General features: G+C 40.8%; 1 protein-coding gene across 2 annotated transcripts; it reads right to left on the bottom strand.

The window, feature by feature from the left end:
- Nucleotides 1-4,046: 4,046 nt before the first annotated feature.
- Nucleotides 4,047-13,624, bottom strand: pitx2 (paired-like homeodomain 2). Of its 2 annotated transcripts, XM_070836674.1 has the most exons (4): nucleotides 13,560-13,624; nucleotides 10,944-11,013; nucleotides 6,114-6,313; nucleotides 4,047-5,197 (listed from the first exon to the last, which is right to left on the bottom strand). In XM_070836674.1, exons 2-4 carry the CDS (start codon nucleotides 10,987-10,989, stop codon nucleotides 4,640-4,642), a joined length of 804 nt encoding a protein of 267 aa, XP_070692775.1. In that variant the 5' UTR covers nucleotides 10,990-11,013; nucleotides 13,560-13,624; the 3' UTR covers nucleotides 4,047-4,639. The 2 variants fall into 2 exon arrangements, with proteins under 2 accessions (XP_070692775.1, XP_070692772.1); XM_070836671.1 differs by lacking the exons at nucleotides 10,944-11,013; nucleotides 13,560-13,624 and adding an exon at nucleotides 6,818-7,102.
- Nucleotides 13,625-72,089: the final 58,465 nt, after the last annotated feature.

Consider the following 72,089-nt stretch of genomic DNA (forward strand, 5'->3'; position numbering starts at 1 on the left):
GACTTGACAGTGTGCACACAAATGTGACTGTTTTTTTTTTTTGTTTTTTTTTAAAGCCAATTCCACAATTTATCTTGCTCATAATACGTTTTAAAGTTACTTTGAAGATTTCAGAGTTCAGCTAAAATGGACGGTCTTGCATCTCATCATGGAGAACTTCTCCTCGGGCCTTAGGTGAGGGTGAGAATGTGCGAGGTCACACCATGTGACCTTTAGCTGAAGCCGCTGGGCAGCCATTGGTCCAGAGCCAAACCCCCCAAACCTCAACCACCCACCTCCCCCAGACACACAGCAGCCCTCTCTGCTGCCTGACCACTGCACTTATGGGGCAAAGTGCTGAGGCCAGTTGTGTGTTTGTAGGTAGACTGTCCATCTCCTCTGTATCTATTATCCTACATTGACTCTGAAGGAGCTTAGTCTCTTTTGTTATGGCAGCCCTGAATAAAACCTGACTGAACACTAACATATATATATATAATCTGTTGTATGTGGAGAAGCAACAACTGTCTGTACATATATATATATTGATATATATGTTACATTTATGTCCACTTTGTCCTGTGTTTTTCTCGACACATGAACAAGTGCGGATTGTGAAAAACAAATTTCCCCGCTGGTGCACTGAAGACAAATTTGGCTTTAACAACAGACAATTGCCTGAATTTCCTGTTTCAAGTAAAAGTCGTGATCTTTGAAAGCTGTTTGGTTTCGGCACCACGAGTTCCTGCTGTGATTTTAATTTGAGCCTGTTGCATCACTGCCTGCTTCAAAAATAAACGTATCGATCAGAGCCACCCTGCATGCTCTGAGACATCTGAAATCTGTGTTCACTCCCTCAACCCATAACCCACGAGCCCCCACACTTCACAACCCGAAACTCCATGAAATGCTCGTTTGAAATCTGCTTTCTTTGGAATAGAGGAGTAAAAGCTTGATCAGCACAGTTTTTCAGACAAAGCACACATGCAAAAAAACAACAAAGTTTTAATATAGCTGATATCAGAATTAAATATCCACTCCTAAATTAGATATTTGTAGTAGCAGTTGCCACGTGTATTAATTACATACAATAGATTTAAAATAAATAAAATATCGACCTGCTGAATGTTGGGAAAATGTCCTTTCCTAGTATTTTTTTTTTTTAAATTAAAATTCACTCAGAAATCTTTCAGGTTTTGTTTATGTTACGTTTTCTGTGAGAAGCTGCAGACAACTTGTGCAATTGTAAAATTGCAACAGCAGAATTTCAGGCTTCATGAGCGTGTAATTAGACAACATGCGCCCTGATCTGTTCTCTGCAGCGTTATTACCCATCTGAAGCCTCCAAACCGGCGCTGCAGGACCACTGAGGGATTGTTAATTATTTAGATTGGAGGTGTAACGATACATGTTTGGATATTTGCACTTCCTCGCTTTTTATTTGATTTCCCAGTGGAGTGGAGGTGAGAGCTGTGTCGGCTCGGCGTCTTACTTCACATTGGATATTTTTAATCAGCTGGCGGAACAAATCTCACATTAAGATGTACAAGTGTGCTTTAAGGTGTCCGAAAACTGAGGCAGGGCAAATAAGAATTTGGTTTAAACGGAGATTGGTCGTTGTGTCTTTGTCTGCACATGAACTACATGTTGATAAAAGTTTATTGTGAATATTTCTCAGGTGTTATTATGCTTGATTATGCCTGGGAAGCATCTTTGTTTTGCTCTAAAATGAGTTTGGTGTTGACGCAGAAATGACTGCGGTGTCTGAATTTACAATATAAATTCCAGCCAAAAAAAGAAAAAGCAGAATCTAAGTAGCCATGGTGCAAAAATCAGCTTGTTTTGTGAAATGTCTCTGCGAACATCTGTAATTAAACACGAAGGGAGCATGCAGCCACAGCAGTTAAAAGACACGTGCTGATTTTTCTTTCTTTCTTTCATTTAAACTTTAATAAGTTCTTACCTTGTGCAGGCTGGAGAGGAGAGGAGAGGAGAGGCTAAAGGTCTGCGGTCCTGAGCGCCGTTTCAGCCAAAATGAACATTTCCCAGTGAAGCCTGCTCTCCTCAGGTCATCCTCTGTTCACATGTTGATTGTGTGGATGTGTATTGAAGCTGCAGACTTGCGTATTCGCCTCTACAGCAGCCGAGGCTTATCCCCTGTCAGCTGATTATTGCTCCGCGTTACCGACTCCATCAAAAGGTGACACTTGTGCAACAGAAGCGCCTGCATTTTTTTTTTTTTTTTTTAAGGAGGGAAATCTAATTTGGGAGAAAGAGACCTTCAGGCCGCAGGGTGCGCGCTGCAGCTTAGACCATCAGTTGTATTTGTGGGTGCAAAAAGAGAAGAATGCTTCTCTTGAGTTTTGTTATTTAGCAGTTTTGTGAAAACATTTGGACGACCTGTGATTTATTTCTCCTTATAATAATCCCCCCCCCCCTTGAGAGGTGACCTGTGGCCTCCTGCAGCATGACATCAGATCCTAAATCAGCTCTTTCACCAAGCGGCCACATTTGCTTTGTTCTTGGTGTTTTTTTTGTTTTTTGTTATAGTGATATGTGATTTAATAGAATTCAAACACAAACATCTCACGTGATCAACATTTTGAGTCTGAACAGATCTCGCAGCTCAGCCTGGAAAACCCCAAACTCCCACTATTTAATGTCTGTGTCTTTTCTGCGGGGACTGTTGCAGGTTTTCCTCCCCGGTGTCTCCGCTCTGCCTGCAGGCATCAAGCCGCACTCGTCCCCCTCCTCCTCCAGCCAGCCAGCCAGCCAGCCAGCCAGCCTCGGCCCACATACCTCTGTATCTCTGTTTGCTCAAGGTTGTGAATCATAGTTTCCCCAGACCGTGGCTTTGTTTTGCTTTCGCGCGTTTGCGCACTATAAAGCATGACTTTAAAAAAAAAAAAAAAAGTGCCAAGTTGCAAAAAGAAAACAGCAATGCAAAGGCAAACAGATGCGCGTGCAGGTCAGGTAGGCTGCAGGGAGACCATCCAGGTTCTTTTAAGAATATGAACAGAAACTCTCAACTTAGCACCCTTTTTGTGGTTAATTTAGATCCCAGTCACATTTCACAGCTCATCTTGATAAACTCACCAGTCAAATATTAATTCTGACTGTTGTCACTTTTGAATCCAAATGCTAATTAAAGCATGAATGCGTTTAGAAATGAGGATTTTTTTTTTAAAGGTATTTTCCAATAATCCCCTTCTGAGTTCAAACACAGAGGAAAAACAAACCCTAATGGACTGTTTGTCACTGATGTGTGGTCCAACTCCTGTTTGTTGATTCCCGTGTTATTTCAAGCACCAGTGACCAGCCGAGGCCCTCGGCTGAGCAGGCAGACATGTATTCAGCAGTTAATCTGACCGAGCATCTCGCTGCTATGTGTATTGGAGCGGCCCATTGTTTTCCTCTATAGATTAGCCGCACAAGTACCTCACATAATCGAAAGGCTATAGACAGACTGTCATTGCTCTACACTCCTAACAGACTACTAACACAAAGATTCAATAAAAGTCCCCCATCAGAATGTTTTTGAACAATATATTTACTTCCATTAAATAAAACACAATAGTTTTTTTGGATGTTGGAAAAAAAAAAAACATAATTCCGTACCAAATAGTATACACAGAGCAAAAACCAAATAATTTGTCGCAGGAACATTTTTGATGCTTCTTTTTTTTTTTTTTTAAATCCAGAATTGCTATTCTAAATCGATATTCACACAGACATTAATAATAAATTTATAATATGTTAGAAACACACAACTGGTGCGTTTTAGTATGTACATTCCCTTTTGTTTGCAAGCAAAACATGATTCCTTTTTAGGGTTTTTTTTTTTTTTTTGTTTTTTTTTCCACATGCGTTGATAAATTGAACCCGGAGAGGACTGGAGGGTTATAGCGCATTCGCCTCGACAAACAGGAGATGATAATTCAAATATATACAACCTTTTTCAGTCAACAATTAACGTCCAAAATCCACCAGAAAGAAAAAAAAAAAAAAAAAAAAAAAAAAAAACCCTCATGATGAGCTATGAAAAAAAAGGCCTTTTTTAATTTTTTTTACTGTGGCGCAGTGAGAAGCAGGCCTGGACTCATCAAAGGGGAATAAACCTAAAATCTCCCGTTTCAGTTTGACTCCGACCTGGAGTCGAGCTTGCTTCAGTGGTTCAGTCTTCGAGTGCCCTTTTTGAAAAATGAAAAAAAGTAGTTGTAGTAGTCTCTTGTTCCTGTGGCCGGCTGCTTGTGATTACCCACACACTGCAAAAAATGACCACCATAACAAGACATTCGGCCTCGTAATCACCCTAAAACTGACATCCTCCTATCCCCCCCCCATCCCAGAAAATAAATGTTGACTATCAACAAGATGCGATGGAATAATTTCAACTATTTCTTCACATGCTTGGAAGTTTTCAAGGAACAAGTGGCAGATATCTTGAGGAAAAAAGTCTGAATGATGCAAATCTCACTCCGACTGGTGTCAAGAAAAATGCCACATGATCAAAAAAAAATCTCCTGAAACACGCGAGAAAGTACAATTATCTCACCGTGAGAAGTCCTAGCTCCCCTCAGAGAACAATAACACTTGAAGCGCCACCACTAGCCTCTAAATGACTTGCTAAGGTGGTTATTTTTTGCAGTGCAGGTAGGTATTAGACTGGTCTGTCCACGGCGTATTGGCAAGCGCTCAGATTAGTGGCTGGATTCTGCACAGTGGCGTATCCAAAACTCGAATGCTGCTTGGCTTTCAGTCTCAGGCTGGCCAGGCTGGAGTTACAAGTGTCCCTGTACACGTAAGGTGGGGTCGGAGGCGCGTAGGGGCACGTCGGCGTGGGCACCCCTGAGTTGAGAGACGGGTTACTGAGGTTGTTCAAGTTATTGAGGCTGTTGAGGCTGGAGCCCGGCACGCCGGTGACCGCCGATGGCACCATGCTGGAAGTCATGGAGGATATGGAGTTGGGCGGCGAGAACATGGTCTGCGAGGATAAGGGGTTGACATTCATGGAGTTGAAGAAGGGGAAGCTTTTGGTGGATAAGGAGGCTGACGTGAGGCCCTTGGCGGCCCAGTTGTTGTACGTGTAGCTGGGGTACATGTCCTCGTAGGGCTGCATGAGTCCATTGAACTGCGGGCCGAAGCCGTTTTTGCAAAGCTCGGCTTGTTGGTTTCTTTCCCGTTTCCTCCACTTTGCTCGCCGGTTCTTGAACCAAACCTGGAGCAAAAGAAAGTAGATCAGGTTAGAAATTATTTATTGAAATTATGTTTGAGTCTTACTTAAATCAAGAGCCTCTTATTGCAGTGGATAGTCTATGTAGAGTTTTTTTTTTAATAACAGATTATTCATGTTTAATTTTGTACTTTTGGAGCCGAATTAAAATCAAATGCATGATTTCAATATTTCCCCTCTAAATCTAAACTCTCTTCATTAATCTCTGCCTTCCCGTGCAGACAACTCCGCCGTGACTCCGTCTTTATCAGAGCAGAATACACTCCGGGCTGTCACTGCACCTTCCTAACGTGGAGAGGATGTGTATTCCTCTGCAGGCTTCCACAAACACGCTGACCTCAATCGCGCAACGCCAGGGCGACAGACGCAAAATACAAGCTTTGCACCTCTTTCACACGAGCAGGAGAACACGACTGGTATCTGCCACCGACACATGTCAGAAGCCTGGACTGTTAACGACTTAATAATGAGTAATTACGCTTAATGGGCAAATAACAAATAGTAACTTTGTGTCCAATTTTATTACGAAATTACTGGAAAAGATTCAAATGTGCCGTGAACCTCAAATCAACTTGTGCTAAAATAGTTTATTCAGCATTGTGTACAGAGGACTGGAATTATATTTAGTGCAACAGATAAATATTTACAATCTCATTAAATTGAGCTTGAATCAGCCGTTTATTTAAACAAGACTCTGATTATTTGTTTTCCAGCTAAAAAAATAAAAAAACAATGTCCTACATCATTTTCAAGGACATTTCAGCCATGCGTAAAGTTTGGTGCCCGTGCGTAATACTATTCAAGTATATGTAAGTATTTGTACGTTGAGCGGACAATTGGCACAAATTGCCCCAAAATTCTACGCAGGAATTGTTTTGTTTGCACCCAAGGGAGTACTCACCCTGACCCGGGCCTCTGTGAGGTTGGTCCACACGGCTATCTCCTCCCTTGTGCTCATGTCCGGGTAGCGATTCCTCTGGAAAGTGGCCTCCAGTTCCTGCAGCTGCTGACTGGTGAAGTGAGTCCTCTGCCGCCGCTGCCGCTTCTTTTTAGAGGGGTCATCTGAAGAGTCGTCGTTTTTGTTTTGGTTCTTTTCTTTTTCTGTCAGGAGGAAAGAAGTTGATTCAGTCAGGGTCAGGCGGATTAAGGCCTGCATGCTATAAGAGCGAGGGGGGGAAGAAAAATTAAAAAAAAAAAATCTCCTGAAACCGTGACACTGTTGGGAAACGGATGAGCTGTTAACTGAGGAAGAAATTAAAAATCAACCTCTTTTCATGATTTTCATTCAGCATTTTTCTTCATTCTGAGATTTTACTCGACCTCTTGGTGTCATCTTAACACGCAGTGTGTGAGTAAATGCCTGACAAATAGTGTTTGACACATGACATGCTCTCTTTCTTTTACACAACACGCAAACTTTTCTCTCCACCACACACGAGCCACCGTCAACACGAGCGCTCTCTGAGTAAATTGAAAACTGTAATCTCCTGCTATCATTAATTTATTGTAGCCATCTTTTGTTTGATGTCAAGACGACATCTGCGGCGCCTCGCAGAGCATCTGCACACACACACACCCCCCCTCTCTCTCCCCGCCGGTTCTTACCGACAGACTCCGGACTGGACGTGTCCGACACCGTGTGCACCTCTAACCGGTGTTTAGAGTCCACAGCCCGCTGCAGCGGCTGTAAACTAGAGGCCATCGCCAGAGCCGTGTGGTGCGCGGAGGCAAGTTTATTCCCTGTTAGATGGTGATGGTCTGTGTTTAATGGATCCCTCATAGAGTTCATCGGCAAAAGATCGCAAAGCGGGCTGTCAAAAGCAGATCAAGTCCCCTTTAGTTAAACAGGGATGAGCGGAAAGTCCGTGTGCGGAATGTGTTCAGTTCTCCAAAAAAAAAAAAAAAAAAAAAAAAAACGCACAGCAGAGCGGTTCCTCCTGCGGGTGAGATGTCGCCTCCTGTGTTTAAGGTGGAAAACGCTTTAAAATAGACCACAGAGTGCTGCCATACTAGTACCGGTGGTGAACAGCGGCTACCTCGGCTGACTATCAGAGTGACAAGGACAGGTAGGTGATATTAGATCCAGAGGCATACACACACTACACCGCTCTCTGTTCATTTCAGCTGTTGCCTGCGCACTGCCTATCCAACTGCGCCTCTCTCTAGATCTCCACGTCACCGTGAATGGCCCGCCCATGTTCTCTCTGACAGGCACATCCATGTGGATATGACGGTGGGTCTAACCAACCGGAGCTTGCAGAAATGAGATATGTGTGCCAATGTGTTTATGCCGGGGCTGGCGCTTATTTTTCTTTTCCAAATAAAAGCATGTAAAGAGAGATGGGACGCACGGTGCACCCGCGGCACTCCGAGGTGCCGTTGCGCAGCAGCCCAAGACCAAATAAAAATGAAAATAACACAGTTTGGCCTCATTTTATGAGATGGGTCCAGTGGCCCAGTAAAACGATGCCGTTCTATTGATACCCAAGCTGAGCCGCATGCTCTGTCACCGCAGTTTACTCAGGGACTCAGTGTGGATAAAGTGAGCCACCGAGCGGATTGTACTGAAAGCCGTAGAAAACATATGCACACTGCAAACACAATAACACAGCACAGCACAGTGATCCTGCGAAAGGACACGCAATTAAAGAAAGAAAGAAAGAAAAAAAAGGATGTAACTTGAAAAGTAGAGATGTGCCAGCCTGCTCCAAAACTGTCTGTGCGCACTTGTCAACTGACGCTAACTGCCAGACATGTCCACTATGTTAAAAGGAGCACATGTGCAGCTGGTGCAGCTCATGCAAGCGTGCTGCATGATGGGGGGGGGGGACGCAGAATTTAAGAGTCATGTATTCATTCAAAAGCAGTGAAGTAAAAAAAGTGGAACATTTACAGTCTGGCAAAACAATCACCTACAAATTTCTCCCCTCTCAGGAAGTCTGATCCTCACTTCTAGCGTCTATGGTGCATTTCTATGATACGGTCCAACAACACGAGCAAACTGCCCTTTATTCCCCCCCCCCACCTCCTCCACTACACCACTATGTGCAGCCTAAATGCTCGGGAAAGGCATCGTCTGTCATACTAGTTGTCAAATGAGGCGATCCTCCTGATCTCCACTGAGTTGAGGTTCAAATATCCATTAAATCAAGCCCACCGGAGCCACAGCTAACCACGCAGACTCAGTTTGTTGACGACAGATTACTTTATCTGGGTGCTTAGCTTGGATATCTGTCCTCACTTTGCGTTTGGACCCCTCAGCCGTTCCCAACCAGCGCTCCTGTAGTGTTTTTTTTTTTTTTTTAATCTGATAAGACTCTCATTTGCCTAAGAATTTCTGATGGAGGACTTTTAATGAGTTTGACTCGATATGCCAGCATCTTTATGCCTATAATTCCCCAAAGATTGTAAAGGCAAAGTAAACACGTCTAATCAAGGAAATGAGACTTTAATTTCCACGGTGCGTGACTGAGGCTGGAGAAATGTCAGCTGGGTTAACAGGTGATTTGAAGTGATGGACTGAAGCCTGGAGAGGAGGACGCGTTCACACCAGCTGTAGTGTGCGTGAATTGGAGACTCTAAATGTTGATCATCTTTGTCCCTTTTTCTTAGTCCACAACACGATTGGCTCATCATCATCATCACCATCATCATCATCATCATCATCAAATAACACAACTCCCCTGTCCACGTGGCCAGGCGGACGCCCCCATTCAGCCAGCACATTTGGACTTGGCGATGTTAAGAAGTTACTGGGCTAATCCCGTGAAAGCCCTTGATATATAAATACCAGCAGACCATAGACTGTATGCGACACACACACACACACACACACACAATCAAATCTAAGGAGGCTCTCGTGCAGAGCAATAAAACTTGTTTGGCCGGTCTCTTAGTCATTCAATTAAAATGATGCATAATTTAAGGTACAATCATTTGTGTATAATCTAACAGTAAAGGCTTTGGTTCTGTTAAGACATTATGTGTCACATACAATCACACCTTCACATTTCTAAATATCCACTAAAGGGCAGCTTGAAATAGGGGGGGGGGGGGGGGGATAATAATGTGCACTGGATAAACTTGATTCTAAAAATGTTTTATATCCCGGAATTATTTCAAGAAATATAACACTTCTGGAATAAAGAAACAACCTTTTCTGTCTGTTTATGCCAAGCAGGAACAGTCTGTTGCTCCTTTTTCTTCCAGCCGTGTTGTAATACTAAACTTGAAGTGGATTATCGGTTTCCTCTTCATTTCTACCTTCTGAATGCTTTATCTCTCTTCTGCGGATTACTGCGCGCAATAGGCCTCCGCCATAGAGGGCCATTAATTAGCAATTCAGTCAATATACGGGGAGACGACAAGGCTTTTTACATAGGATTAAGGAGACATCAGATTCCTCCATTAGTATATTCCTCCTCACGGATGGGCTTTCATTATATATTTAGTTTTCCCCGGAGTCAATCCAACAAGCGCTGCATATATTACAGCAAAACAGTTGACGCTGGTGTGTCTATATCTCATTATCTTATTATTTTTAATCAATGGTCGTTCACACTGTGCAGCTATGAAGGCGTGAACAGCCTGCCCTCCGTCCCACAGTCCCATCAACGTCGGCTAAACGAAACAGAATGGCACTTATTGGTTATTCGTTTAAGATCCTAACAAGACTTGATGTCATTTCCCCACCACACTGGAGAATAATTAATAAATCCCAGACTTTGTCGGCCAAGAGATTTCTTGTTTTGTTGCCACTGATGCCCGTAGAATCGTAAATTGGTCGTAGATAAGAAAACCACGTTAAAAAAACTATGTGCTGTCAGTGGAAACGCCGCCCCCCCCCCCCTGTGCCAGAGGGCAGAGCATTTAAAATAAAATGAAAGGCTGCTATGATGCGTGTCAGTGGTCATGTTTTGTCCATCGTTTGATTTAGAACAAGCAGCATGCAGAGCTGTCGTCCTGTATGAACCCTCGGGTGACGCTCTGCACCGCAGCTGCAGAGCCACATCCGGCCGGCAGGTGTCGCTCCAAGGCAGCAAACAACCCGCAATCACCAACAAGTCCACCACAGTGACGAGCCAACAGGCCAAAGTCCCCGCGACTACTGAACCTCTCTGAACAAACCTGTGACTCCTCCGTGAAAATAATAATAATGAAAAATAAAAAATAGAACTGAAGCACTTGTTTTTTTACAATCACATTTTTTTTTTTTTTATCTCAGAGCCGTAAATTACTGGTTGATATTGCGAAGAGAACGATGGGATCAATTCATGAAAAGTGAACAGAGAATCCACATTATTTTGCCCCTTTCATTAACAATGCCAGGCTTTTTTGGTCGAAGAAGTTGGAAACAATTAAGTTCACTAAGCAGTGCCGGATATCTTCACTTACTTTAAACCAAATCAGGTTTTAAGATCTGCGGTTTGGGCCACTTTTTATTAATTCACCTTCTTTAAAAGCCAATAAAAATTATTAGCTGTAATTGATAGGTGTCCTGTTTGGAAAGACACACACACACACACACACACACAGTAAAACCCTGGGCCTGCCTAGTTGTCAAGATTGTGGTTTTCATGTAAATAAGATAAAATGAAAAAATAATATTTCATATGCACAGTTGATGTGGAAACCAATTGATCATATTAAATCTCCAAAAAGCTCATGTTTTGTTGGAAGTGTGATCTCTGGGAATTGCACATTTACTGGATGATGTGGATTAAGTACTCACCTATTTGCGCGCAGGTGGTGGCCAGTTTGCGGCAGTGGGAGTCCATTATGGCAATCTAAGGAAACCGCTTCTGCATTAAAAAAAAAAAACAGACAAAAGAGCCACAATTAGTCTCCAAGACTCGTAAACAAGTTCAGACACAATCCTGCTCCTGCAGCCAATATTCTTTTTTTAGTCAACATGAGACTAAAATGCATTATCATTTGTTTGTGTGCTCAAATGTTCAGTAGGTTGCAAGAAAAGGAAAAAAAAAAGCTATTGGCCTTGAAGAAAATATCTCAAATTGAAGGAAAAAAAGAAGAGGAAGAGCAGGCAGTGCTGCACTCAGACCTAAAACAGCGGCTCACTGTAATTACACTAAAAACGTGCATGTCAATGAGTCTAATTCTGGTCTGACAGCCTCTTTTTTTTTTTTTTTTGTTAATAAACTCGTCAGAGATGGACTCATTTCCAATTTAATTTTACCTGTCAGGAAACAACTGTCCACACACCGAGCCAGAGCAGAAAATTACATCTGTGTTGGCTTGAAATGAATAAAAAATATATAGTATATAATAATAATAATAATATATAGAATCAAGATGAATTGCGTTGCATGAAAAAAAACAAAACCAAATGATCATCCTGAAGCTCCTTTTCACTTTAAGACAACACTGGAGTTTAAAACGCCTTTTTTTTTTTTTTTTACCAGACGTCATGTATTATTCTATTTTTTTTTTTTTTTCCCCACTGTGAGGTGAGTTTGTGTACAGTCTGAATATATAAAACCCGCCGTGTTTTGCATGAGCTGGATCTTGTGTTGTGCTGCAGCCTGCAGCAGTTGGAAGTGGAGTGATTTCGTAGTAAAATCACGGGATTAGAGTCTGATTGAGATGTCTGTCGGTGGGATATTACAAAATTCATTATCGCAGCCCTCATACTACCTCGATATGAAGTTACACAGATGGGGTTTTATTAGTCCAGGCTCACACTGTTTGCTTATGATAATTCAAGTCGGGGGGAATTTGCATGCAGTCATGCTGTTAACCATTTTCCTCAGTCCTTCCCTTCACCTGCTCTACATCATCTGTGAGGGTTTTTTCCCCTTTAATTCAAAAGATGAAGATATTGGAGGTTAAGTTTTACGGTGTGTACCTGCACAACCTTTCTTCCCTGCCCTCCCCTGTATCCCCACAGCAAAATGAAATAGTGGGGGGTCAGGCTGTAAGGTGGAAGGTTATTGCACGCGGCTCCGTGTTATCTAATCAGTGAGATTTAATGAGGCTCCCTCCAATATTTCAGCCTGTCTGTCCGCTCCTCGGCCTGTGGAATCCCACCAGCTGGTATTTAGGAGTTTTTACTGCTTTTTATTTTGTGTCCACGTTTACTGTAAATATGGGCACAATTTCATTATCGAAGGATTTGTTTTTTAAAGTAATTTTTCCCCAAAAATCTCTGTCAGACACTTTACATTCAAGGCAAGCACCCCCTTTGAAAGTCAAAGGAAAAACGGATGATAATTATATTAAATATAAACAAAAAAAAATTAAATTACGTGATAAATTCACATTTTAGGGAAAAAAATCGTATTTGAAAACAGATGGTTCAACAAGTTCTATGTGTCTTTAAATACATTGAACACGTACATTAAGAATGACAATAATATTTTCTGATCATGTTGGTGGTGCTTCAATATATAACCTATAATACATAATATACAATAACGTCTAACGCCGTGGATCCAATATAGGAGCGGTTTTAAAAAAAAAAATCCAGCTGCATTAATATTATGATTCCTTCTATTAATCCCGTTCATCCATTCACTCTCACTTCACGGACCGCTCTGTGCTCTCACCACCAACACTTGATATGAATCAGTGACTCACATGGCACCGGGCCCAGTGCAGACAGAAAGCTGGCATTGCCTCACACTGGCTTTACTTCTGAAATTAACACAGTAGAGCATGAGACTGCAGCCTTTACCGGGAGATAAATCGACTAACCTCCACCATATGGTCCTGTATTAATTAAAGGCGTGAGACCGTGAACGTCGCCTCTTTTTTTCTTCCCCCTCCATTTTTTTTCTCTCCCCGTGTTGCAAAATGATGCAGAGGAGGATGAAACACATGAACTCGCCTTCCTCCCCCGTTTTGAAATTAATAATGCTATTTGTAATTATCACAGAAAACTTAACTCGCTGTGTAATTTAGGCTCCTTTTCAACTTTTACGCACGCGTTTATGACGAACCATCAGCTTAGAGCAACAAACTGCCGACCTGCAGGACAAACGCCTCATCGTTCACATACTTTAATCGACATTTAACAGTTTTCTGACAATTAACACCAAGTGTGGGACAATACTGTCCGGTTTACCCCCCTTCTTTATGTCCCCCCACCCGCCCCCCCTGCACTCCATCACCGCTAATGATGCATCATTATCATCCGCCGACCTGTAAGGCGATCCCTGCCCTCGCATCACTTCACGCTCCTTTATGTTTCAGCCACGGCTTTGAAATCCACATCAGAAACGCGCCGAACGGGCAAAAACACGAGCTGGAACAAATTCTCTGACTTGCATTAACTCACATCTCAGTTTTATTTTTACCCCCAGCGCCTCTGCTCCTCTCCTGCACTTACCAGTTGTTGACACCGGTGGGGTTTGACTTTTTTTTTTTTCTCCCCCCCAAAGTCGTTGGCGTTGGTTGTTTTCTGCCGTGAACAGATAAAATTCCACCGTCCAAAACGCACTCAGACACCAGTTGTTGTGATCGTGGCGAAAATCGAGGCAACTTCAAGGTCCAGTCACTCTGAAGTTCTGTCCGGATCTGTGCGCGCCGCGTGGCTGTGGCTCCCCCGCTATGTTATCCAAAAAGAGACGCAGCGCTACCTTTTAGGATTGTTTCATTTATGCGCATAAATAACCATCTATTTGCAGCGTGAGGAGAAGTAGCGTGAGGAGGCGCTTTCATCCGAGTCTCCCCTTGGTTCGTCCTCTTCTGTCTTCTTCAACTTTTTCCCCCTTGAAAGACGCTCCGAGAGTGGCGCATTTTTTCCTCCTTCTTTTGAGCTCAGAGAGGGACCCCGTGTCTGTGTGTGTGTGTGTGTGTGTGTGTGTGTGTGTGTGTGTGTTCGTGTGTGTGCGCTTTTAAAGGGGTGTGTTTGTGTATGTACGCTCCTGTGCCTGTGTAGTCTAGCAGAGGGCAAACTTGGAGCCTCTCAACTTTCAACAACAATCAAACAAAACAAAAAAAAATCCAGGATGGCATCTTTAAAAGGCGCACGCATGTTTTAAAATAATAATAATAATAATAATAATAATAATAATAAAACCCTGATGTTCCTGTCAGCCCGCCCCGGTGTCTTTACTGTAACGTTGCACCATTTGAGGGGCAGGCAAAACATATATAATTGTTCAATTCGCCTAAACCCAACCTGCAATTTCCAACAAGCAACTCAACTAGTTATTATCTGAAGTCTGTGCGCGCAAAATAAACCGGAGTCATAACCACGGATTCATGACTCAATCCACTCCCTGGCAGGTAATTTACAGAAATACTGTATTTGAAGTCACACATACTGATTCCTATGCCCAGCCTATTATGTCATCAGTAAATTGGAGCCTGATTAAGGCCCAATCGAGCTCATTGTTTGACCAATGTGCGCACTGATTATGAAATAATTCAGCACATTTAAAAAAAAAAAAAAACGAATATCTGGAATATTCAGAGGTGGATGGGAAGCACACAAGTATTTAAAATGGATGCATTAGGCTGCTTCAGGGCCAGACAGAGCCCTATCGTGTTGCGGATTTATGTGCAGATGAAGTGAACAGCTGGCTCGGATGCAAATGTTCTTTATAGATCCGTTTCGTTAGATACAGACTGATTTTTTTTTTTCCATTCGCATCTTAAGTGAGGCGAGCAGACCGGACGCAGGCCCGCGCTCCCCGCGCCTAATCCTTCTTTTACATTTTTAGTCATACTCCCATTAAACCACTAATTAATGCGCACATCCACACGGGAATTTCCTGGCAAAAGGGGACACTGAAGCAAAACGTGCGCACCCCCACCCCCTCCTCTCCCCCCCCTTTTTTTCTTCTTCATCCCCCCCTAACAAAATTTGATGATACAAGATTGGTTTGAATCCTGGTCTCCCAAACACACATGTAATACAATAAATGCAGCCTTACGTAGACTTACACAAGAGTAATTATAGGAGTTTGTATAATTCTTAATTGCTGCTTAGATCAGGTTTATTTAGTCAGGACTTAAGACATTAAATTAAGCTATAACACAGACAAATTCCTCCTAGTCTCCTGCAAAGGCCCAAGAAGGCCATATTTTATCAATTTTCCACTCGCGTAAACACACGTGCAGGCGGAGAGCTTTGGGTCAAATGCAAACCAATATAGGAAAAACAAATACAATTTGCATATTTGTCATCACAGCTCGCCTGGGTTCTCCACATCTGACCCGTGCGCTGTAATATTAGGTGATGTGATAAAGGCACCCCGCACATTTAAAAGCACAAAACGTGTGCACACACTCACAAAAAAAAAAAATAAAAAATGCAAGTAAACGACCCCACAGCCCGAGCAGAACACAGCAACCATCTTCAAATCACGCCCCCGCCTGCACGGGGAGAAAAAGAGGGTGAGCAGCGTCTGGAGAGGCATGATGCTTCGGCTAGATTCTCCTCTTACCTTGTTATACAGAGAGAGGGGAGAGGGGGGGTGGAAATCAGTCAAGAGCCTCCTCTTTCTCACGCAGAAAGGTGCAGAGGAATGCCTGAAGTTCAGAGAAGACTGGCGGGTATGAAATCTTTCGCCTCGGGGGCAAACCAGCGGCTTCTTTTCATTTCAAGCGCTTATCGATTCGCCGTTGTCATCTTTGGCGACGCAGAAGGACACTTGAAAGAATTTCTGATGGGGCTGTGATGTGAGAAGCGGGGTGACCTGCTCTGCTGATGCTCTCTCCTGATTCTTAACGAGCACATCAGCTCCCCGCCGGCGTCAGTACAGTTGGACATTTCAACTTTTCCTCCTCCTGCATACTGGAGAGGACTTTAAAACACTCTTTCCGGCTTTCCATGTGTAACAGCGGTGCATCCAAGCCTCCGCTTTAAAGAGGGGAGATGATAGACTTGCCCAGCAAGGCAGCCACAACACACACACACACACACACACACACACACACACACACACACACACACACATCTACAAGTAGTACATTGTAGTTCGGCTCCTTTTTTAAACAGATGTGTGAACTTTTTTTGTTTGAAAGTCTTAATTTTGAATCAAATCATCTGCTTTTTGCTCACAGATTGATATCAGCTCTTAAGCTTCACCCCAGTGCAGACTCCAGATCATCTAAGAACAGGTTGTACACATAACATGAAGCACAGAACACTGAATATTTCCCCGTGGAATCAGTATTTAGGTCTGTAAGGCCTTGTGTGATTATTTAAAGTGACTAAAAATGTAGGTTCATAAAGCAAGAAGACTATTCTGAACATTTGCACAAGCATGTTAACCTGATAAGCACACTGAATATAGGAATATAGCCCAATATCTCCATGAATAAAGACTGTGTTGAAACACTGTAATGCTTGTTTTATGGGCTCGATCCAGTGCCAGAATGCACTTCGACACAAATGTATTAGTCTTATTGTGAAATTAAGGCCTGATTTATTTCTAAAGACATATTGAATAAATGCTTTATTATGAAAAATGTCTTTTTTCTTCCTGTCTCTGCAGCCTTTGCATCTCGCTCACGCCATGAGGAATCAATTAAATTACAGTTGAATCACACACAAGCAGTTGGATCTGATTTCTCCCTTCACCTTACGCCATGACTTTTGCATTAATTCCTATAGGACGTCATTAAAAGTGAGTCTAAACCTTTTTCCCACAGCGTTCAGTGAAATATACAAGTCCTTACGTTATACACTGTCATCATAATGCCGCACAGGGAAGCCTGAGTAATGCGGATGTGAAGCGGTGCCATTATTCAGGGGAGATGTTAGCCTGAGGAACCAGTCTGATTCTCTTCGTTTTTTTTTAGTTTCAGCCTCAAACCACACGTGCTTGTCGCCTAGTGTTCTGTCTGGCCAACACTCTGTGGCCATGTAATAAAATTTGGAGTCAAATTGGTCTTTCCAAAGCCACAAAGCTTTAAACAAATCAGTTTATGTACTGCTAATATGTTAGAAATAAAGTAATGGCTGGGAATTTAGTTTTATTGTCGGGTGTGACTTCTCTACGATTTGAAAGGAGGATGAACACACAGAGAGAGAGAGAGAGAGAGAGGAGGAGGAGGGGGGGAGAGAAGAAAGAGGAGAGGAAGGTAGAGTTGGGAGGAGAAGGAGAGGAAGAGTAGCAAATACAAAACATTAGATGAGCCTTTATCCTGCGAGACAGAAATATCCTGTGTGTATTTCCATTTGTCAAGTATCACTCCAAGAACGTTATTAGTGAAAAAGCTGCCTGTAAATTAACCAAATTAAAAGGGTGGCTCTTTGATAGCTCTTGAGCTTGTTGAGCGGCTTTGTGCCTGATCCTTACTATTCCAGCTCTGTCACAGTACCAAAGGGAGACGAGCTACACCAACGCTAAGCACTCCAACTCAGCAACATGGCTTGTGGTTTAGAACGTTCTACGTAAGGCCAGTAAATGACTTACATGATGGGCTACCCTCACTTCTCCCGACATGCCCGGCTAACATGGTGTATATTTAAAAAGTACTCAGCTCTTCGTCTTTGTCTTCTTCTGTAATTATCCTATCCTCGGCTTCCAAAGAAAATGCTTAGCTGATGTCATTGTGGTTTTGGCCCCCCGACTGCTCTAATATTAATCCCATGCATGAAGCGGCTTCAAATGAATAAGGATTACTTTGAATTAAACTCTGGTCCATGTTTTTATGTGAACACATTAACTCCTGTCATTGCCGGTCAGTCAGACGAGCCTGTCTCCACGCCTCTTGACTTTGGACATGACATGGCTTTGGTCAAGCATGATTAAAAATGTCCCTGAGACTTGGACGGCATTCATTACACTGACAGCCACAGACAGACAACACAGCAGCGCTTTTATGGCACGCGGTTGATCTTGGGGAAAGTAATAGTCGGTGCATGCATAAACACATGCGGCCTCAGCCTTAATCACAGGTGCGAGCGGGCCAATAAATTGCTCAAGCAGGTCTCTGATCAATTACATGAAAAATCAATGGAAAGCTGCCACTAACCCGCCTAAGGGGAAATCGGCCAAGAATGAAATTGGTGTGATAAAATGACTATGATGCCTCCCACCCCGTCGATAACATGTAAAACAGTTCGGCTACATGCTAACTCTCCTGTCAGCAGACCCGAGGTGGACCCAAAGGTCACAACTGGAATCAGCTTAGTCCTAATTGGTCTACTGTGGCAGAGAGACAGAGAGAGAGAGAGAGAGAGAGAGAGAGAGAGGGCATGAGGAGAAGGAAGGGAAGGAGCAGGAGAGACATTGAGGCTGATTCAGACGGCAGAGTGAAGGATGGGTGATAAATAAAGCTTCAAAATGTATGAAGAGCGGTTTGATTTTGTATAACTGACAAGTTTTGACACCATCCACAGGAAGCCGGCGTTTTTCAACCAGCAGCAACCTCAGATCCACTCATTAGCTTCTTCTGGAGCTTTCACCCACATCCCATGGTCGTCGTCAGTGCATGGAGCTCGGTTCTGGCTCAGTTGACCCCCCTGCGAAATACCCCTCCACCCTCCATTCATCATGACATCTTAATGATGCAGGATGTTAATTGTTTGTCAAGTCAGCTATATTGAAACTTTCAGAAAAATCTTGCTCAGTTTCCTAGTTGTAATTAGGATTTGGATGTTGAACCTGCTATTTACAAGTCAGAAAATAGTAATTAAGGTTGCTCCCACATGGCGGCGAAGGCCTCCCTGACAGCTGTTTCCCTTGTTGGGGGACATAACTGAGCCAATCAGAGTTATGCAGGTGGAACTAAAAATCACAACAAGCACAGATGATATTGATTTGCAGCTGTTCGAAGTCGATTTGTTAAACATGACAAATGTTACGTCAACTGCTCCTATCAGCTGCATCATCTAACTGGCAGTTTGACTATCAGTAAAAAGACTAGAAACGCCTTTGGCTTTATTCGGTGTCGGTGTGGATTGCAAAAAAAAGATGAAAATATTGGCATTGACAGAGGAGTATTGATAAATGAGCAGAATTTCAGAAATATGAGGCTGAAAAAGGACAGACATACAAGGCAACGATGAGAGAAAATGGAAGGGGAGATCATAAGATGTGTTTTTAAAAAAAAAAAAAGAAAAAGAAACGAAAAAAAGATGCAGATAAAAAAAAAAAAAAAATCATCTCCAAGAGGTAGGTAGAGGGTGACGTCGATAAAAGAGAGCAAGGGAGAGAAATGGAGGGAGGGTGGCTAATCTTAAATTAGGATGCTAGCCCCATGTCCTGTGTTCTGATTAGTTCCAGTGTTTCATGCGTGTGCCTGCTTTTCATGGAGCCACATTGCATGGCTGAACTGTACATGAGCACAACAGTGTTTCACCACAACACAACGACCAACCCCGTGCAATCGGCAGACTACAAGTGACACATGAGAAGCTCGGAGATGACGCGGGGTCAACATCCTCTCATACTGTAAGCATGTGTCTTACATCTCTGTGTCACATCCCCTTTTATATGTGGCTGATTTTTAAGAAACGGCGTTACAGCATGTCTCTGGAAGACTGTGCTGAACGATTTCACATATAGACCCCGACAGCTCTTTGGCCTTTTCCTTTCGAGCCAGTGCTTCAGATTCACTAATCCGTTAGTGGGGAAACATCACAGGAAAGGTGATGGAGGGAGGTGGATGTTTGTATACTCGTACAGTAACTCTTCACGCTGGATGCAAGGATTGCTGTGACTCAGTCTCTGTGTGTGTGTGTGTGTGGCGTGGAAGACAGACAGACAGACAGACAGAAAGAAAGAAAGAAAGAACGAGGCCGTGTGTGAATGAGGAGGGTGAGGTGGGGGTGTCTAATCCAGTCCCAGTGTGAAACTGTTGACATTTGTGCTTTTTTTCCCTTCATTATGTGACTGGGGCTGTTTTGCGCTGGATTAGCTACAAATCTCCCATGCAGCACATTCAGCATGCCACTAGTAGTTTAACTTCATTAATAATGGATGAAGAGATTGTAATCCAGGAGTAAGAGAGCATGGAAGAGCACCATACACGGAGAGAGAGAGAGAGAGATGGAGAGGGAGGGCACCCCTCTGGCAGAAATAGTTTTTTTTTTTTTTTTTTTCCCAATACAATCGTGTGATGGAGATAACAAAACATTACACCTATTATTGCTTCTCACATTTAATATTGCATCAGTACCTTTTGTCTCAGGTTGTAATTTGCCTGGAAACCACAAAGGTAGGGATGTGTAATCGAATACGTGGAGGGGTCTATAAAAGGGGGACGGGGTGGGGGTGGGGGGGGGGTGGACTTCGGAAGTCTCCGCGGTGCATATGCTAGTATCTTCCATTGATTGTGTTTACTCAAGCTTCTCATTGCAGACTATTATAGAAGACCGGGGGACACACCCTGGCCTAACAGCAGGATAAGGGGGATTAAAGGTATACCTATTCACTATTTCTCTCTCCACTGCCAGCTTTGATTGCTGTCAACACAATGGGGATACAGCCCGAGCAAAATAAGGGCCGGTGGCACGAGGGGTGATTGAGATTTAGGTCTGAATCCAGTTTTTACACTGACTGAGAAGAAATACCTGTGTCATAAATTTGATGGGCAATAGAAGCTTGGTGATGAGACGCATAATGTAGGTAAGAATAATCCCACATGAGAGAATATGTTTTGGGTACTGAGTGAAATAATTGTATTGCGTGGACTCGGATATAAGGATAGTTAGCATGGATGAGGTACAAGTTAAAGACTGGCTGCACTTTTATTTGAATACAAAGCAGAGAGCTGCTCATTATCATAAACTGTCATTTAATTTATGTGCTTTTACATAAGTCTTGTCAACTGTCAGTGTCTGGTAGGCACTTCTAGGAAGAAATCCCTCCCACTAATCCTTCAATAAATGAATATATTTTATGATATATGGAAGAAGAAGAACTAAATATGTATCATGAGTTGTTATAACCTCCACAAAAACAGTGTGGCACCCACCAAAAGTCAGATTCCACCAAGCTGCAAGTTAACACACTCAACAGTGTTCGATTAGCAAGTGATTTCTGGGATTACTGTGAAAATAAATACTAAAAAGAGGAAGGAAAAGAGAATTAAAATCAAAATGGATCCAGGAGGCCACAGTTAAAGATCACCACCTTTTTAAAGAATAACTGTTTACCATTTGATTGGTTATTAAGAAAGGACTGTAATCCTTCAGAGTCCATCACTGCCAGTTTGGTAATGATGTGACACTATGCTAAAGTGGAATTATTCCAGTCAGGGAAAGATAAAAGGAAGGAAGAATAATGGAGAGAAGATTGAGGCTTTGATCTTTGCGGTTGCTGTTTCCCAGGCGGATGGCCACTGACAGCCCCAAAGATCGTCTGGTTAGGATGTTGGTTGCTCCTTGCTCTGTACCTATTCCTATTCCTCGTTCATTCTGATAACGTTCCTGTTGTTAAAGGCATGAGTAGGATTCGATGGTTGCTGTTTGTGAACACAACATTTAAAGTCCGTCCATCCTCCCTGATTCGATGACACCAGAAGCACATCCTCCTTCTCTTCTTCCCAACCCCACACTCTCCTTTAGGACTGAGCTTTGTCTGCTTTTTTTTTTTTTGGCACCATGTCTACCAATTTCATAGCTTCCTCTTGGATGCATGAGTGCTATCTGGCATCTGGTGGCTACATTTTTATTGAGTCCCATCTTGACATCCTGAGCGCTGTCATTGGCTGAGGACTACACACCCACTGCCCAAAGATTGGAGCCCCAAAACGTCCCAAACACGGCAATGTAAGAAAATACAGGCAGAGGACAGCAGAGTCTCTGCAGATACAGACGATACATTTTCTGCACAAGCTTTTTATAAAGCTATATATTACGTTAGCATTTGATGGATCGATAGTGCAGCAGTATGGCAAGAAAAAAAAAAAGTAACAAGAGTCTCAGTGAAGTACTTTAAATTCTGTCTAAAACGATTTTGGACTAAAAAATTCTCAATGTTTAAAATCTCCTCAGAAATGTTCTTACAATTTTGAAAAGTCATCGTCTTTAGGCAAAGTGGGAAAGTTGAAGACTTCCAGTTTGAATGCACTCAAATTATACAATTTCATAAGGCAGCTATGCTCTTTTAAAGTGGCCTTTGTAACTGATGTGAGATATTTCACTGGAAAGGAAAATGTGGAGCTGAGGACACCCAATCATTAAAGATTCAATTCAATTCAATTCAATTTATTTTGTATAGCCCAATATCACAACAGAGTGTCTCACAGTGCTTTACAAAGATGCAAACTTACTGCCGCTCAACAAAACCCAGTAGCTTCAGGGCTGTGCCCATCAACATTTTCCTTTTTCTTCTCATGAAACAATAACAAGGACTGGTCTTTCGTTTAATTTGTATAATTCGTCACACCCACAATACAAAACCGGAGCTATCTAATGTGGCAAGAAAGAAAGTTTGACAACTTCCTGTTTTACTTGATCAGAAATCTTGTTTGTTCTTGTCAGTCTGAAAAGAGCCGGAGATCGCTTCCTCTCCCACTTAAAAGTGAAATCACCTCGAGGCGGGATTCAGAAAGCAGGACAATTAATCAAAGCGTTTGCTTATTATTGCAGATCAAAGGGACACTATAAGTAGAAAGGAGCAATATTAACCCTAGGGGGCAAATCTGGGTATGGAGTGAAAGCGTGATACCTGAAAATGTTTTCATGCTCTTAAAGGGAAATGCTTGTATTGTATTTCTATTTACTATACAGCTGACACTAAGAATCTGTTACAGGGCTGTCCAACCAGACCAAGTGCTGCCCTTAAAAAGGCCACTGTCAGACATTTAAATAGTTCCCCAGGGTAATAGATGTAGTTTGCAACTACAACTATCCAATGAACAGACATGATAACATAAGACCCTTATGCTGGCAGCTGTTTTACCTCAGTGTTACTTAAATCTATGTATGTGTTTTCATGTTAATTTTTGTTCAGCTGTGTGTTTCTACTATATTTGGTCAGGTCTCATTTGTAAAAGAGATCCTTAGGATCAGTAGGATGAATTTGGTTAAATTGGTGTGTAATTCCTTTAGATATAATCACAAAGATAAAAGATGAAATGAAAAGTATTTGTCTCCTGATCAAAATTGACATTGCAGGCCTTTTTACTACTGATGTGAACAAACCCTAAATAGCACCAGAAACATTAAGAGGCTGTATTACAAGCGTAACTCCCTGTTTTAAAACATATTTTGAATAATGTGAGTGTGATCAGATCAAAAAAACCTATTTCAAAATCACAGCTTTTCTTATCAAAAAAAGCTGCCATATTCACCACTCCTTCCCCAAACCAGATGTTTATAGATGTTGTGACCAAATAGAGCTGAACAGTGTCCGTTATCTGGCTTGTGCGTCCATTTTGAGAACACTGATGTGCCTTATCAGTAGACCCAACACGCGTGGTTACAGTCCAACATCACTGTCGTTTTAAGATTCCTAAAAATCCAAATATTTGATATAAGACATTTTCTGTGTGTGCTTTTGGCAGCCCTCCATTGCAGAACATTTGGTTAATATCTGCCAGTTTACACTGTGGTGACGAGCGAGCGGCTACTGGGCCGGTTGTGGGTTTAGCACTTTGCTCAAGGGCACAGCAGCTGTTGTTGTTGAGGTAGCGTTGAGCACGTTTACTGTCCCAGCAGCCAGCATCCAGTCACAACCTTCCTTCTGTAACCATCAGATCATGTAATTAGCTGCAGGCTGTTGATGGTGCAAGGAATACTAGGCAGACAGCTTTGATGTGTGAGGTGCCACATTGCTGCAAATAAATGCTTAATGGTCTAAGCTTAGGTGATGTCATAGTTCATTGTAATGGTAGTTGCCAGCCTCATAAATAATGCTTAAGATTGTTTCCAAGTACGTCTTTTGACTGACGTGTCAGTTTGCTGCAGGCTGGCGCTGCTGACCCCTGGCATGCTGTGAATGTCACACAACAGTTTCCATTGTAACAAACTGACAGAACAGACGCACACAATGAAAGACATGACTTTCATTTCTAAAAGAGATTTCCAACATGAATAAAGGGTCTTCCAAAATGTTGGCATAAAATGGGAGCAGGGGCAGTTTGTCATTGTCAAATCAAAAACCCTTTTATAGTTTTATAGAGATGCTCAATTATGGACAGAAGGAAATTGTTTTATTTTATTCCCCAACATCATCAGTGTGTCATCACAACGGATTCACAGACACATGTGCGCGCAATTTAACTGTAGAAAGAGTGATGAGGAAAATGGCAGCTTTTTTTTTTTTTTTTTTTAACCAACAGTCAAAGATGCAAAATATAGAAATCCTAATTTTAGAAGGTAAACCCAGCAAAGATTTGGTGTTTTAGCTTGACATCAATGATTATAGTATTCAAAAATTTGGAAAATGTTTTATTTTTGAGTTTCTAAGTATATTAAATTTAATCTGGGAGGGGATTATGAAAGCAGTTGTTTGACTTAGGAGGCTTTTTAAAAGCCATTTAGGAATTCATTGAGTATTGTGAACATACGCTGTGCGCTTAGTGTCTTGCTGAAGGTCACATACGCTGTGGTTGAAATCAAACCTTTAATCTTATGGCTTCACTATGGTCTCTCTCATCTCAAGTCCATCCTGCCACTCTTTACTTTGTTCTCGCTTTCCATACTTCACCCTTTCCCCTATATATCTGCATACCATCTTGTAGCAAGTCAATGAATCATATGAGCGCCAGAAAATAGACGCCCGTGTAACACTTTCTGAAGAGCAGCCTTCCAAAATAATACACAGCAGGACAGTAACCTCATCATGAAAGGGACGTTTCCGTGGCGGCTGCCTCTACATGTTACAAGTGCTAATGCTGAGTGCAAAGTTACATCTGGTTCCCCCTGACTGGGAGGAAAGCTAGCCTGCCGACACTGAGGCTAGGCTAAGCTGCCGCTGGATAGCTTGTGCTTTCCGTGCCTTTTGTAGGCTGCAGTGCATGCGACGCGTCAGCCAAGGCCACATAAGCCCCGGAGCATTCTCCCTTCTCTCTAATGTTTCAATTAATTGCAGGGCTGTCACGAACGGTGTTCAGCTAACGGGAAACATATTGGCTTTGACGTGAAAGCCCCGATTGTTGATAGATGTAATTAGAAGTGTTAAATCTCATTCCAGATTGTTTCACACAACTGTGTCCCCTCCCTCCACCTCAGTCTTAAATGTATGCCTAACAGGTTTTATTTTAAGTACCACACAGTTATCACTGTTGATATTACGAAACATGGATTGACCGTCCTTTTAATATCAAATTCATTGATATTCATTCAAGTGTAAACATTTATTTATGAATTCATTGTGATTTTTGGAAAGTAACTACAGGTGAAAGATGTTACAAACAGTCCCAAACAGCTGCACAGAAGAGAGAGCACTATGCGTTGCTCAAGGGCATTTTGATGGAGGTGGTCATGTATTCATTCAGTTCCCCCAACCAGGTTTTCAAAGCAAATCTCGCAGATTCAGACTATATGACCTTCCGGTCACAAGAAAGCTTCTCTAACCTTCAGGCTACTCCAGCGTTGGAATACTTGTGTAATGAAAAAGGGATGAGAGAGTTTATTATTTGGAAAAAAAAATATGTCTGAGGAGTGTGAGAGAAAAGAAACCATGGGAGTGGAACCAAAGCCTTCATTATATGACTGATAATGCCTGATGTGATGGATCACGCAAACGCTGTGCATCCCTGGTGGTGCACATTACTTCATTTTGCATGTGTGGTGGGACAAACATTCTCTCCAGGCAATTTTAAGGCTCTTTCATTGCTTTGGCAACATATTCTCATATGTTACTTCAATAAATATTGCACAAGCAAAATTTGATTATCGAAATTAATCGGTGTGAATTGGATCACATTCCGTTTTTGTGAGATTCAGATGTGGACGACCCTTTGAACTCACTTTGGATCTTGACAGAGTTATAGAATATATAAAGTGGGATTGTTCAGGCCAAACACAGGGAGGTTATGTTGCTGTCAAATAGGACTTGAGAGGTTTCTGAATGAAATCATTGTGTAAAACATCGAAAGTGCATAGATCTCACATCCAGGAGCAGTGAAAGTGATTTATAATAGAATTTGCATGAATAATGTGATTGGTACCAGATATTTATTTAATCAACACTAGTTAAGTATAAGTACTGGATTAGACTTGGTATCTGAGATGTCGATATTATCTGGATCTGGGGCAAAGGACACTTGACTGGGACATACCTAGTTGTAAACATTACATGTGTATTACATATACATAAGCTAGTTGTAAACATTACATGTGTATTACATATACATAAGCTAGTTGTAAACATTACATGTGTATTACATATACATAAGCAGTGATCAGATCACTGCATCCCCATTGTGAACCGCTGTACGTGTCCACTTTGTTTTCATAGAAGTTACCATTGTTACTATGTACTTGCTTAAAAATGTTGTAGGAAACCAGAGTGTAGAACGTGAGACAACTTCAGATAAATGATGCCCTCTCTACTTCTAGAAAAACTGAGAGACTGTTTTCTTAAAGAATACTCAGAGAAGATTAAATGTTTAGAGACTGGATTTGCTGCCATTGAATGGTGGGCTTCAGGGAATGATTGATTGATATTTTCCATTGGTCAGTGAGACGTGATTTCAGCCAAGGTTGACAGGTTGCAGGTCCATGATCCTCACAAAGAGAACCGCAGATCCTCGAAGTGTCGAAGGCTTGGCCTGAGCGGACCAACTGAGTCTTAACCCCTTCCATGGTGCTCACGGTTATAACACAGAGCATTCTGATCACTGGACGTGAAGGGCAGTTCAAATACAGTCAGGTCATCGGGGGCACATATTAACAGAACCAAGGCTTTGTCACCAATCCTACTCAACTTCAAGGATCTTTAGGCGAAACAAATCGATCAACTCCTGACTCCATAACTGGTCTATAGCCACAGAGAAGAAAAACACCATGAAGGAGATTTTTTACTTTGTAGCTCCAGCACTCAACCTGTAACATGTAACTCAAAGAAAACATTGAAATGATATAAAAGCAGGGATGGAAATTAGATAAAAAAGTACCTGGCATTGAAATGAACTGGCATCAGATTAGCACAAGACATGCAAGCAGTGGAACTGTGGAAACTTTTTGAGATTTCATGATTCTCATATCTTAAAGATAAAGAAATTTCACAATTGACGTCAAACAAAAAAAAAAAAGGAAAGGTAAATGTCTCCTTCTTCCCACCACTGATAAACAAGTGAAAATTTCTAGACTGCCAATCTGCTCCTTTCTCTCCTGACACCCAATTAGGTATCAGTCCAATTACCCCAGCATACAAACCACAGATCCCTTCAGCTTTTGAAGCAGAGCAGCCAAATCAAAGAATGAGTTGGAATCAGAAGAGACTTTTCATCTGTAGTTCAATAATGTGTACTTGTAAAGCACGCGGTGCGTCAAGCAGCTGCTGGAATCGTGCAACACCTGAATCTTACGACGCCACATGAGAGACGTAATCATTTTTTGCTCTGTCTAATATCAGTGGCTTTGATAAAGATTTCAGGTTGGGGGCTCACTCTCTGCTGGCACCCGTCCATCATCATCAATTCTAAGTGAAATGCATATAAATCTGTCCATGTTGTACAGTTAATCCAAATTTACTCTGCCAATTTGTTACACCAAAATAATGCAGATCTCACATTTTAACTGTTGTCTCACCGTTAGTGAAATGACGAGATACTTAAGCTTCAGGAGTGAGACGACAGCATGATTTAATATGTTCTATCTTTGTTTCTACTGATGCAATATAGGACCACAGCAGTGCAGTAAAGGGCAGATGGCTATTGGTGTCTCAGAAGGTCACGATTGAGGCTTTATGTCCTCCCTGACTCTGTTAGGATGCCGTGTAGCACCCTGGATGTCCTGATAGGTTGGCTCCCTGCTGGGACATAAAGCAACTCCGTCCTGGCTGCGAAGCAGGAACTCGGAAAGCAAAGGCGTCAGCTATGCAGCTCCCAGCAGGAACAGTGGTGCTGTGGAATGGGGTAGCGGGGTGGAGGAATAAGGGTGACACCTGTTCGCCCCAGCTCATCAAACATCTAACCTACAGTACTTGGAAGGAAAGAACAGGCATTTCCGCTTAACATGGAAACAATTAGGATTTTTACTTCCCTCCTTAGAACAGAATGGCCACAGTGATGGTTGGGGATTAACAGGGATGTTCATTAATACCAGCGGTTCAAATAACACTTCATGTGCTGAGATTTCCGCCTTTTACAACAACACATTACTGTCTTAACAGCGTCTCTCAAAATTCAGCCTGATATCAAAGAGGATCTGGCGTCTAGGTTAGGAAATGTGTTGTCTACTTATATTCCATATTCTCATTAAAACATTCATAATTACTGAAGAGGACTGATTAGCTGGTTTGTATGATTTTAAGACGGCATTAACTTAGTATGTCACCAATAAGTTGCAAAGGAACTTCCTGATGTAACAAGTCCTCATGAGAATGACACACATTGTGTGAACTTAATTTTCTTGTGTTTTGTCTCTTTGCATGTGTTTTCGTAAGCTGCAGCTCATTGAGCTCTCGATGCCACTGTCATTTTTTGATCTCAGGCCCTTCAGGAAGGACAACATCATCTGTCAGCGCCTTTCAAGACTGTTTTAATGGTACGTTTATGTTTGCTTGGCTTGGGCACAAAAACCGCCCGGTTAGACTTAAAGGAAATATCATTGTTTGGTTTAGAATAACTACTTGATGAAAGTTAGGGGAGACTATTCATGGTTAAAAGAAACCAATGTTGCCTGTTGTTTGGAAATTAGAAGTGAACAGTGGTCTCCTGTGTTGAAGACCAATGGTTTGTTGACCCGTCCCTCCAACCCGACCTCCTCCTTCTGCAGACTTTGTGGTTCTGTGATGTCAAAACGCTCCCAATGAAAAGTACTTTGTTACTTGATTGTAAACAAATGTTGTTTTGTGGCATTTGCTGAAACCACTGAGGCTGTTTTTTTTTTGTTTTTTTTCCGCAAGGACAACCTTAATGTGCTTTGGCTCACCTCACTCTATCCTCTACGAACTGCTGTTCTAAGATTGAACCATGGTCTCACAACTATTCTGCACAAAAATAAGTGTTTTACTTGAGTTAGTCAGCCTACTTTACTGAGGAAATTGATAAACTCCTGTGAATGGTCTCTTCTTAAAGTTTAAAACAGGTATATACAGAGTTACATGCTAAATATTTGATAATGTAATAGGCTTCTGCTGATGATAAAGAGGCTGATGCTTCACAATTCGGCTGCACATTCCACCCGATGTAGGGACCCTATCAATTCTTCATCCCATGCAAAACAATGCTAACGTTATTAAACTTCCACAGCAATCATCTTTTCTTCGCCTGAGGCCATTAAAATAAGAATATGCCCAGTTCGTCCATTCAAGTACTTCCACTCAACCGCTTTTCACACTTAGCATCCTCTCCTTCAAACACAACACCCTCATTCACCCCAAAGCTCCCCTTTAAGCACTTTTACAAGGTGAGAAGTGCCAGATCCAACAACAATTGAAAACAGAGCTGGTGTATCAGCTGTAGCCATCAATCATACTTCGATCAATCACTGTCACCTGGCCCTGCGCCAGCCTCACACCAGTCTCCCTGCCGCACCCTCGGCATGTAGCCTCCAGGAATGCTGGGTAATGAGGGATGGCAAGGGCCATCAGGCATCCGATTACTAGCCATGTTGGGAAGAAAGGAAAGATGTGTCATGTGAGGGTGTGTGAGCCTGTTTACATTTACTTGTGAGGTATTTAGCCTCTGCTTTCATCCAGAGGAAAAGTGGGATGAACTTCCTACATTGCAAACATTGTAAGGAGAGGAAAGGTCACAGCAAGGAGGTGATGCATGAAGGAAGTTTATGACGGGGCAGAGTCTGGTATTATTGTTGACGTGCCTGGTGATAAGAAGTCATTGCCGTGATGTCAATCAAACGGTGTCTGTTACTGTACTGGCCTATACTTTAGATTTTCTCTCTGCGTTCTTTTTTGTTTTTTATCTGTTATAAGATAAGATGAGATAATTCCTTTAGTAGTCCCATGACGGGGAAATCAACAACGTTTACAGCAGCAGTGGGTATCAAAAATAGAACGAGTTCTCATCTGAAAAAATGGGTGATGCGCTTGTTACTCTAGCATGGACAGAGAAGACAAAAGGCTGCAATGCCTGTTGATAATGGGAATTTTCTGACAAACATACAACAAAAAACTTGTAAAAGCACTGATTAGGATCATATAATCTATAAACAAATGCCATATTCATCTAATACTTTCACTGCGCACATTCAAAAAGATGCCGCATCCATGGTTGAAAATAGGGCTAGGCACAAGTGATGTGGTGTTACTGATGTCTGTTAGTTGGTCTGTCCACCACTTCGGTCCAGACTGACATACCTCCACCATTACTGGGTGGACTGGCTTCAAATCTTGTACAGACATTCCTGATCAGTGAATCCCAATGACAACTTTAAAGATCCACTGATTTGTTTTCCCTCTAGCACCGTCAGTACAGGGCTTAACCCCCAGATCTGTTGAACAGAATTGTGAATCTCACATGGCATTAACTAAACCCAGACCATAGCTGCGTAGGGACCAAAATATTTTAAATACAATGGTCGGAGTGGAAGTTAACCTCTAAAGACCTGGAGACACATGCGTGGACATCACATTTTGGGTTATATTACCATAGTGGTTAGTTCTGCTTAGCTGGGGCCGTATGGACGTGTATGTGGGCAAAATTGTTGATATTTCATATTGTTTTTTGCACCATGATTTTCAAAACATGTTCAAAATATGTTTTGTATGTGTTATAAATACATGCAAAAGCAGTCAGGGAAAAAAAACTGCTATGTTCAGGGTGGAAATAAAGAGTTTTGCACAAAGGTGACTTTATTGTGTTTTCTGGAAATTAAGACCGACTGTCCACATATGTGGACATAATGTTTCTCTAAAACTACACCATGTAAAAAGATGATGCTTAGGTTTTATACTTATCAGGGTCCAATAAGCCCAAATAGCAAGGAGAAATAAAAAATGCATATCAAACAAGAGCTCAGGTCTTAAAAGGTTAAGAGTTAACATTTACATGTTTAAGTAAGCAAGTCATTGGTAACGTGTTTACGACAAACAATAAGTAACACTTTACACTCCATATGATGCTTTCAACATTGGCAAGAACACTGCAAATCAAGGGTTTGTAGCACTAAAATAAATTGAGGTCAATTCATAATAATTTTCTATGCAAGACATTGTAAACATGTTTGGTCCGTTACACCTCACTGGTTCCTCACAGCATTACACTAACAATGGTATTGCTATAAGTAAAGTTATCTTTTAAGATGATTTCTTGGAGGCTGTGCTTAAGAATTGTTCTTAAATATAAGTCAACGTGTTTATTGTTTAGCTGCTGTGCGTTACACTTGTGTATTTGTTGATTTGATGCTTTACCAATATTCATTCCAGGGATCGCCACGTTAATTCAGCTTGAACATCTAAGATTTGAGCCCTCAGACTAATAAGTGTCTTTTAAATGGCAGCAAATATCACATCTTGCCACGGAAGAGATGGAGATCTCACCGTTAATCTGTGCTACAAACAGCCACTGTTGGAGGGGGCACTGCCAGGTATTAAGTGTAAATCCTCTTTCCTGAAAATTGTTCACAGTGCAAATGGAAATTCCATCAGAAAATTCAGACTCATTTATTATTCATCGTCAACCCCGCACCAATGCCTCACTAGAGGTGATGAAAAACGATGGCAGATACGCAAGTATATCATGTGGGGCTCTAATATATTGCTATCAAAAGCAGTGAACTGGAAAAGACAGGATTTAATATGGTATCTGGTCCTAAGTCCCTACTAATTCAATAACATTATGCCAAAGATTTATTAGGCATCCCATTTCCCATAAACACATCTGTTCCCTCAGTTTGATGCAGGCCGTGGATGTAGAGTATTTCAGAGCTGTTTGCTTGGGAATGGAGTGAAACAAATTGTGCTGAATATACCTTTTAAAGTGAATGTCAACTTATGTCATCTTTTCAGATATTGGATTAATGCAATATTGTGGACTGTATAGTATTTGCTAACTTTTACACTAACCCTCTTTCTTAAATCGGTTAATGTGAAGGGGTTCTTTGGAACATTGGCCATATGAAAAAGTGCAGCACGCTCATACAAAGTGATCACTCTTAGGATCTTAGTCCCTTGATCCTGTCTGATTTATAGATTGTAAATGATTCCCCTCCTGAAATGGACACATTAGTGGAGAGTGATCTGTCAAAGCTCAATTGGAAGAGTTCCAGTCCACCAAAGGACAGATGTTACCTGTTTTCCTTCAAAAAGTAGTATTTCTGTTTGTCATTCAAGGATATAATTCACTTTTTTTTTTTTTTTTTTTACAAAAGTTTTGCATATTATTTTGGAATTTGGACCTGATGTTGCTGTTACCAGATTCCTGTAGAGACAGTCATATCATCCTCATTCACCTGTCAGACCAGAACTAACCTCATTACTCAGGAATGTGCCGTACTTGCATACACACTGCAGGCTCTGCAATATATCTGAGACAGGATGTGCTACCTTTTTGGATCCAGTTTGAGAAACCCTTAAACTTAAACAGGAATAGAAGTGAATTCCTCTCATCTTTTCTAATGTCTTGAATTTGCCCTCTCCTTACATAAAGCTCGGAAGTCGTAAAGGCGACGGGGGAGTTCCAGAGACACACACGTAATAGTCAAGAGCCATCCTCTCCTCTGGAAGCCATTAGGATATGTATAAAATGCCTTCCTACCAGTTTGATTTGTAGTTAGAGGGTTAACCCCTGAAAGGTCTGTCTGTGGTGCTTGAGAACTTGAAACCCCACTAGTGAGTGATTGTTTCAATGTAAATGGGGCATGAAAGCCCCTCTATAACTTTTCTTTTGGGTCTTGTCATGCTCGATTAAAAATCCCACAAGTGATTCCTCGTTTTTAAGCGGGCAATTTACAATTTCAAAGTTTTACTCCTTTAAATGTGCATTTTGTTAAACCCTAACCCCAAACCGTTGTTTCAGGAATACTGTACGAGTCGTCTTACGATGAGGAAGAACCTGTGTTAATACGATATCTGCTTGTTGTGACAGTGGGGCCGCTGCGTGCACAAACACATGGCTGAGTTTTGTGGGGAGGTATAACTGAGGCTGGCGCGGCGTTGACACCTCCAGCTGTCTCTAGGGTTGGAATAAAGATCTGACACCCGCAGCGGTCCAGCGTAGACACCAGCTGGGCCTGGAGCCAGAGAAAATGTCTTTCACCTCCTCTATCAACACCGCCGTTTTCTCTCTCTCTCTCCTTTACAACCACAAGTTTCTTCCCCTTCTTCCATGCCTTCTAACTTTTTCTTTATCTCCTCATTTCACTTTATTCATCCAACACTTTTCACCCTCCTTTACTCTCTCGAAAGCATCCCTCTTCCGCTTCAGCTCAAGTTCCTCTTCCAATCCCTCCCTCCCTACTTCCCCTCGATCTCCCTCCTCCCACTTGCAAATCCTTTCCAGTGACACAACACTGATTTTCTGCCAACTTTTCTTCCCTCCTTAAACATCAGTCTCTGTGGCACAGTAGCTCTTGACTTTTGTGATGACTTCATACCGCCTCTCTTGGTTTGGGTGGTGGTCAACTCAAGCGGAAGATGAGGACTCTTGAGAGTCACAAGTGCTGTCTGCTACAAGTAGCGCAGAAGATGCAACATAAGGATAACATTATCAGACACTTCTAGTGCATTTAAATGTATAGCCTCTATTTTTTTACTCTCCGTAGGAAGGAATGACTACATTACTTGACTGTTGGGAAGTGGTGAATGCATTACAGAGTAATATTGGTATCACTTTAAGATAAGGTACCCTTACAAGTATTTATAATTGGTTTATAATTAGTTTAGTGATTGGGTCGTTAAAACTTTATAAATCACTAACAAGCTGCCACAACACATTAGATAAAAAGGGCAACAGTGATTCGCTGCTTGCCAAATAGTGAGCCCACATTTGTCTGTGCTTTTCTATCAGCTAGTGTTTATACCCGTCAGCGTATTTGTGAAGAAGCTATTGGCATCTGACCAACGTCAGCACGTTTTTATAGTCTAGAAGTTTCATTTGGTAAATCAAATTATGACCTATGAAATTAAAAAATGGATACTCTAAGGCTTTGGCAACGTATTTGTAAGATCAATGAGTAGTACATAGTAACGGGTTCTTACCAAATAGTGAGTCCTCACTGAAAACTGCTATATTTTGTTTATTGATGATTTATAAAGTGTGTGCAGCCTGATTATAAACCACTTATAAACGGCTGGACCAAATTTAAACTGATACCATGACATCATTTTGAATCTTTTTCTTTGTTGTTTTGGTTTCACGAAAAACAAAAAAAACAAAAAACTCAAGCAATTCACCAATTAACTGTGGGAGGAAGTGTGAGTGGTTGTCAGTCTCTATGTGTCAGCCCTGTGATTGAATGGCGACCACTCCAGCTCCAGTATAGATTGTCTCACAGAAGATGCTTGGCTAGAGAGGTCGTGTCAGTTACGAGACAAGTAGACTCTTGAATAAATTGTGTGAACGTATTAACCCACTAGCTATCGAGTTAAAGAGGTGTTTTTAATGACTTGTGCGACATGTTTCTGGCTGTCTGGTATGTTAGCGGTTAACTTGTGGGTCCATCACCTTGTTCCACCAAACTTACCACCACCATTTCTGCAAGGACACGAGAGTGGAGTTTGGTGTGACGGGGGTGAACACCTGTATCTACAGTTTGTCTAATCAGTCTGGTTTTTTATTGAAAACCATCTGCATTAGCAAACGTGTCTGCAATACAGTGCAATGGACTGTTTTTCTTGCCTGAATTATATGTGAAATATATACACCAGTTGGACAGAAATTTGGATTCGAAAAAGGATGAAAGCACTCGTCCTAAAACCACCCAGCAACGTTCAGCTCTTATAGGATGAGATCCTGCCCCATCGTATAGCACACACCAAGAGTTTAATACTTCTTAACATTTCAGAAATTGCATGAGTTGCACTTTGAAGACAGCATGGGATGGATACACCATTATTTAAACTTAATATGTCAATCATTCCTGCCATGAGTAGTTCTGTGGGATAAGTTCTGTAACCACAAGATACCAGCCTTTGCCAGTGCATATTTATGTTCCAGCTCAGAAAATTGCCTCACTGTGTTCAGCAGATCTGAAACACCCAAGAGCATTACTACACTTCATTGTGCACTTACTTAGAACAAAATGACTTGGTGTAAATGATGTGTTTATATAGCCCAGAACAATAACCAATAGATCATTTACTTTGGAGAATGTCAGTCATCTATTCTAGAGGCATTAAGCAATTTCAGTTTGATACCAGTCAAAAACTTGTTTGGAAAAGTAGGCTATATGGTTTCAACGAAGAGAAATCAGTCGTAAATCCAGTTGTACTCATATTTAATCCAACATTTATAATCCATATGAATCGTGTTTAACAAAAATTGATGGATTCTTTGGATTGGATTAAGCTAAATTTTGCTCTCTGGGTCCATTACTGAGGATTTGGTAAATTTACGATGTCTAAATTAAAAGAATTGTCACCTGTGAGAAACATTTAGATGCGCACTGATGAACTGGTGCACTCTTTAAGCTTGTAGATGCTGTTTCACTGCCACAGGTATTAGATGCTCCATTAGTATGTCTGCCCATTTTCTTCTGAATGTAAACAATGTTCAAAAAACCCAGATTTTAAACCAAATCAAATCTGAAATACTGAGAATCTCTAAGATCACTTCAATAGTAAACTTTGTTGTGGTGAACGAAACCAGATTAATCCAGCCTTAGCTATCAACCATCAACTGTCATCGCTGTCATGTTAAATTGATAATTACGCAGCCTGGCCAGATTTTAAAGACATTTAATTGGATTTAAAAGACATGGAGGTACATGTCTTGTAGCGGGAGAGCGAGCCGTATTGGGTTTGACGAGGGCTCTGAAAAGGGTGCGGAAAGGGAAAGGAATGCCTTCAGATTTCATTTGGAGGAAAAATGCTGATGCGGTGGTAAACGAATGCAGACGAAAAGCTGGAGAAAAGAGTGAAATAATGATCACAGTCTGACGTGGTTCACAGACAGATTTTTGTGGTCACCCAGCAGCGTTACAGAAGTAATTCCCAGTTTCGGCTCCTTTCCCCAAATGTTTTCCTAACGCTGGTCCTACACTTGAATTTTATATGGCTCGTATTCTGTGGCTCAGGGTGGTGTTTAATACCTTAAATTGGGCTGATGTAGAAGAAATTACCGAAGTGAACTGGATCCAGGTTGATCAGGATTTAATGTGCTGCATGTTAGTTTTTTTGAGGTGATGATGGTAGTAAATCCTCAGACAAGCTCTTTAGTATTATTAGTGATTTAGCAATTTACATTTATTTGGCTGCTGCACTGATTGTAAGAACAGAAAAAAAGCTAAGGGAATTAGCCCTCAGGGAGTATTACCACTCACAGCCCAAATAGAGGACTATAGTCATAAAGTCAGTACCTCAGCGGCTATGCAAATCATTTTAGAACCTTTTGACCTGCTTGGCTTTTATACGAATGAGGGGAAGATTCTTTGGTTTAAGCCTCTTAGTGACAGGAACTCTGGGCCTTGGGCCAGCAGTTATGACTGATGGAGACGGTTGTCTCCTCAGCTGCCCCTGTACCCACTGAGAGAACAAGCTAAAGATGTAGAGGCCAAATATAGAAGGCTATTTCTCACCCTGGGTTGATGGATTACTCTAAAGCCAAACTATGTACAGTGTCCAAAGAGGTAACAATGTAACGTATTCATGGGATGGGTATCTGTTATCATACACAGTAACTGAACCTTTTTTCACCTTTTTTTTTGCTTTTTTTACCTCAGCCTGCTGGATTGAAATAAGTTTCTTTTGCACATGGAGATCATTGTAAGACTCCCAACTCTGTAACTGAGTAAGAGCTCGAGCAAATTGTGTCAGAAGCCAACAAAGCTGGTGGCGTTTGTTTTGAAGCCTGTCTGCTCCCAACTCATGCAGTCTCCTTAGCTGGGTTTGTGTTCTTTGGAGCCGAGTCCAACCAGATGTTTCTCTTTGAGCCACTGAAACTGATAGCTCGTGACGCAGTGTCATTTTTCACCGCTGTATCTCCCTGCTCCACTCAACACCCACATAATGCCTCATTTCTGCGAGCGGAATCAATACGTATTTTAAAGTAATATTCTCTGAGAATAATTTTGGGTGTGTGGCTGGCATCTTTAAACTGCCTGAAAGCGATCTTTCAAAAGCAAAGCCTGTGTGGGAGGATTTGGCTGTAAGTGGGGAAAATGCGAATCAAAAGGGGCAGAGATTAATATGATTTTGAATCAGACAACAGTAATTCCTGCTGTCTGTTTGCAGCAAACTCAAACCTGAATGACTTGTGTGGGGGAGTTTTTTCTTCTTCTCTCTTTTCTCATATTTCCTTAGTGCTTAATATTGGCTCCATAACACACAATAAGAAATTAGCATGGCAGCAAAGGTAGGGTTCACTCTGTTTGAGGTAATGATTGACCTTGTTAATTAAATGAGAACAGCTACTATGGCATTGAACTGTTAAAGATTGCATGCAAAGTTACACAGTGAACCACAAAAATCAATACTCAGCCTAGAGGAAGATCAAAAATTGCTTGATGAAATGGTTTTGTTTGGTTTTCTATCCACAACTTCCCACCCCCACTGTTCAGTGGCCCTTGTGGTATGTTTTTATCTTTTCAACACTATGGATTTATAGACGCTCCGGCATTGTAAATCATCTCAAAATCAAGCATCCACGTGCTCTGTATCCGCCACTATGGCCAAAAATACCTCCGCTTTTTCCAGAAAAACTCTGCTCCCTTGTGTTAAATCAAGAAGCTTGTCTCATCAGAATGAAGTTCAAAGCCATGTTAGCCACAACAATACAGAGAGTTAAAGGTCCCGACAGATGCTGCCCCTCTTCTGAGCAACAAGAGAAAAAAAATGACAGCAGTGACCTGCGTATCTACATTATGAGGAGCTTTTTAAATAGTTTGTATAGCTTTCTAAAAATAAATGACATGGATATCCTTTAAACAATGTTGCACAAGTGGCTCCATTTGCCTGTTGATCAGAGGAGGTTTCATTCTCCCATCAATGCTTGTCAAGTCCTGTTTCTTTTATTGGCACACATCAGTGGAATCGGATTTCAGCACAAAGCAACGGAATTAAATAAAATGAATAAGAAAAAAATCACCTAGAAGTGCAATATAACACATAACATAATCTAATGTGTGAAACTAATGGATGTTCTACACACAAATGGTCACAGTAGTAAAACAGTTGTCCAAAAACCTTTCCTATGGCGACCTGGGCTCCATTCTCAACTTGTAATATGTTCTAATCTCTGTTAATTACCCCCTACCAGCGAAAAGGCAGTAATTTAAACCGATGATATGCATGTTTTTGTCTTGACACTGGAACCTGAACATTGTTAGTCAGCCTCCTCCCCCTCACTGGGTCAAGTTCATGCCCCAGCACTTGTCACTCCTCTTGGTGAGCTGTCTGTTTTAAAGTGTCAAGGTCGAGCTTGTGTCTGGGCGCACCAAGCATTTAACAAGAAGACAGTTCCTTGTCCTCGCCATACTATGGCTGGTAATGCCTACAGCAGATGTTACGTGGCCAAAGCGACTTCAATCCAGTTCCATGTAAACAGACACAGCCCAGTCTGACAACAGTTGAAACATGTAAAAGTTTTATTGAAAGGTGCCAATAATATTATGTATGTCCCATGTAGTTTTACTGAAACTGAATATCTTACAAATGTGTGTTGTCACATAATCTTTAAATACTGTTGTCATCAAAAGATGGCATCAAAATCAACTTTATTCTTATTTCACTAAATTGTGTGAGACCATCGCTGGACTGGCCATCTGTTGCAGCGGGGGCTTTCCCTCCTTTTTAACTAACTACAGCCTGTTTTGATTAAAATATCCAAGTGCTGTGCGGCTAACTGGCCCAGGCGAGGAGGCCGCTGGGTATTACATCTGTCAGCCTCTCTCTCCCTGCCAGTTACTTTTGGTCTAGTCCATTCTAACTTTACCTGGGCCAACCCATTTTTGGATAAATAGTGTAGTGGAGCACAATGGACTATAAAAAAAAAAAAAGAAAAAAAACACAAGGGTGGTCCTGAACAGCTGAGAGAGAAGAGGTTGCAGTCCCTTGAAGGTGATGCAGCCAAATGTTTTAAAATAACTAATGATTTATTTAGCACCGTTAACCAAACATGTGCGCCTGAATGCAGCAGAGAGAGCAACCCATTGAGCCCAGCGATACAACTTCAGCTGTCAGGATGAGCAAGGGTCCCTTTTCTTGAAACATGTTCAACTGCCCATGAAGTCAATGCGCTCCTCAGTGTCACTTTTTCGTGAACCGACCAATCACAGCCCGGATGGGGCGGGACATTTAAATGGGCTGATGTGCTGCAGAAAATTTTCAAAATATCAAAACATAGTACTGAGCATGAACAAATCAAATACTAACCTACATTTTAGCATTTTTCTTGCACAAGGATTTAATGTGGGAACACAAGCTGCAAAAATTATAAATGGTGATTATGGATTTCTTAAACTGCCAGTGGAAATATTGTACCAATATCATAATTTATACTACTTGTTGGCGTTGTGCCAGTCTGAGTCAAAAAGTCAGGAGCCATTTTTCATTCCCAGTCCCACCATGTGTGACACTGCCACATTGTCACAAACATTGTGGGCTCCTCACATAAATTATTGAATCATTTGATGACAAATCAAACATTGGAGTAGGTTGAAAGAAACATTTTTTGGTTTGAATTCATATTTGAAGTTTGCCCTTAAATGACCCCACCCTACACCAGCTGACACTCTTAGAGGAATATTGTTTTAACAAACATGTCCATAGCGTTTGTCTCAGCAATTTAGAGCTTTAGAGCTTAATTTCAAGAAGTTTTTGAGGGGCCCTTGTGTTTTTGTGTGCATTCTTTTGTGACTTTAAATTTAGTCCAGCATCCTAATCCCCAGCATTCTTCTGTTAGTTGGAGCAATGCTAGAAATGCTTTTAGAGGCACAGTGCTCAGAGCTTCAATGTGAATGGACTCAGTTTCAGTCCAAGTTCACCTCACGCCACTGTGTCATCCTCTAGATACAGAGATGACTCACTGCACAACTGGAATCAAAGGGCTGCGGTGTCGAGTGTCACATGTGCTCAAGAATAACCAATCAATGACAAGAAAACAAAGTAAAGCACACATTAGATATATGCATTTAGAGTTGAGTTTCCTGGACACAAAGAGCTCAAGAAAGAAATGTGTGTAGGCTCTTGAGACATATTAACATAACTGTAAACACTTTACCTTGCTGTTTGTTGTATTTCCTCTTCACCTTCATCTAACCTCACTGGATGATTTAAAAAAAATAAAAGAAACATCAATTCTGTTTTTGTTATCATTTGATTCTATGTATGTTTTATGCATTTCCTCTAAGATTTTGCCCAGTGGGAGGAAAACTTTTGTCAGGAAGTCATCTCAGATAGTCCCGCAGTGCCTTATACCGGCAGCTCTCTGAACACTGGACATGTCTGCTTCACCCTCCTAAAACAATAAAGGGTTAAATTACATTTGTTTTCACACATGTTAATCTCTGCTTGTAAAACTTACACAAGCCCAAGGAGGTGTGCTCATACAAAAATTCCTCAGTGAGTTTGTCAGACGGCGAGTGCGTGGCTGGAGTGAGTGAAATTAATGAAGTCTGTAATGGGTTATCAAAGAGGGGAACTTGATATCTGTGGCGGGGAACCCCACCTGTTTATGGGGAGACACACACACACACACACACACACACACACACACACACACACACACACACACACACACACACACACACACACACACACATCACAGTCTGCCAGACCAAAGAATTGCAGGTGGGGTTCAAATGCTCCCCCAATGCCAGAACAACAGGTGGATAGGCATTTTTTTTATTATGTCTGCCCTCTCCATGTGTACTTTTTCAAGGCGAGCAACATGAGATGCCAGAATTTCCTGCTAGAAAGAAACACAGACTGGGGAAACTATTCGTGTTTGTGTCTGAGATGGAGGTTAGCTTGATTTACATATAATGGACATGTCCGTTATTATCCTTATACGATTCATAAAGCGGTCGAGGCCTGCTGATCTCTGTAGCTTCTGGATAAACCGTAATAGTGATGCGGCCCATTTGCAACACAGTTTCTCTTGTCATTTTAATAAGTGCCTTTCCCATGTAAACTTACCTGCAAATTGAGAGGTAAATACTTTTCAAGGCATCAGAAAATAACAAATTGTTCAAAATAAATGGGAGACTATGGATAGTATGATTATCAAAACTGCCTGCACAGCTGACAAGAAAAAAGATCAAGAGAACATCTAAGGAAAGTAATGTGACTGGCAGCACTGTTGATTTTCTGATTTGGGAAAAAGCTCAAGTTTGTCTGATAAATATGAAGCTACAGTAGATCCAGCAGGAAGTTAGCATAGCTTAGCATGAAGACTGGAAACTGCTAGCCTAGCTCTGTCCAAAGGTAAAAGATCTGGCTGGCAGCACGTTCAGTGCTTAAGATGTGGTATCTCAGTTGTTTAACTTGGAGGGTTATGTGAGGGCCCTTTTCCTGACTGAGAGCAGAAACCCCTTAGAATCTATACTGTACTTATTACTAGCCAATAGTAGCGACAGAAAAGGGCTGAATATATCAGCAAAACTGAGCACACTCACAACAGATTGCATTAGTTGTAGCTGCAGCTATTCGTCAGCTACTAGACAAGAGTGTAGGAAGGAATTTTAGACTGGGGCCGGCAAACATTGATTGGAGAATGAATCACACAATTTAACATAGTGTAATGCATCTTTTCCCTGAGCTCGCTGCCACCATGGATGAGGAGGAGGCTGTTTACTGATGGATTACTGAAATATGTCTTCTGCATGCAGGGGATGTGACCTGCTGCTGTAAGTTAGAGTTAAACCTGTGGACAGGAATTATGGTCTTGCTTGAAAACTGCTTTGTTGGTCAGGGCTTGGTGTTTTGCTCAAAATTAGGTTTCATGCACTACAAGTACTCTTAATGCAGTTGTCATTTTTCACAATAGAAAATGTGAAAAAGTTTAAAATCAGCATCATACACTTTCAAACTATGTTTTATGAGCTGACGGTTTCAAGATTTTATGAACTGACCATTTTCATTTCGAGGACCGTTATCCCAACATCACTTTACCTAAAAGTCAACTGCCCTGGTTATTTGCCACAGACACACACCAGTCATAGTCAGCCAAATGGCAGAGGATGTGGAACGCTTCACTGAACTGCCAAAGTGCAGGTAACACCCCTCCAAACCGCTTGGAAAAAAGCACTAAATTTCCACTCCACTTGCACTGTGAATATCAAGCCACTGCACGTCTTGCTACATATGCACAGCTCCTCAGATAAAAACTCTAAAAGGACTGTTAATCTGCAGAATATCAGAGTTATTTTCACTACTTATAACACTTGGTTTACTGTGACACGTTCTATCCTCGGGATACACATCCAACTATTTCACATTTTCACGTATTTACCACATATTACTGTGGGATTTTTGGCAGGTAGAGCAACTTTAGCTAAAGTTACTGTTACGGTTTAAAGTTTATTCAGATTATTTCTAACTGGGCCTTGTTAAAAATCCAAGTTTTTGATGGTAGTAGTGAGTGTGAGTGAGTCCATTTTTCATTTTTCACATTAATTGAAGAAGCATGCAGGTTAAAGAGTTACCACTCTAATAAGATGATTCACAACAATCTGGACAACTGCATAAAAATGTGATCCATTGTTTTCACCATTTTTCTTGCTCTGGCACAGGAAAAAGACGCGCCCATTAATCCCTAATCCTTGAACTGCTAATGCAAAATAGTCGAACATGAAGGTAAATTGAGAAGGATAATATTGCAGCTGCAGGGGGTGCTGGTCTCCATAACACAGAAACGAGGCCAACACTGATACCCAAAGGAAAATAATACAGTAACACTCACACTTAAGTAAGATGAACCATTATGGATACCATCTTTCAGTTGTAATAGTCCATTTGATACTTGTAGCACTGCGCACACACACACACACATTTAATTGCTTCAGCCTGAGAGTTCTTTTGATTGACTCAATGAAACGCAAACATCCAATTGTATTTCATCTTCTTCTAAATCAAGCCAAGGCAGACTTATTTCTTGTCCCTCAAAAGCTTGGCTGATTTCATCAATATATCATGACAGACAATTTTGATTCAGTTTTGATTAAATGACCCGCACTTGACAAATTAATTCAGTCTGTTAGTTCAGATGTCCACGCTGTGTTTATTGTCCGCTCGCTGGAATCACAAATAAATCAACAACGTGTAAATTTGGTACTGTGTGGAGAGCCAGGGAGCTAAGTTTGGTCTTCTTCTTTACAACTTTCATAGACAATTATTACATTTTAGTCCTGATATAGAAACCCAACCACCTCGGTAAAACATGTTCATTGCCAAGGTCATCAGTCAGTCGTGTCTGTTGTAACTATGTTTTCCAACTAAACTTTCCATCAGTTTTCCAAACACCCCCACCACTCTGCATTTTCCATCCCACTGAACTGTGGAGCATGCACTAATACTCTGCACTCATCATATTATGTCCTTTTAAGTTCATCTATATATAGTTCGTCCTAAATCACTGTACAGAAGTGCTAATCATTTTCAGTGCTCAAGGGCCAGTGTATAGTAAGATCAAAGTTAAGCTCAATCGTAGCTGGAATGTGTTACCCTCTACTGCTATTTTTGGGTTCTCCTTGCTAACTATCTGCCTTTTGGACTTGATTGGAGATTAGCGCTGTTTTCATTCTGGCGATGAGTAAACATCCTTCCATTTATTTTGAAGCTTTGAATCCTCCCACAGCGGCGAGCTGGATGGGCACCTGCTATTTTTGGGGGGAATATGGTGAGGGGTATTCTAAAGAGAGACGGTCTTGTTTTACACCCTGATCAGAACCTATAAATAATATCTGTGTACGCGTATTTGGGCGAGCAGGGGTGTGTGTGTGTGTGTGTGTGTGTGTGTGGGTGATGATTTGTGTGTGTGTGTGTGAATGCATACTGTGTGTATGACGGTGTATTTGTGTATATTTATGTGAGATACAGAAACCGAGACCGACCCAAGTGAGTGTTGAAATATAACAACGTATACAGTTTCCTCTCGTGCAGTGTCAGTTTGGTGGGGGGTCGAGTTGTTGATGATTAATTTTCCAGGTCATTAGATACTTCACTTTAACTACTTAAAAGAAATAACAGATTTTTTAAAAGTCGCTCTTATATAGTGACTATTTAGCATATTTCTACTAGCAAATTCAAAAACATATATTTAGTTGTAAAATCCGTAAAAGGCTTATAAGCTAGTCTTGTTTTTGTGGACCGTATTTTTATTTTTTTTAAGGTTTACATGAAACGCTGTGTTTTTGTGTATTTTTATTGTTTTAAACAATAAGTCAGTTGTGAACCACGTAGGTTATAGAACTGCTGCGATTTCAAACTTTCAAGCATGCCGAATTTCTGGCCATATCCCAATCAGTGATGTCACAGCAGGCGTTTTCCATCAGCATTGTGACAACACTAGTTGGGGTGCGGCCAGAAATTCAACCTGCTTCAAGATTTGAAGTATGAAGCGGTAGAGCAGCAGTTTTCTGCTCTGTAATTGTGCGTTTGCACATTCAACAATAATAAAAAAAAAACATGGAGGAAAAAGGCAACAAATAAAGAAAAGTCTTATTTAATATAGTTTTTGCTTGATGTATGGGTGATATATCTATTCAATATAGCTTTTCCCCTTTTTAAAATGTGTAAATATGATCTCCTGCCCTGACAGGTCTATGCAGCAAGCTCATAGCTCAAACACACATGCAATAAATGTCAAAGACTGGAGTTTCTTTTTTGTAGTTTTAATTGGTAGCGAATGTGGAAAAGTGAAAAACGGTAGTAGACGACACATTCAATGATAGTAATTGAATTACATGAATGATGAAAGACTATGAATGGTATGGTAGTCTGATGTTAATGTTTAAGTGAGTTACACTTTCCCTCATGCCAGGAAGAAACACCAGCAGACCAAATTGTACTTGTTTATTACCAAAGTATAGTTTAAATATATCATTTTATCAAAATAATGAATGTGAGCTCTCTAACGTTACCCACAGTGCTCATAGTGGGTGCAGTCAAACACAGGCCTGACAGCTGGTCAGGTTCAGGACTGTGAAGGTTATGATCACAGTGAATGATTTCTATCTCACCGCTCAGCCACTCGCCATTGGCCCCAAGACCCCTGCTCAGACCCTCAGACAGCTGGACCCTGGTTCTGGTTTCATGACTAGTTTGGTCAATACAACTACAAACTGAAGTCTGTTGTCACGTGTTTCGCACTTGTTTGTTGTCCATGTAATGTGCCTTGATATGTTTCTGCCCTTACTTGGCACATAATTATGTTACTGACACTTGTTGCACAACAATATGCACATGGTCTGAAAACAGATATACCAAAGAATGGAGTGGTCCAGAGCAAAGCCTTCACCCTCTGTCTTTTTCTCTTTATGAGCACTGTCGATTTTTCTTTTTTCTTTTTAAAGCACCCCCTCCTCCCCTTCTCCTTTCTCCACTACTTTCCCTTGCCCCTTCACGCCAGCTGTGGTCTGCACAAAAACTGATTTTCAGAGTGTTAACCACCATGTTCTTCCTGCAGACGGCAGGATTTCATTTGCAGAGCACAGGGGGCCAATATCTAGGGTAATTCCCAGGGTTTAGTGCCACTGATCTCTTCCCAGCTCACCTTGGGGAGAAAAATTAAAGCGGCGATAAGGCCTTACCCTGCCCAGCACCGTGTTCACCCTGTGCTGCCCACTGCCTCACCGCTGTCGGCTACCGGAGGCTCACACGGATAACACCTGATCAGTCTCATATTCAGTGTTTGTAGGCATTTGTACACAAACTAAAGGCAATATGGTATGAGAAATATGATGAATTTCTTAAAAGTCTTTGTATTTTTGGTTTCATTATATGTATCATTCAATATTTACCCTTACACTACGTCACGTATTGACAGCTGAAATTAAAGTAAAAATGTATTTATTTGTAACATCAACTGTCAGTTGCAGTTTGTTTAGTGAAGGCTCACTTGTGTCTTTATGTATCAACAGTAGAATAACGTTACATGTGTTTGAATGTGTAAAAGGTGATGTAAACTGTAACTATCATGTTGTGTTAACTGTGTAGGATTGTAGAAATATCCTCCTTTTACATGTAATTACAATTCCCAGTGAATAGCAATGTAATTTACCATGTCAGTTATTGTCAATAACATTGACCTTTTATTAGTCTTCAGTCTCTAAAATGAAATTAGCCAGTGTCTCAATACTTCTAACATGTATCTTGTCTCCATACACTTTCACTATATAATGGTATAATTGCCTCAGCAGTTAACAGCAGAACTATTAAGATATTGGGCACAAATATATAGTTACATCTTTTAAGTGGTAATTACTTTGAGGCACATAATTGTGCTCACAGATACAGTGTTATCTGTGAACAAAGTATTAGCATTTCCGTCAATCCTTCACGATTTAAAAGATCCCTAATATGGTGAACCATCTGTGATGGAAGAAAAGCATCCAGTCAGTTGGGTTTGTACATTTCCATCGTGCCCTGCAGAAAAATGAGACTTCTACTGTGTAATACAAACCTTGTCCATTACCATTTTTTAGGACTTGGATAAATGTCATTCCCTGTGAATGTGACATCTGCAAAAATCCTAATTTAATTTAAAAATGTGTTAAACCTGACAGCATTCAATTTAGAGAAGAGGAAAGACACATTTACAAATGAAATGTCAGAAGACTCTGCTCTCGTTTTTTTTTTAACATGTCAATCAAAATGAGAGCAGATGTGATTTCCATGTATGTTAAATGGAAAGTAGAATTGGTTGTGGGGGTTACTTATGAGGAAATTAAAAAAAATAAAAAGTTTCTTCTAGGTTTTAGGGGTTGGTGGTCCATTCAAGGACATCACTCTGGCAGTATGAGTCAACTGTGTGATGGGAGCAATTAAAGTAAAGCAAAGTCTTGTTAACCATGTGCTCAGGCATAACACACTAGAAGTGGAAAATAAAGAGGAGTAGGAAACACACACATGCTTTATGGCCTCCTTCATTCATTTATACAGACGTTTGCCATTTCTTTCAACTTTCTTTTTTCTCTCCCTTTCTCCAAAAGGAGAGAAAGACAGGGGAGAAATATCTACCTTGATTCAATTTCTTTTTAAAAACCATCTTTGAATGCACACACAAGCACCAGTTTATTTCCTTTCACTGGGAGTGGGGGGCCGGGGTCCCGGAAAGCAATCTATTTCTGCACATCAGGAGGGACTCGCGGATTTAAGTGAAACCAAATGAGCTGATGTCTCCCTGATTAAATGCATAAGTTATTGTTTCTTTAAAAAGTGCGTCACATAATGCTCCCTCTCTCTTTCCCTCGTACATGACATGACTGTTGGTTGACATTTTACCATACAGAGCGCGCTGCAATGTGTTTCCAATCGGCGGGAGATGTGAAGCCCATGATGGGACGTGCATGCGGCCCTTTGAAATGATGCACCAGGAGGAAAACATAAACAAATGTTTGCCACCAAGCACGTTCAAATCCCCCCTCCCCATTTCACTGCTCGCACACCCCCGCTCTCCAGAAAGCCACAGCCTCACATGTGACACATTACCAGGGAGGCAGAAAACATGTTTTTGGAATTACACTATTACGAGCCCTTTCAAACAAGATACATTTCCTAATTGGCTCCTTTCACAACATTTACATATTGCCTTTTTTTTTGCCCTGCACTGTGGGCGTTGTTGGTTTGCAGGGTGTCAAGTAGAGGTGTCCCATGGAGGTAAAGTTTATGAGAGGCAGAATCACGGCGGGACAGAACCACACTGGGAGAAGAAGAGCGGCCGCGTCGACATATGAAGCCAAACAAACACTCTGACTTCTAAGCCTTGGCAGACCCTGCTGATGGGTCCCTTGGTTTCTCAGCTTTCCTCCCAGATGCCTTTTAAGCCTTTTATTCTGTTTCTTACTGGCACTCCTGTTTTTTTTTTTTTCTTTCTTCGTGTGTGTGTGTTTCATTAATCCCCAGAGGGATACACTCAGAAAGAGAGAGAAGGGAGAAAGACAGAAGAAGAGGGCTGGAAGGGCACAGTGCGAAACTCCTCAAATGCTACTTCCAATCAGCTATACGCTGCATTTGAAGTCGCACACATGCACACACACACACACAGTTCTGCTGTAACAATACACATAGCTGATGTGAAATGATACCGTCATAATGGCCAATTCCAAAACCCAAAATAGCTTCACACCGCACTTTAACAACTCCTCACTTTCGCTGTCAAGTTGAGCAAACACAGACGTCACGACTATCAGAGGAGTTGTCTTTTCCCTCTCTCTTGCCCATTTCTGAGACGCTGCCGCTGCTGTGGAGAAACTCAATCTATTGTTTGATGTGGACAGACAGATTGTCTTCCAGAGATTGCCAAATACTTTGCGTAAACAACCCCCATTTTAACCTTCCCCAAAGTGTGACTTAGTAAAGATGAAAACACGAGGTGTCCGTTTCCCCCCTCGCTGGGGAGAATGAATGAAAACCACATGTGTAAATACAGCCCGGTGCGCTGCGTTAAGTGTGCGGATGAGAGGAGCAACAGTAATCAGATTGGTTTCCTGTGACAAACAATAACATTTATTCTAAAACCAGCAGCATTTTTCTCAGGCAGTAGCTCCCATGGTAATCAGAGCCAGACTTGTCTTTGCTCCAAGATATAAGGATGTTGCTACGCTTTCCACTGGTGGGGCGAGATCACATTAGGTGATACTACTGTTGAGAACAGCTTTTGATTGGAAGAGGATGGATGATTATTTTACACACAGCTCTTACAAGGTTTATTAGTTGGGCTTTTATTGGGATTTTTTCCCCACGTGTGAAGAAGTACAACAACATATTAATGCCTGGCCTTAAGTGGAGCACTCAAGTGTGCTGAAGCATCTGGAGTTATGGGGCAAGACAATCGAAATGAGTTAATGTGTTTCATATCTTTCAACAGTGTAACTGCAACGTATTATCAGTGTTGTCAAATGAGTCTACAATTAGCAATTAGGGGGGTAAAAAAAATAAAAATGGCTGGGCTGATGTATCATCCATGATTGAGCTATTGCAGATATATAGGCTATGTTTTCATATATCTGACAGATGGTAACTGTGACATTACAGTACAGAAAATTCAAAATATGTGCGATAACTTAGAGACATTGTCGTCATTATACATATTATCATGTAAACTGTCCACTAGAGAACACTGAAGTGTGTTGTTAAACTGTAAATTGTTCTGATCAGTACATAACTTGGTCAAGAAGCACACAAAAATCCAACATCGATCAAGTGACAGTGACATCAATAACAAGATATGATTGTCAAATTCAGTATTCTTAAATGAATGATTTCAAGCCAATACTAATGAAAAATTATAGTTAAATGAGTTGTTGAAGTTTTGTTTTGACAATAAAAGCATGTTATATTATCTAATGCAATCTTCAATGGTGGAATACAATTGATTATCATCAGGGAATATGCTCATTAATGCCATTTGCCAATGACAAGCAGGATATAAAAAAACTCTTTTGAAAATAAAGAGAATATATTATTGGGATTATACTTTACTTCTTGCTGCATATCTACGTTAAACAGCTCCTACGGGGATCTACTTTAATTATTTAATGTGGAAGCTTATCTCAGTTTCCCTCCATTTTCATAATGAGTGATAGCTTTGGGGCCCCATGTAGCTCAGCTTAACTGTGATCAAGTGGAGGCCCGTGGGAGCCCACAGCACGCTTGCAGTCCCTAAACAGACGAACGTGCCGGCGATGATGGATCACACGGTTTTCATCACAAACTTCTAGGAGTGTCTGCTCGCTTCAAGTTAAGGGCTTCTGACCTAAGAGCTCCCCCCTGTTGGGTTGATTTTAGTTGGACAAATTTTCCCTCCTACAGGGTCTCTGCTTGCTGCAAGGGGAGCGGCTGCAAGACTCATCTGCCTCTTATTAGGCTCCCAAATTGAGTGCGTACACAGTGGATGTGTTAATGGACAGAAATGTGGTGCAGGGACGTGGTGTGCAGGGCTGGTGAAGAGAAACGTCTCCCATTGCGTGTTGTGCAGCCAGGACAGCCAAAACTCTCAGTTTATCTCGCTATTATGTCTAGAGTTAAGTTACTTGGCAGAGGTTGGAAACTCAGATATTTTTGTGTTATTTATTTGCACACTGCACATGTGAGTATTTTCCTTAGAGACAACTTAAGAACTTCAGAAACGTACAGCATTTTCCTTCTAACGTTTACTTTTGCAGCCTGCTGATGTGACCTAGATTTACATGACAAATGTTAATGTTGACTTCAGATACCAAAGCTACCCAGCTGCTGTTGTGTGAAAGCACTTAACCGCTTTACAAAACAGCTATTTGCTGAAAAGACGATCACAGCCCTCTAAAGTTACCAGATTACTAAATAAAGTTCGTAAAATAAGCCCACATAAAAGAATATATTACACATACAGATATTTCATGTTGACTGTTTTTAAAAGACACTTCAGGCAACCAAGCCTTTTTTTTTTTTTCTTTTTTTAAAGTAGATGTCCTATTTTAAAATCCACTAGCTAATTTGACGAGTGGCTGAGAAAATTAGTTTCACACGCTGCACATAAGTGGGTGAGGATTACCTTGTGAGGGCTGTCAATGACGGGCGCAGCGCATTCAATGCTTTGGCCAGGGTGGAGACACTCTCATGGCAACAGTTAGCACCAGTTGTTTGATACTGTAGCCTGGCATGACCAGTGCTTTTCTGAGCCCACAATGGATTATGCATGACCACAACATGTAAATATAGAAGCACAGGCAGCAAAAGTGCAACTATTCATGCAGTGTCTAAAGGTAGGCCGACTTGTAAAAGTAATGCAGCAGTAGTAATAACATATTTCATGCACACATTCCAAAAAGACTTTCTATTAAGCAGCACACGAGGACTCCACCGATTGTTCACATCAAAATCATCAGATCACTAGTAGGATTACTCAGACTAGCCTACAGTTAATAACGTCCTCTGTGACTCTGAGCCCTGCAAAGTCTGAAAAAATAACATATTGTTGATGGCGTCATCATGGTTCAGGCTTGGAATATACATTTTAAATGGGGAACCTCCATTACAAACTAGGAGCATGCCGTTTGAATGCTGTGGGCGTTTACCACACAGGAAGGGTGCAATGAAAACACAGTATCGAGTTGCATTACGGGAATTGTATGATTCAGATTTTAGGAACTTGACTCAACTTAGGTAAGATGATCTTTTTATATATGTCTTAGCTCCCCCAATTTTATAGAAAGGCAACCCTAAATCACAGGAGTAACCCTATAAAAGAAAACTTTCCTGCTCAGAGTTTGATAAGAGGATCGATACCACTCTCATGTCTGCATGCTAAATATGGCTCCAGAGCCGGTAGGGGATGGGTGAAGCGTTAAAGCAAAGCTCAGTAATCAACATGTATCTAATTAGTTTAATCTACACAAACACAAATGTTAAGTTTGCAGTTTTACTGGAAGTTTCATGCTTATTGATGACCAGACGCTCTGCTTGCAGTCTTCATACTAAGCTAAGCTTATCCCCTCCCAATGCTAGCTCCATAGGCTATTGTACAGTGGTACCAGTCCTCTCATTCCTCAACTCTCGCCAAGAACGTGAATAAATCATGTTTCGCTGATGACTACTAAAAGGTTTCTGGAGCTGTTTTGCACTTTCAGGTGAACAACTGGTTTTGGAACACATTTTTAAACAATGCAAATACTTGTGTTGTGGTTTTCTGTGCAGTGGGCTATCGGTTAATTGATATAGCTTAATAAACATTGCAATAAGTTTTGGTAGCGTTGGTATATTGAACAACCCACTGAACTGTAAAGTACCAAACCACATATCATTTTCAGTATTTTTTTGTATCAATTTGTATCAATCTTATTTGTAAAACCCACTGGTATGCCCATATACTTGGACAATGAGACTCCTAAAGACTTACCAAAGAGTTGAAAGTTGGTGAACTCTTCGAACAAACCAAAGAAATATTAACTTTTTAACCAGCTATACTACACAATACGTAGTAAAAATAATCCTGATGTAGTTGGATCATTCCATGCAATTAGATTTCGTTTCCTTCACACTCTTTTGTTTTGTCAAATTACGACAAAATGCCCCACATTTACCATTAGAAGACAATCAAACAGCAAATGTTCTGGTACTCAGACGACGGAGTGAAAAAATGAGAAGGCAGAGAGGATTAGAAACAGCTTGGAGTGCAAATTGAATCAACCCTTTTAAGATGACTTGGGGTAAGAAATGAAATGTCATCCTCGCCCATGCAGGCAGAAATGCAAAACATGTGAATGTGCAGAGCATCTTTTATTTTCTCCTCTTTTTTTTTTGTATGCTGACTCTTTTTACTGTACTAAGATGTGTCAGGCATAAATCACCACAGTGAGGATGAGAACCAGCCGCCTGCAGCTCCCCATGACACTCAGGGACAGACAGACTCATGCTGTATGGTGAGTTGTACAGCTGTTTTCAAATTGTGTGTCACAGCTTTAACCCTGCTTGGACTAATTACCTCCTGCAGCGCTGCGGCTCCCCCCACCAAAAAAGAGTTCACAGGACTGATTCATAATTTAGAAATGATTAACGAAAGCCACAATTCCTCTGTGTTTATGAAAAAGCTCTGTTCAGTGTCAAAGGTTTGTCCCCAGAAATATCCACTGGGATTAGTCTTCATGTATTCTATTCTGTTCTTAAATGCTCGAAAAAATAGTGGAATACAGAGAAACTGCACTGAAAAGAGAAATGTCGCTATTTCATACAATAGACTGAATAGAAGAAATGACCTGAAAGTGCAATAATCATTAGCTCTCTGCTAACGACACTTGCATTTGAGTAATAATCCACCAGTAAATCTGAAACTCAAACTAAAGGGTGTTTTAAGGAGCTGGAGCTCAAGTACGCAGCTTGTAGACAAAGCGATCATGTTTCACTGAGGCATGAGCAACTCTGTCACTATTTTTATAGACATACAATCTCAACCTGCTTTTTTTTTTTCCCCCTTCCGCGACTAAGTTATGTGCAGCTCCCTGGTGCTGGATTTGAAGTTGATATGCAAGACTCATCGATGGTAATAATGTTGGGAGCAGACGAGTAGAAGCAGGCTCCCTTTCTCTGCTCCCCTGGCTCCTGCAGCGATGCTGTTGGTTATGACACCAGAAGCTGGCTCCAACTATGGATACGTTTTCCAAAAGTTGGTTTTGATGAGAACATACAGAGAGTCTAGTCATAACAGCGTGATCGTGTAACAAATATCTGTGTTTTATGGTCTTGCTGATGCAACTCACATTTCAAAAAGAACACCAATGCACATTATATTCAGTTGAATTTCTTCGCAGTGTCGTTTATATTATCTAACATTTGTGAGAAAGCCTTGCCAGATGTTGCCAAAATAGAAGAAACGCATAACAATATCTGAGCGCGGTTATTCAGATGCTTATTCTGTTGAGATGGCTGATTAGTTTGTTCCCTACAATACACCCAGTCACCTACTTTGGTCAAATTTCCCTTTACTCCTACAAAGACCTTGTACAGGAGACTCTCAGTGATGACTGGCATTACCAATACAGATCCATCACCATGTTTACTGGATGACAACAGATATTGAGGGTAGATACCACTGTATAGTCTTCTCAGCAGGTAAAAACCAGTTGGTATGGAGGAAACGGTTAAGACAAGCACTTCTCACACGTCCTTGCTCAGTTTGGTGTGATTTACTTAAAGGGTTACTCCAGCAGTTTTGGATTGCACTCTCAGAAAATTGTGTGGTTCACAAGAGACTTTAAAAAGGAATGATTAGAAACTGCAGAAGCCAAGAAATCTTGACTTTTAGTTCCCAGTATAGTATGGATCTGGCCTCAAGCACTCCAGATCCTACATTTCCCATTATGCAGTTTAGAGGCGTATTTCACCCCCCCCCTCCCCTCCCACATGCCTCCCTTTTGCAAACCCCACACCTCATGTTTGTGGTGTGGGGACCTCAAGCCAAGCCAAGCCAAGATAACCGTGATGATATCATCTGGGTTATTTTCTCAGAGTCTGGAAAACTCCCTGCAGAGCTACAGAAGACATTATACTACTGTCTCTGCAAGCTGAGAAATGCTCTTTGTAACAAGTAAACTGATCTTCACCGGTAAAAACAGCGAAGACCCCCTTTGAATATACACTCTCAAAGCCTAACCTTAAAAAATGTACAACATTTGATGAGAGTTTTAAGGTTTTGCTAATTCTGAGGCAACAATTTAGTGGTCTTTAGCGGCAACTTTGTTAAAGTCAACTGTCCCTGTTGGTCAGCTGTGACATTTAACCTTGTGGTCATGAAGTTTGAATGTGTGGCCCTTGCCACAGATAATTATTCTGCACTTTTTGGGACTAAGTCCTCCTTTGACATTTTTGGTCCTGTAATGCAACAGGACGTCACTTACTATTACTTCCCTAAATCCGTATCTGGAGCATGCTCAGTGTGGGTGGGGAGTATTTTACTACTGATACAAGGCACATGCTGTACGGTGATGATGGGTCTGAAACTAGGTTATCCATCACCGTCCTCAGTCCACGGGCCCCTGGCCAATACCACATCCATTATCAGAATACAACAGGGAAAATGAAAGGTTTTTTTCTCAACAGGAGACTACATTAAAAACGTATGGATAGATGTGAGAGTTTGGCAAACCTACTCTAGTCTTCACTCTGAAAGGACACAAGCTCAGGAATGTCTTCTTTAAATGATAAAATACTATATAGGGATGATTTATTAAAACTGACTTTTTTTAAAATAAAGGTAATCATGTTTTAAATTCAGTGAGCCTAAGCTCCAACAATATACTTTTTTTAAAAACTCTAATTTGTTGCATGTGCTGTTTAAATCTGTATATAAATATAAAATGTTTTACAATAGAATTTCATGTACCACCAGGAACAGCAACAACCTACTTTTCCTCTTCAACATGCAGCAGAAGAGAAAAAAGAAATCCCACCGATACTCAGCCAAAAGTGCTTTTTCATATTGTAAATTAAGGAGAAGACTGTGGCTTTCAAAGCAAACCATTATGATAGTTAACGCAGAACCACTTAAAAGGCCAGCTGCGGGAGTGACGTGAATAATAGTGTTTAATTTGTCTAATCTTAGCAGGAGCAGTGGGTGGCTGGGGTGGGGGGTTCGCTGGTACCCTGCTGGCACTTGAAGAGAGCTGCTTCCACCACAATGTGGTGCAAATGCCCTAAATTATCGTTTGGCTGTGTTGCTGTTGTTTTTTTGCGCTGTTACCCTTTCATTTGTAGTTTGTCTGTTGTTAACATGTGTGCACAAAAGACAGACTTGGTGAGACTACTGTGGAAAAGCTAGCGCAGGACGGAGTTTGGCACGTGGCAATAATAGCTGATTGAGGCGATGATTTTCTGTTTCTTTTTCAAGGGCACTGTAATTTTTGTCCAGGGACTAACTATAAAATCCCCATAAATAAATAATTTAAGAACTTTATAGATGTAGTTTGGAAAGTATTTACAAGGGCAAGTTCCTCGGACCTTTTTTGCAGCAGCGGAGACATTCACTTGGCCTCATTATAACGCTATATGTACTGTATGGTTAGCCTTATTTAAAATGTCAATAAAATTGTCTCCTTTTGGAGGCAGGTTTGAATGTGGCTGCTCACAGCATGAGCGGTTTAAAAATACAAAATAATGCAGATATCAACAGTTTTGCGAGTATTCATCATCCAAGGGCTGTGGTTTATGCTGAGCTATATTTCCTTTATTTTATTTTCCTAACTGAATTCAGTGGTCCTGCCTCTTGTGTAGCACCAGCCAGCACTAGTTTGGCAGTGGAACATTTACTGCTGATTTTTATACTGCTTGTTTTCAGTTTGACACAGTTTTACTTTCCTGTAAAAGACGGTGCTGGAGCCGAGACATCTCCTGTGATTCTCCTACCAGCTCTGCTCAAAGTTGGTTTGCGTTGGAACAGGAGATGTTGTTTTACGCTACAAGCAGCTAGATAGTCTTATACTATTTATTGTTATAATCCCTCAGCACGCATTATAATTATGTGACAGAGCTAATACTTAGTGCGCTGAAATGTAAACTGGTGTGACATCAAATACACGTATAAGATTTCAGACGGGCTTCAAGAAAAAGGAAGAAATCTCTTTTAAGTGTTACATTATAAACACTAATGTCCTCTGCAGCTGCAACAAAAACAAATCATGGTCATGAACGCCCAACATAAAGAGAAGGCACATACTGTGGGGCAAACCGTGTGTGTGTGTGTGTGTGTGTGTGTGTGTATGGAGCTCACCTAAATTAAACCATGTGGCCACCAAAAGTCCCTCACCACTCTCCCACCCCCCACCTCAATCTCCTCGTCCCTTCAACCCAGGCCTCTCATTGACCTTCCAGGCGCTCATTGTCCCAAAGTGAGACTTGATTACTGGCCTAAGCCCTGTGAAGGTTCGCCTCAGTGGCCACAGCTGATCTTTTATACTAATTTCGGATTAATGCAGGGTCTGCAACACTGCGTAAACACAGCCACTGAGAAGGCCCCTGCCACACAGAGCTAAACATTAATCCTCCTTAATGCTGAGAGTCAACTTCCAGTCCTTATCAGAATTTGTCTTAATCTCTGCCTAGGCTGTACAAAACTCCACTACTCAATAAGTAAAATGTACACCACCAAACAACAAATGAGCCAATGATCTGTGCTGGAGTAGAGAAAAAAAAAAAAAAAAAAAAAAAACACAGTGCATTGAAGTGAAGTGGCAAAGAATAGAAATGAAGCCAGTCTTACCTTAAGGGATCTTTAAAGAGTCCGTCCTGGTTTACAGAGTCTAAATGAAGCTGTGGTGAAGACAAAAGGAGGATAGCAAATACTACGCCCTCATTGTCTCATAATCAAAACCACTTACAAGTTAATCTTTAGCTTTGCTGCGCGCAAACTTGAGTCTTTCATTCCTCAATTTCAGCCACTGCCACAAGCATGATTTCAGCAAGTTTCTCTTCTCTCCGTCTCCCTTTCTTATTTTTCTCTCTCAAGCCGTTACGAATCCACTGTTGTGTGGGTTTTGACCATGTGGGTTCTAGTCCCTGTCTAGTCTAGCGCCCTACCCTACGCTGAATGTGCTTCTCTGTAATTTTCTCAATATGAGATATGTGATATATTATTTCAGCAAATATCTAGGCTTGGTTCAGCAGCGTTTCAAATACTTTGATTTATGACTAGATGTATCGTGACTCCTGGTATATTTACAGTACATTAAATTAAAAGACTCTCTTAATACACTCTGGGACATTCTCCCTTTACATAAATGAAGGTTACCAGGTGACCCTGACTGATTTTCATCTGCTTGGGTCGTGCCGAAATGCAGAAGTTTCTTTTCTTGCTTTCTTTTTTTTTAATCTCTGTTTAAGTTTTGAAACACATTGTCATGGACTGTGCGTGAGGACACGCAGCTAAAAATGATCCCTATATTTCACACTGTGTGTTAAGTTTGGTCACTGACAATCATTTTAATACCACAGGAAGATCATTTTTCATGTTATTTGAAGTCTTCTTTCAAGTACGTACTGTGTTTTCAATATTTCACTGTAGGTTAAAATTAATGGAGAGGCATTGAATATAGCAGTGACTCATAAGTAGTAATAATAGGAGACTTTCAACATTTTAATTAGATTGTAATATGCTTTTTAAGTGACAATATATGCTAATTTCAAAATAAGGGTCAATTTCCCGCTCCCGGGTCCTATTGGAAAATGAGCAGCTAACCCCTTTGGGGTGACGAACATTACGCCGAGGCACCAGAGGGAACGAGGCGACTAATCTCTCTGTAGCCCAGTCCAACAAACACTGCCACAGAACGACATGTGGACTGTGGAGGAGCCTTGTGTGTGGACCGGACCGTGTGCATGTTAAGCTGGCGAATGTAAACACAGTCGGCTGGGGGAAAAAGAAGGCCACATAATTATAAAGTTTTAAAGCAAATGCCAAAGTGAAGCGTAAGCTCTTTTAAAACAGAAGCATGGAGAGAAGAAGCTGAGGATGCCGTGCACATACCTTCATTCATACTAGGGCCTTAACCGACCCGCTGTTTAAACCAACTTTTCACTTTCACACGCTGCCGCCTGGGTGAGACTCTGTTGACTTTTACAGAGTCTCTTTTTGGCCATGCTCTACTTTGCAAAACAAAATTATCCCATTCTGAGGTTTTGGGAACGAGCTTTTAATTTAACGGTTGCATTTGGCAAGAATCCTCATCACTCTGAAAATTCATCACTCTGAATTTTCTATTTTCTTCCCCATGAAGATTCATCTCGCTGCCCTTTAATTATGCTGGTAAAGAGATCAATGAGCTGGGAGGCTTTTCCACCAAACTTGGGTCAATAACTTTCGTATTCTTTGAGAAGGTTCTGCACTGCCTCTAGCCACTCTACATTATTCAATTTTTACTGAGGTTAGTGCTAGTCTTTTTATGAGCTGTGAACTGACCACAAATGTACGGACTAGTCCATCCCAAAGTACATTCCTTACCCCTCTTCCCATCCTTTCTCAACTACTCCTCTCAAGTCTATGGGAAAGGCCAAAAAAGATGGCAACAGCTTTAAAACGGAAAAATCCTTTAATGCAATTCCTACCTTATCTAAAACACCTACATATCTGTCTCCAGTCTGCGGCCTTTGAAAGGATATTTCAGGCCTGGGATTGAGGGGGGAAAATCTCCCTTCAGAAGCAGGGCTAGGGATGAGTTATAGGCATCTAAGAGGCTGGAAATCTCTGGGGCCTGACCATGGCTTTAGCATACAGCTCCAACCATGGCCACGGTCTAGAGCCGAGGCAGCCCCCCCACCCCCATCCCCATCCCCGGCCCTCGTCAGAGTAAGAAATATAGAGAAGCATGAGAGGGAAGTGCTGATATTAAGAAGTGAGAAGACCGGCTTTTTGGTTTTGGTTTCACGGTGTTTTGGATTTGCACATGTTAAAGTGCAGTCTATGATCAAGTCATTCTGCTGTAACAACTGTTCTGCAACATTTATGGCTACTGTGAAAAGATTAAGATACGTGACGCAACAGGAAATAGTTGGCCAAAGCTTAAAATTAGGCATGAATATCTTAATACTACACCAAATTAATTACGTTTTTCATTGCCTCTCGATGGAACCAGGACTATAATTTTGGCACTGGACAAAAATAAAGTGATTGAAAAAAGTTTAACTGAAAAATAAAACACATGCATTAAATATTGAATTTAGATTTTTATAATAATTATCATTATTATCACTGTTAGCTATTACATGTCAGCTAGCTAACGTTAGCTAATGTGTGCCGGCTAGCTAATATTAGTTCCTATGTGACAAATATAAGAGCAGAGGGAGACAGTTTGGGTGAACACATGAAAGCTGCCACAATCTACAAATGTGTAAATACTTTTTGTTTAGTACGTTTAACTACTAGACACAATTTGTCATCTACTGTACTTCACTGAAATGTCCCTTCTCGGTGTATTCGCACCGGAGAGTTCAAGTGAGCACATCACACTGTGTAAGTTTCATGTTGGAGCACGATTGGCTTCCTACCAAGGTGTGATCGCTCAAACGCACACGTCTTAAACTGAGACTTAAGGTGAGCACAGAGAAACTTTCCTCCTTCAGCAGATGAGCGTGAAAACAGCCTTCGAAACATCATTCTGCACGGTGAAGGTCAAACATCCTGGGAAAACACATTTTGAGTGGATGGGGACATTGAAGGTGTTGAGACTGAAAATTGGCAAAATGTTTCAGCGATTCAATGTTAAGGAAAAAAAAAATTGTCCGAAATAAAACTTTGCCCACAAAAATCCTTCCTGTAAAGTGGGAATTGAGCCTAAATGGTTTTTGCCCATTTACCAGGTGAACTTCCACACCATTATCAGCATTGGTCACATAGTTTTTAGAATGTTCTCATTTTGCAAAACGTCATGGCACTACGTTGAAGATGTGATACTGCTTCCGTGCTTAAGAATGTTGTATAATGTAGTAGAAGTACATGATAAGTTACAGGCTTTAAGGGCCAAGACGAGCTGTCCTGCCCAGTGTCTCAGTTATCTTTGCCCCTCTATTAGTCTGACTTTAACACACTGCTCTGGTCAGAGCCAGTAAATTTTCCAGCAGAGGATAAAGTTCAAGGAGATAAAATCAAACAGATGTCGGTGTGAGGGTGAGTCTTCGCCACCCATAAAAGTGCTTTCATCAAAGAGCTGAATCATTTGTTTTGAATTATTACATTGTTATCAAAAGGGACGGCAGCGGCCTGTTTGAGGAGGAATCTGATCTGTTTGTCTAAAAACATGGGCAGGGATACTCCAACCCAGAGGAACCATGGGAAAAGAGTGACGGCTGACAGGCGAAGGCAGCTGGGGATGGGTTTGACTGACAGCCATCAGCTATCTTTGGACTTTGTGTTTACTTTTGTTTGGTGGAGTCAAGTGTTGACTGTCTGGCACCTCACTCGGCACGAGGTGCCAGACAGTCTTTTAAACTTCACCTCCTCTGCAACAAAATAGGTAGGAAAACTAATCAAGAGAGACGTTGTCTTGTGAATTTTTTTAAAATATCTATGACACGCCAACACTGCACGTTTCCTCTGTTGTAAATCTGATTAAGTTTCACTAATGAAATTTGTGATAAGATCAAAAGCAAACCTGATTCTGGACTGATAAGTTCAATGATTGTTGATTCTTTCTGAATTATTTGGCACATATTGGACTTATTTAGTCTTACACCAGAGGAAGATCATACCACTCAGGGTCATACGTTCATGCGAAGTTCATGTTAAGGTTACATTTTTGCCTTATCGCTTAAATCTTGTTTCAACTGATGAGAGAGGTTAAATCCTAGACAATAAAATATAAACATATAAATAAAAGATATCTTGTGATATACTGTATATGAAATAGAGGCAATAAATACAAAACATCTGACCAAATATACACAAACTATTTACATCTGTTGTAATTTAGGCCCACAAGAATTTACACCATGAAAAAGTGAGAGTGTTGTCTTTTGAAGGGCCCAAAAACAAACTGGATTTCAAAGTGTCTGCGACATAGGAAATTCGAGGTCAGCCATGAGGGGCGGGGGGGTAAACTAACTTTTGGTGTTTGCAGACTTTACCCGTTTGAACTTTAGCTGGTTGAAGCACGCAATTCCAGTTAGTACGAGAATTGATGTGATTTATGTGACACGCAAACGTGCAATACTCGCCTTCGCTGAGTCGGGCTGATAATACGGCTACAACAAAGTGCTCTGCGTTTTTACATTATTATCTTTTGCTTTTTTCTTTCTTTTCACCTGCTTTCCCTTTATTCAGCATTGTTCATGAAGTTTTACAATAGTGAAAAGAACATTTTAATACCCATTTTCCCGTGGATTTTGAAAAGCAATCATATTTCTTACATTTCACAGGTTTTGCTATCAGACACTGCTGTACTAGGTTTCAAGGTTTCTTATGGCAGTGGCACAGAGTTACAGTATCTCCTGCAATGCCTTGCTCACACGATGCACCACAAGGGCCTTGCTGGCTGGGATCACAGGAGGGCGTTTGATAAGAAGGCCCCAGAGTGCTTTTGCTCCCAGCAGGCTATTCTCACATTCGCAGTGCGGGGGCGGCATGGCAGTAGCCAGATTACTCACCACAACGGTCAATACAGTCTTTGCTGCTTTCTCTCGGTCTGCGCTGAGGTTAGTGGAGGCTCGCACCATATGGTCTAAGAGGTCGTTTTCCAAATAATATCAGTCACATATAGCGATCTTGTAAATGCTAGAACACCAAAGATAGATAAACTGTAGTTTTCCTGGATGCAGGATACGGATGGTACAGAGAAACCCAAATCTAATATTCAGTATTATAACAAAATACACATTTTAATTAATAATAAAAGAAAACCTTAACATAAGCTCATTATAATTTCTCACTTTCAACCAAACTCTTTGAGATAAACTGCAGATGATGTGTATTTTCCATGCCGATGTTATGCAGACCAGAGTGTTTGACCCAACAAGTGCCCCCCAAGCTGAAATAATTTAGTTAACATTCTGCTTGATCATACAAAATATAGTAAAACGTGACCTTTGTCAACATTTCTCATCAATCCACACATTTCACCTGCTTTTTAAACCTCATTCTGTCCCTGGCCATAAAAACGCATGCATGCACTTAAACTAAAATCACAAAAAGTGGTTCGTCTGCATGCTGTTGCGTTTTCATTTGTAAATAAAAAAATAAAAATAGATAAAGCAGGTGATAGAATCAACTGGTCGGTATTAACATAAAACTACTGCCACAGCAGTTGTTCAGACATGTTCAGTAATGAACAGTAGTTGATTGTGATGATTCTCGGAAAATAGTAGAATTATTTCACTCAAGGCCACCGAGATGAGGCATCGTAGTACATTGGCTTCTCCAAATGAGTGACGTAAATATGTAGAATATCTAACACTAACACAGCACGCTCATAATTACCAATCATGTTTGGGTAAAGGGAGGCAAAAAATCGTAAACTTTGGTGCTCACAGAAGAATACCGTGTAGCTGTGACACCCCTGGTTCATCCCCTTCTCGCTTTCCTTATATTTCCTGTCCTGTGCCCATTCATCTGTTTAATTCCCTACGTTCCACCATATCAATAGCCTAAAATGTGAAAATCTTCTCCGTGTGGATGGAGTGTTTGCTCATTGCTGTGTGGTATTGTGTTAAGTCTGTTCTTTATATCGTGTGGGCAGAGTAGTGATTATATCCGACACCAGTCTTTGGCAAACACAGTAAACTTTTTTTTTTGGTCTTTTGGTCTTAAGTAGATGAGATCAGAGTCTCATTCTGTTCCAGGCTCACTTTGCAATTGTTGTTGATGGGATGATTGTATTTTGTATGGAAAACCCTGTGAAATTCTATAAACCACCATAAAAGCACTTGTCCTAAGAGGAATTACCTTCAGTGAAATTTTAGGGGAGATCCACGATCTCAAAAGGTCAGTGAAGAGAGGTGGTAAATTAAAAGGGTCACGATCAAGGAAACTGTGTAAGGAAATTCCCTGAAGTAAATATATCTGAATAATTTATAACGACAAAAGACCAGGCATGCTCACCACTGTCTTCAAGATAATTCTAGTTTTTAAGAAATTTCATATTTAAAACTTGCATCAGAAGTACTCTCACATGCTGATTTGATATTTCACATTGACATTTAGAAATAATCAGTGATTCTCTACAGAGAAACAAGCTGTCAACAGCAGCAAACCTTCTCGTCTGCCGGAGGCAACGCAGGCTCCTAATGAATTGCGGAGGTTTACTTCTGGACCCCCTCCATCCCTCAGTTATTGATACAGTAGGATGGGAAGATAGCTCTATTTTCTGCATAGCTGAATGATGAGTGCAGCACCGTTTACATACTGTATTTTGCAGTGTTTGCCCTGAGGAAGGGAGCCTGGGTGGAATTTGTATTGACTCTACAAATGTTTAATGAGCAAGCAGCAACAGCAGCTGGTTGCACAGCGCTGATGAAATGATGACACAAGACACGTGTGTTCCTGTGCACAGCAGCGACTGGGCATGTGTAGCACACCGAGAGTTGTACCGGCCATATTTGTATCGGTAAACATATTACAATTTCTGTCTCTCTCTTTTTCTTTTGAATTTACAGATAATGTTAAAGCTACTTTTGTATTTATTATGGTGCTTAGTGGCATTGCTTTTACATAAGACAGGCACAGCATTAAATATGAATTCATGTTTACCGAGAGGACTGAGGCACAATTAAATGTGCTCTTCATTCTAAAAAATTGTACACCATTTAAACATGGGCAACAAAATCACCACAAAATTAACACAATTTGCTTTTTAATTATTGTGACCCTTGCAAGTGTATATTGCCATGGCGATTTTTGCTCTCCGATAAGAATTTAGTAGAGGAAATACATGAAATTAATGAAGATATACTGAACTAATATAAAGAATAAACATACTTACATTGCATTTTTTAAGATTTAGATGGTTTTTGAACCCCGTATAAGTACATGGCTCCAGAATAGTACAACAGCAGAAACACTGTGGCACCAGGCATCTTGTCGATCTTTAAGAGAGCGTGGGCAGCCACAGTCCACAAAGCTAACCCTGTCATCTGGCAGCAGATTTGCAAGAGAGATAAACTGAGATCCTGCAGGGGATCAAACGCAGCCTCTATCTCTAACAGAGGATTTAGCCAGCAGAGACTAAAGGGGCTAGAGCAGAATTACTGTGTATGGAGCCCGAATGAGTCGCCGCATTTACCCTGCAAGTTGGTTGCTTTTGTGTCTTGATGCTGTTTAGCAGGATAATACAAAAAGATAAAAATGCATTTTTATCCTGTGTTGCAGGTTAACATGCAGGTCTGTTTGGAGGGAAGGTATAAATGTAACAACAACACTCTAGGTACAAAACCATGAACCGAGTAATAGGCAGTAAATTAACTCTACTTACATGTCTCAGTTGGCCCTGCTGGTCCGCTGGTCCTGTATTGTCCTGCTATGGTTAATATAATTGGTGTCATACCCAAAAATCAAGTTATTGACATTTAACCGAGGAGGGCTTCAACAACATAAGGAATGATAACCAGGAAGTGGCCCAAACTGGATGTACTGAATAGTGAGGAGCCTCAAAGCTTCATTCCTAACAGTGACATTTTGATTTTAAATGAACATTTGAATGCCGTGCACTGAGCATCTTTATTTATTTTTTCCTAATGTATTCATTCTTGTTAAACCAGTGATGTACAGTATGCTGCGTAGCTACAGATAAAGATTGGGCTACATAATTTTGCCATGCCATTGTTCAGACAACCTTTTGTTCGGACACCCCAGTAGTCTGAAAAAATATCCCGTCGGCCCGGTCGCAGCCACCCATCCAGCCGTGTGATGGAGCGTGCAGGCCCCACTGTGGACCCAGGACCACAGCTGGGCACTGAAGTGAGGCAGTACGGAGACCCCATGCATGGGGGACTCGGCTTGGGGTTTAGAAACATCATGCTTGCTGGAGGCCTGCTGTGTAAATGGGGAGGTTCGCCTGCAGGTTTGCGAACCTTCAAACATGCGACGGGCTCAGTCGTAACACGACTGGAGCAGACAGCCTCACTAATAAGTGGTCGGCCAGGAAAACCATTTTTTGGCAGAGAAGAAATCTCCAGTTTAGAAGCATTTAAACTTTATTCAAACTCAGGATTTTTGCTTTTATTCTGTTTTTTATGATGTCGTCACAAAATATGATGGCAGACGTTCAAAGCTTCATTCAGAAACCCCAATAGGCCTAGAAATAATTTCAGATCTTAACAGAGCTACTTTTAAAATCATAATCATGATATATTTCTTTCTTCTCTTTACCTTTCTTTTGTTTTTCAATCACATTTTTGTGACACCAACGCCCTCTTTGAATAATTGATATGATTATAATCAAACATTATACAACAACGTTGTGCTAACACGGTAATAAGTGAGAAGTTACTCTAAATACGTTGCTTTTCTCACTAAAGATGGAGTGTAATTCATCACCTCTTAAACTGCCACTGGTTCATTATGTATTTAAACCAGTGAAAATGTAAACAAAGACAAAAATTCACAATTGGCAGTGAGCTTCACTTAAGTAGGGACTTATTTCTATAGAAAGCACCTACAATACAATTAGAAATGTAATTATTTTTGCAGGAAGGTCTGAGAATGCTTTAGAAGACTAATTTAGTATTACTGTAATTCTTAACAGGTACTACTATATTATATATATATGGTGATGATTTTAAAAGAGAACTAAATTTACTTATAAGGGGATTGTGTACTTTGAATCCTTCCATGACCTTTTTCATAGAGCACCAAGCAGCACTATCACATTCGGCTCTTGTGAAAACCTCATTGGTTTTAAAAGGTCCACACTTATTAATGCTATTAATAGACATTTAGATGAGTGTTGTGGAGTCAGGTGGTGCACTGTCAGCTGGGTGTTTTATTCTGTCGACCAACCAAAATAAAGATGATTTTCCTACGCAACTTTTTTGAAATATAAGTCATCGAGTTAACAAGAACATGTCAACAGATGAAAAAAAAAAAAAAAAGGCTTACATGAATGAAATGAAATCAATATTTTGTAATACTAATAAATCAAATTACCACCCAAATTGTAAAAGGGTAACTGGTACTTTTGACCCCCCTGAGAATCAACATTTGTGTGTGCATGCATTTGCAGCTTTTACCTGCTAAGAACCATTGGCTCTTACTGCCTCCCCCCCAATAAACTGTGGCCATCTATCCACAGAAAAATGTGGCTTCAACACCTGGCAGTGGTACCTGGCTTGGTTGTGGTTTCCAAGCAAAGGCGATTGACAATTTCCAAACAAACGCAATCGGCAGTATTCATAGATGGAGGGGGGGGCAGTGAGGGATTACATCTTACGCCCTCAATGACTTCTACCAGTTGGTTTGGGGGCTTGACCATGGGTGATGGATCTGGGGATAGCGTGTTATGCTCTCCCTATAAATCTCCTTGCTGGGAGGAAAATAGATGTGGCTGGCGACACTATGCCCATTCATTCTGTGTATCAAGACACAGGATATGGTATATGCTGTGTGGCATGTGAGTGGTGGAACACATTATGACTGAAGGGTAGACTTGTAAACAGGATGACATTACGAAAGAATCTGTCATCATACATTATCAGTGGGTTTTCTAGTGGCGAGTAACAATCATGGCAAATAAGGCTGGCTCCTCTCATGCACTTTAAAAGCTGTATTTTCCCACCATGACATTCTGAAAGGTTGGGAATATTATCAACTAATCAAGAAATGAAGGAACGGCCATGCATTTAACAGCAGATGAGAAAGAGGAAGTCAGTGGGACAGGTAATCTGTCTCTGGATCAGTAACAATGCAATTCTGCTTGCCATACAAACGAAATGATAGTATATATTCACTGTTGCCCATAAAGTTGGAATAAAATGGTTTTTTTTTACCTCTTCTCATGAAATGATTGTGACAATGTGATTTATTCTTGATAAATAAAGTGTATATCTTCTCAGCTTTATTGATCAAACTCTTCCAAACATATCACAGTGAAACTTAAACCACAATTAACCTTTGCAAACTATGTATTCAGGCTTTAACAAAATTGGGTGTATTGGAACAATTATTCCAACTTTATGGGCAACAGTGTACATATATATTTAAATATATATATATATATACACATATATCTAGTACAAAGCTACTTTGAATTTGTTTTGTGGTGTTGGTGGTTCTTGGTGGTTAAAAAATTGTTTGATTCAGCTTGAAATTATGTTTAATTACAGTAATTAGTGTCAGGAACAAATTGTGGCCTCCCAGTTGTGACACAGAATATTATTGCAATTAAGAGCATTCCTTTTTCATGGACTGTGACGAGTAGCATTGTTTTTTTTTTTTTTTTTTGGTTTTTTTTGGGGTGGCACTTTGTGTTAATAATTACACCATCAGACATCCTATTAAACAAATTGCATATAAATAGGCACAAAACAGACAATGTTAAAACATTTTAAACATTTGTTATTAAAACAACCTCGTTAAATTAATCTCGTTGATGAAAAAAAAAATCTATCACAGGAAGCTGATTTGACAACTGTCAAATACTAAATACATCATGTAGCATCTCATCATACAGTTTACACAAACAACAAGAAATGTACTATATTTTTAAATTTATCTACCTATTTAACTGTTTACCTATGTATTATTATTATTATTATTATTATTATTAATAATAGTAGTAATGGTACTATTACTGCAGTCCATTTCCCAGTACTTTATCTTCACTCAGTTTGTTCCATTTGCCAAAGATAATTTGATTCATAAATAAGGAAAAAAGATGCACCTATGTATTATTATAGGTGTATAAGCCTATATTTTATGTGTTGCGTTAGCATTCTGGATCTGTGTACACTGGAGGTCAGAGTTGCAGTGCAAACTATTAGCCCACTCTCCAACCCCTGTTGCACAGTCCTACTTCTTATTACTACAATGGTGGTTTCACCTTTTTTAGTTTAATCATTCCAGTAGATATTAAACTCTCCCGGCAGGCTGGGGGCTATATAGTGTAGGGATTTACTGGGGGATTTGCATTCTCTTTTCTGCTAGTTCAAATCTCTGTGTCTTCTCAGATGAAATTATCATAACCATCATCGGGCACAACTCCACCATGAAAATACAGTGCAGGAAAAACGCCGTCAGCGATTCCATGTGCCTGTCTCCCAGAAATATGAAATATGGTTATTGTGCAGTGTTATGCGGTAGAATTGGAGTCTTATCCCATGGTACCAGAGCAATTGTGGAAAACATGAGTTATTGTCAAATAGCTGTGTGATTGACATAAAAACTCTCCTTTGTAGTAGTAAGTTTATTATATTTCTGCCGCGTATTAAATCACATTTGCCCTCAATAGGAGACATATATGGTGTTTGTAATTACATTGCACTATAAAGAGACTGTGAATTGTTGATTAATTGTAACCCTAATTCTAACCCAGAGCTGTTTTGGTGCAATTTAAGGGTCCTTATGTTCAAAACACTGCCACGACAAAGAATTTTCATGAAGCCACATTAATGTGATTGTTTTTAACTCTGAAAATTATACTGTATTTTTCCACGCCTGCGAACTGGAAGCTCTTCATTAAATAGAGCTGAATGGACCAAACAGAGAGGCAGAGTGAAAGTTTTCATGTGGGAGAACTTTAATCTAATACGGCGTATTATATATCCAACTTAATACATCATCAAGAGGGTTAACACACCATCGCGTGACTAGCTGTGATGCCATAAGACTGAAAGTAAATTAACGTGACGCAGCAGACCCTGGGACCCTTGATAAACGTGGAAACCTTTATTATTATTTATCTTATTTTGGGTGTGTAAGCTGAGAGCAGACGGGGCGGGTCAGCACAATGTCCAGATTGTTCCACGCTGCACGCACCTACATATTGAGAGAGAGAAGAAGGCTTTCACCTATAGGGGCACCGCTTTATTTTCCAATCTTTAAACCTGAATATGGCTAGTGTGGGAAAAAGTGCGTTTTCTGCCTCTCTGCCTCTGACTGCAAGGGAACAGGTCAAATCCTCTGCCAGGTGCCCCAGGCTATTTTTCCTTTCCTCTTTTTTTTTTTTTTTCCTGAACACCTCCACACCAAGAGAGCAAAATCTCTGTCTGGAGACGGAGGAGGGGAGGGGAGGCAAAAAACTCTCTTCTGTTTTCACTCTGTGTGTGTGTTGAACCCTCTGGGGCTGAAATAATTAAGATCAATATATATGAAAGTTCAAGACACTTTTTTCAAAGTTGGTTCATTTCAAGGTAATTAAAGCATGATCTGGATCTCGTGTGAGTCTGCGAAGCCTCATTGACATACAGTATCATTGGCGATAGGCAGATTTACCAGCCGTATTGCTTCAGCATCTCCTAATTACCCCTCTGCTGTAAATGTACCCTGTCTCCCTTTGTGTTCGGACCAATTATTGAAGTGGACACACACACACACACACACACACACACACACACACACACACACACAAATGTATAAAGATGATGTCTCTTTTATTCTCTAATTAATTCACTATTTGTTTTCTCTTTCAGACACATTAATTGGCAATGTTATACATAAACTGTACTGTATTTTTCATATTACACCATAATCATCTCAATCAAATAATGTTCAAAATGTATATATTTTTATTGCATGATAGCGTTTTAGTAGAGAGAAAAACAGTGGAGACATTTTTTAATAGAAGTGGCTCTTTAATTCCACAGTATTCATAGTTTAAGTATATGCACAGTAATTGTAACAGTAAGCTGTATACTACACTTTGTTAATATTGTTATGATTTAAAAGAACACAGTGCTATCTGCACACACATTTCTTCTCCTTTTTTTGTATCACAGCTGTTGGATAAAAACAAATACATGCAGTAAAAACATGCAAAAATGTATGTTGGAGTTTGAGGAAAGATTAAAATGTGTGTGTGTGTGTTTTTCATGGCCTTCCATGAATGTCTGATCTAACTCAATTGACTTTTAAGGGCCCAAGGGTCATGAAATTGCCTTGAACACATACAGCAAAACGACCATGACAACTTTCAATTCCAGCAATGAGAAGAAGGAAAAAAAAAAAAAGCCCAAAATAAATTGTAGTGCGGTTTTTACCTTCCAGCATCGAGATGATATCATTACTGTGCTGTGCATCTCTGGCCAGAGTGACACCAGTCCATTACACCGTCAAAGCCCTCAACTCTTCCCCCACCACCCCTCAGAGGTCACCTTGGGGAGGATTCCACTATCCACCAAGCCCACCAAACAACACCCTTCCCATCATGCCATTGTTCAACCCAATTCCACCTGGGATAGATACAAGAGGATTGGAGAGAGGCTGAGGAGAGGAAGTGTGTGTGTGTGTGTGTGTGTGTGTGTGTGTGTGTGTGTGTGTGTGTGTGTGTGTGTGTGTGTGTGTGTGTGTGTGTGTCAGAATGACACAGTGTGTGTGTTTGTGTACACGAGCAGCTGTCCCGCGGTTCTTGGTGGAAGGCTGCAGCTGTTTAGGCGGCTTTGTGCTGATAAAGGCAGGAGGACTGTGGGGAAAGTGCGTGGACAAAGTGCAGAGAAAAAAAACATGCAGACACACATGTGGACATGTTCGCAAACATATTTAGAGACCTAAACACACATGCACAGCAGTTTGTGCAGATTTCTGTATATTTGTTTACCTTAAAGTTTTTAGAAATGAATAAATCAGTCATTCAGCTAACCTTGATCCATATATGGCTAATCAAAAAGAAAGCACTTGTCACTCAACTGATCTAACACCCACAGTAGATTGTGATTATGTCCTGTTAAACCACAGTTATGTTGCACTAGCTAAGACCACTGATCAGACCAGTAGATTTTAAAATGCATGTAAGCTTCTCCCAAAAGGCAGCGAAACCATCTGTACTGTCCAAAAATAGTAAAAAAACAAAACAAAACGTGCCTCAGTTTGACTTTAAGTGCATGGTACATTGATTTGGATAAAGACAAAAGAGGTATTGTAAGTATAATTAAGACATGAATAAAGGGAATATGAGAACAGAAATCAACTAAAGAAGCCCAATAATGTCTTTCATAAGGATTGTGGAGGTTTTTAGTGTCCATTGAGTTGAGTAGACAGTTGTGAGATGACGGGAAACGAGATGAGAAAGATGGGAAGTGACACACTAAAGTCCCTGGCCAGATTCGAACTGGGGGTGTTGAAGTTCACCATAAACCACTAGACCACCGGGGTGCTCTCACTGGGTTTTTAATTCAAAAGAGCTGATCTTAAGTTGTTTCACATTTTAGATATTGGCAGCAAACTTAAAAAAGGAGAAAATCTGCTCACAAAACAACATAACCAACAGATATATTTAATCTTAAACATGCATATATGTAAACTTATAATACTGTTGTGGAATTATTTTCAAGTTTATATTATTTTCATACTCAAGTTTGTATTATCATTTTCATATAGTCCCCTATAGGCTTCCATGCTATTTAATTTACAGCGTCATGATTACAGCACGACACTAGTGCTGCTAGTAGGAGGATCAATTCTT

Source organism: Pempheris klunzingeri, chromosome 9, assembly GCF_042242105.1.
Source record: "Pempheris klunzingeri isolate RE-2024b chromosome 9, fPemKlu1.hap1, whole genome shotgun sequence".
In the NCBI taxonomy this organism is placed as follows: domain Eukaryota; kingdom Metazoa; phylum Chordata; class Actinopteri; order Acropomatiformes; family Pempheridae; genus Pempheris; species Pempheris klunzingeri.

What these genes read in the sequence shown, in the direction of transcription:
- pitx2 (XM_070836671.1), bottom strand. Translation starts at nt 7,001, where the DNA reads ATGAACTCTATGAGGGATCCATTAAACACAGACCATCACCATCTAACA. An exon ending in GTCCAGTCCGGAGTCTGTCG is followed by an intron (nt 6,314 to 6,817) that starts GTAAGAACCGGC and finishes TCCTCCTGACAG; the next exon opens with AAAAAGAAAAGAACCAAAAC. An exon ending in TCACAGAGGCCCGGGTCAGG is followed by an intron (nt 5,198 to 6,113) that starts GTGAGTACTCCC and finishes CTTTTGCTCCAG; the next exon opens with GTTTGGTTCAAGAACCGGCG.